The sequence below is a fragment of the Dipteris shenzhenensis genome, chromosome 26, assembly GCF_047967505.1.
Source record: "Dipteris shenzhenensis isolate YYH24624 ecotype China chromosome 26, Dip_SZ_1.0, whole genome shotgun sequence".
In the NCBI taxonomy this organism is placed as follows: Eukaryota; Viridiplantae; Streptophyta; class Polypodiopsida; order Gleicheniales; family Dipteridaceae; genus Dipteris; species Dipteris shenzhenensis.
The window spans coordinates 605,975-678,063 of record NC_141621.1 but is presented as its reverse complement, the minus strand read 5'-3'; positions in this window follow the sequence as shown (position 1 = coordinate 678,063).

Genomic DNA, 72,089 nt, shown 5'->3' with positions numbered 1-72,089 from the left:
TTATGTTACCTTGTCACCTCCATAGCAAGAAAATAGTGATTCTTGGAGTTGGGTCAAGATTTTAAGTGCTTTCTCTTTGAGCCTATCAAGTTGAGCCACAAGAGGTTTTGCTAGCTTCTGTTTTCCCTCTCCTAATTGCTTCTACCACCCCCTAGGGCCTAGACTTATTCCTATGTTTCCTCTAGAGCTTTCTTTTGCCTTGCCATCCCTTTGTAATGCATTGTTCATGGCTGCATTCTCCTCTTGAGCCACATTTTGTAGGCTCTGGCATCGTAGCAGCCTCTTCTCTCTTCCTACATTCCCATCCAACCTTCTATTATTTCCTTTGTTGGAGCTTCTATGGCTACTAAAAAGCATGGTTTAGATGTATCTCGGATGCCTTTTCGTTTCTATCTCTTCTTGGTTGAGATGTATCCTAGATGCTCCCTAGATGCCTTTTAGTCTCTATCTCTTCTAACCTTTGTTGAGAATTTCACCTAATTGCACATCTATGTTGTAGAATTTCCCTACTATCCCAATGCGCTAAGACCTCATTAAGACCTTTAGCTCATTGATAGCATGCTTGTCTCTAACTTGAAGGCTTCACTTTGCAATGTGACAAAGACATCTTAATGTTAAGACGCGGGCTGATCTTGTCGATTTTCTAGTTCAAAGTGACATTGGGAATCATGCAATATTATTCCAGGATGGATCTCAACTAAAGTTGATGGCACATTGATACTACATCGATGGAAAACTCAAGGTATGGTTGTCGAACTTCTATGTCCAGGAGGATCTCACCAACATATTCTTAGGATAGTTCATGGATGTTGCACATCCACCTCATTATTCCTAAAAAGAAATTACATTTTGATGGATTGCAGCTTTGCACCATGGCATGCAATTCAAAAGCTCTTCACAATCAAAAACCTAACGATTCTACAAATGTGAAGGGATTTCAAATGTAGTTTCCAATCAATATATGTATATGGTGCTCACTGTTGTCTATCCTACACTTGGATCGGTGAAGCGAGCTAATAGATTTCTGACTCCATGCAGCAATTCGATTGGGAGAAAATCTTACAGATGATGAGATTGGTTTTTGGTAATTAGCCATCAATGCACCCTCTCTTGGCATGCTGAATGCATCCTCTCTTGATGTTTTTTTCCCATCACCAGCTGAGTGCACCCTCTCTTGGCATGTTGTTACTCTATTTGACCTCCCTAGGGCCTCATCCATAAACACTCCTCGGCATCTTTATTACATCTGGCTCACCACAGTCATCTTGAGAAGCATTTTGTCGACTGATAAGCTAGTCTCGCAAATGAATTCCATCTCAGCATTCAAATAACGTAAGGCAAGCAAGCAAACAGAACATAACTGCCATGAAGCTACCAGCTAATTTCAGGTTGGTGACGCTTGCAACGCATTATAGCGAGCTTTTTAGCAACGGCCTTGAAGATAAGTGCAATAGATGGCAAGTTACCATCATTATGCTTGAAGCAATGAGAAATGGACCGATTGGCTTTATGCACAAAAGATCGGTCGGGGCATTCCTGCGAGTGGCTGTTTTTAAAGTTTGGCTACGATAATGTTTATGACTGCATGAATGCTTTCTTATCTTACATGAAATATGAAATGCATGACTCGTAGCCTCCCATATGAGAATGCAGATACAATTTGTGAAAGCTACCTACGGAGAGCTTGAATTTACATCAGTAAAGGAAATGAAATACAAACAATTCTAGAAAGGGACAACAAGAGATACTAAACGCTTTGCACAGTTTCTGGTACAAGAACGTAGCAGCGCAATCAGGTACAAGAACGCAAAAAGAGAGATTGTAATTGAGCACCTCCTCGTGGAATCAAACACAGTGATTGTAATTGAGCACCTCCTCGTGGATTCCATTGCCATTGCCATCACCATCATCATCAAGCGACACAACCACCCTCTGCCAATCAATACTGCTGAAACTACGAATCCGTAGCCGCTGGAGATGAGCATCAATCGACTGGAAGTCTATATACACCAACGGAAGAAGAGGAAAAATTTGAGCATGAGCCATCCCCATGGTGAGGCAAAGGAGAAGAAACGAGATAACACAATGAACGCCAATGAGAGTTGGAAGGCAAATGCACTCAAGAGAACTTCAAGTGTGATGAAGAGTAAGTAGCAATTCAAGTGTGATGAAGAGTAAGTAGCAAGCAATTGGTACATGCAAACAATGGCTCAAGAGTTGTAATTCAGATTGCCAATATGCCACCCTTCCAACAGTGAGTTGCATGGTGGCTAGGCTAGGACCTCGCAGAAGACTGCTGTCATCATGCCGTGAACCCTTTTGCCACGTGTCCTCATGCGATAGCTCGGCCGCCTCCACCTCAACCAACAATAAGATTATCTAGTCTTGTCCCCAATCTTAATATAGTACATTCATCCATGTTATCTTCTAAAGGTTGCAATGTATGCTTTCCGTCTTTCAGGTGGTTTTTGGGCTGAGGCAATGAAGACTATAGTGCATGTGATCAATAGATCACCTAGTAAGAGTTTGGATGGTGGTATTCCTCAAGAGGCATGAAGTCGCAAGGACCCTCTTACTCTCATTTGGGTATATTTGGGTGTGAGGCATATGCACATGTGCCAAAATAGCTTTGGAAGAAGCTAGATCCTAAGTCTAGAAAATACATCTTTCTAGGTTATGGTGAAAGTGAAGAGATGGGCTATTGTCTCTGGGATCTAGAAGCAAAGAAGATCATACAAAGTGGAGACATGGGCTATCATCTCTGGGATCTAGAAGCCATATGTTGAAATGAGGAGAATCACTTTGCAGGATGTGAATCCACCCACATATGTTGATAGACAGCAAGCTGTCCATGCAACTAACGTGCAGAAAATGGTGCCACCACGCAACTTTAGTTGAGAGAATATTCTACATTCTTGGCAAGGATGTAGCTATATTAAGTGCACCAAACTTCTAAATAAGAAGTGAGGCCCTAATGATAAATGAACCCCCCAAGATGAAAAATACATACTTTTCTTGATATGAAGCTTCATGAAAAAGGTAATGTTGAGGCCAAAATCTTGCAAAGTAGTGTATTACCCCAACTCATATTTGGTTCATGGTCGTCGTGTTGCAGCAATTCCACCAAAATGTTCAAGAAAGATGACCCTCCAGAGCTAGATGTTCATCCTCATCTTGAGGAAAAGGGGAAACAAGTTGTAGTGGGCTCAAGTGTCCAGTATCCTAATATCCTTGTAAATGAGGAGAAAGAAGTGCCTGAGGAATATTTAGTCACAAAGGTTAGGGATTCAGGTGAATCAAAAGAAGATGAGGATGAATTTGCTCAGATGGACATGAAGATAGATGTGATTGGGAAGTGTAGATTTGAGAGAACTAGATTTGAGGGAGAACTAGATTTGTCCATTTGGTAAGTAGTTGTGCATGATCTATAAGTCATTCCTTTGAGAGAGAACTAGATTTCTCCACTTGGTAAGTAATAAGCTTCTACCAATTTGAAGGTACTTGAAGCACCTTGTGAAGGAGAATAAGTTAATTGAGATGCCAAGGTTGGATTGAGATAGGGAGCCCCAACACTTGCATGTACCCTAGTTTGATGCATGGATTGTCCCAGTGGGAGCTTAGTAACTACCCATGGTGGATTGACTTTCCAGCAGCTGGGCAAGTACTTACATGTGAGAGAAACATGTTTGATGAGAACTCAACAAGTAAGAAGATTGGCAAAGAAGTTACTTCAAAGAGAATGTCCTCTAGGCAGACAAAACAAATAACTAAACAAACAACTAAAGACAAAGGTATGCCATCAATTATTTTGTAGCCCAGTTGGTAGAAAAATTCTATAGAATTTACACTTTGGAAGTATTGGAATCTTTGTTTTGCAGAAGAAGAGGACGTGGATACTCCACCTCATGAGACTAGGGATGAGGAACCAGTCGTTGAGGCTTCTCTTCTAGGTAGAAAAATCAACTTTGTTATATTTTAAAAGTATGAAGCTTATGTTCTTGTTTATTACTAAATCATTTGAACTAATTGGCAGGAAAAAAGAAAATGGTGAAAGATTTCATCACATTTGCATATCACCCCCCATCACCTTTGGATGGCCATGGAGACATGTCTATGTTTGGTTCGACAATAGGTGACTATATTACCATGGGATTAGATTTTGCAACTGCCAAGAAGAATGATGCCTGCACAAACGTACATGAGTTCTTTCTTGGAGTTGCTAGCAAGGGGAGGGATTATAATAGGATGGGCGGGAAAGTAAAATGGGTGTAGGCTTTATACTGCTAGACTTTCCTACAGGTTTGGAGATGGAGGGACATGTTGGGATTCCCACATGAAATAAGCTTACAGAGGACCATGTTAGATATGGTATTAGTGTAGCAGCTGCTACACTCAGTGATGATGGATGGCTAGTTCTCTTCTGTCCTCTTGCAGGTAAAAGAACTTTAAACATACTCTCTCAATTAAATGAGATTTTGCTTGATTTTGGTCTTTCTAACATGTTGGCACAATCTTTATTTGAAGGACCTTCCATTACATGGTTGGAGAAATACATTCATGTTCAGGGTTTGGAGGTTGCACAGCATGTAGTCGTTAGGGACAGAGTGCCTTATGGACATGTCATGGAGAATGGAGAGGATTTGATGGTTGGTTTTCTTTCATCCATTGTTTTCATTTATCAAATAGGTAAGAAAAGTTTAGATGTATTCAAACTTTCATTGTTTGTATGCAAATGCTTTCCTTCATGGTTGTATTTGCTAGACATGTGGGCCAACGTCCACTCATGTTCTACCAGGAGAGCCAGATATTATTTGACAGACTTCACATCAAGCAGAGGAGTGACTCTTGGACTCACTATCTTCCAAATGCAGAGAAGATGGCAGGATCTTCATTGAGTAGGCATGCTAGAGGATCAGTGGAGAGGTCCACTAGTTTTTTGGGTTGTATTTTGAGCTTGTTGTGTCTTGCAAATGGCCTTTGCATGGAGATGGGATGTGGAACATCGCCACTTATGCGAGCATGATAGGCTACTCATCGTTCTTGCTTTTCATTCAATAGTGATAGTAGTGTTGTGCATTCCATTGTGGAGCCCCTTGTGCAGGCATCATGTGCAAAGAGAGCTAGATTGGATGTAGGTACTTCAAAGGGGGATTAGTCTGAGTATGCCTTGATGCCTACAACCAATCCATATGATGACTCATAGTGAGACACTGGTTACTTGGATATAACATTTTGCTATGTTTTATTTTTATATTTTGAGACCTCTTAAGTAGTGTCATCTCTTTTTCATATTTTGAGAACTTTAAAATAGTAAAATCAAAATTTGAGTGGCAAATCCATATGGCCTATATGTGATAAGATATCTTAATTGTGCTTAATAAGAATTTTTAGTGACTTGTTTTGTGAGCAAGGAGATTATCTTGATAGTTTAATAATCCATAACTTGAAGAAATTTGTGCTTATTGTAATGTCAAGTTGACTTGGTCTCTTATGTTGATTTCTGTAGCTTCCTACCATGCTATGCGGAAGACATGGCAAAGCAAATGGAGGCAGGCGGGAAGTATGATAGAAGGACAAACAACAAGAAAGTTGCTCAATGCTTGTTTGTCGATGAAATTTCTTCAATCAAATAATTTGTTAAGTCATTGAAGTCCATGATATGGCAACGAAGTCAATATTGTGATTTATTAAGTCACTCATGCTACTAATTTAATCAATGAATTTAATGAATTTGGCAAGAAGTGGAATTAATAGCAAGAATTTGAAAATAATGAAAAGACTTTAGAACTTACATTTATGTGCTCGTACATAGCTTGGCTCGCTTCTGGCAGCTCGGCTTTCTACTTAGCTTGCTTTTGGCGTCTCGGCTTTCTGACTACCTCGTCATCATAGTTTGAGCTCTACTACCCCCCTGACCACCACACTTATAGCCCTCCTCTCCTGCTGAACCTACACAACCCTCCTCTGAAGCTCCCAAACCTCCTTGATGCATTTCCTCATGTAAAAATGTATATGTAAGATTAATATAAATATATATAAAGATAAGAGATATATGTATATAAGATAGATATAAATATACACATTTATGTGTGTGTGTGTGTGTGTAAAAGTATATATATATATATATATACATATTCTGTCTCTTTGTATTTCTGTCTCTCTCTCTATCTGTGTGTGTGTGTGTGTGTGTGTGTGTATCCATGCTACCACTTGGTCATAGTTCGAGCTCTTCTATCCCCCATGACCACCACGTTTTACATCCCTCCTCTCGCTCTGAAGCTACGCAACCCTCCTCTAAAGCTCCCCAAACCTTTTTCCTCCATTTCCTCCTTTAATGTATATTATATAAGATATACATAAATATATCAAGTAAGATAAATATAAGAGATATTCTTATATCTATAAATATAAATCTAAAAATTTATATACGTGTATGTGTATTTTTTCACAAAAGAAAAAAGTGCGTGTATATAATATATATGTATATGTTCATTTATTTATTATTTATATATTAATATGTGTGTATATATAATTATGCCACATCGGTTGTCAGGCCGTCCTGCTTGCCTAAAGTTAGATTTCGGTACCTCCAACGGCTAGATGGTGTTGAGTACGGCACACTGTTTGCCGTAGGGCCACTGCTACGTGTCACTTTGCTTTGTTGTAGTCTTGTGCTAGGCCAACTGCATGGCACAGTGTCACAGTCCTATGCTAGGCCATTATGCCATTGGGTTAGTCTTCAAATGCTGAAGTCTCTGATCGCATCTTTTTGTGTGCGGCGAGTCCTAGGGTTATAGTTGCGATTTGTCTGCAAAAACTGCCACTATTGTAGCCCACCCTAACACTGTGCACATCAGCAAATTCATCAAATGTGTCATGGTTAGAGCTAGTGTTGTTGGCAAGACTTGTATGCTAATCTCCTACACCAACAACACATTACCAATTGTAAGTGCCTTCATCATCTCGCATATTGTGTTTTCATAAATTTAAATGTGTATTTAGCCTAGCTTATCAATGTTGGGATACTCCTTTGGGAAGTGCAATTTTGTGCTCAAATCCATATAGCCTCCATTGGTATTGTGAAAGTTTGTTGTGATGTCTAAGAGCAGAAAAGATAACACACCTCAGGCGGGTAGTGACCAGGAATTAAATAATGATCTGACAACCTTCCTTAATTTTAAACTTCCTTAGGGCACAATGGGTTCCATTTATACATTAAGAAATATTTATAGATTATATTCTCTCTCTCTCTCTCTCTCTGTATATATATAAATATATAAATATATATATAATATGATACATTATATTATATAATCTCTCTCTCTCTCTCTCTCTCTCTCCTCCCCCCCTTTCTCATTCTCACTATCTCTTTGTGTCCTCTCTCTCTCTCTCTCTCTCTCTCTCTCTCTCTCTCTCTCTCTCTCTCTCCCTCCCTCATTTGTCTCATATTCCACACCATGGGTGTCTCTTCCCAATGATGTGATCTAATTTGTCTCATAGGCCTTCTTGGCCTTCCACAAACCTCTCTCTCTCTCTCTCTCTCTCTCTCTCTCTCTCTCTCTCTCTCTCTCTCTCTCTCTCTCTCTCTCTCTCTCTCTCTCTCTCTCTATCTCTCTCTCTCTCTCTTTGTGTGTGTGTGTGTGTGTGACCTCTGCAATCCCTTAATTAGGATGCTTCTACTCCTTCTCTTGGTCAACCATCTACCTCTTCTGATAGCACAATCTCAAAGGCATGGGTCAATGTAGTCAAGAAGGGTATTCCACTTTGTGAAGAAGATGATCTTGTCAGGGAATTGGATTTTGAGGGTCAGCAAGACCCTGAGGCAATAGCAGGCTGGATGCCTCCTTTTCTTTTTGAGGTTTACTTATTCCTTGTACATATTTTCATGCATGTTTCTCTTAAATGTGTTTCTTACAATATACAGGGCCTCTGCAACCTGAATAAATGGAGGCTCCTTTGGCATTATGTAAATACAACTCATCCCGAATAAATGGAGGCTCCTTTGCCACTATGTAAATACAACATGTAAATACAACCTGAATAAATGGAGGCTCCTTTGGCACTATGTAAATACAACTCATCCAGATGTTGTGTGTCTGCAAGAGCATAATCAACATTCTTTTGCTGGCCAACATGGGTTCTGTTGCCTCTTTTCTACGGCTTCCGTAGGAAGAGTAGGGTTGTTCTCAGTATGGAGGGTTCCGAGGCTTTTTGTCACCTACAGATATATCGGGGTTGTCGTTTGTAGTATACGTGTAGCTTAGGACCTCGAGTCGTATTCCGATGAGAGACGTAGGCTTAAGTGTGGTAAGCAAACATAGTGCATGCGTGTGTAAAAGGAACGTGTATCATCATGGTTGAGGTAATGAAGGCTTTTGCCTTCATTGGGGGTTGCAGGGTTTAGGAGGAGTTTAAGGGTTAGAAGGAGGTTCCAGAGTTTAGAAGGAGGTTCCAGGGTTTAGAAGAGGTTCCAGGGTTAGAAGGAGGTTCCAAGGTTTAGAAGGAGTTCCAGGGTTAGAAGGAGCTCCAAGGTTTAGAAGGAGGTTCCAAGGTTTAGAGAGAGGTTCCAGAGTTAGAAGGAGTTCCAAGGTTTAGAAGGAGGTTCCAAGGTTTAGAGAGAGGTTCCAGAGTTTAGAAGAGGTTCAAAAGTTTAGAGTAGAGTACATGGTGGAGAACTCGTCTCCCTTGTAGATCATGGAGATTAAGGATTGAGGAACTAAGGGTTTAGGGGGAGCATAGGAGTGGGAGAGGAAGAAGGTGTAAGAGCATGGGGGAAAGAAGAGAGAGGAAGGAGGAGGAGGACGACGACGAGGAGGGGGGAGGATAAGGGAGGAGGAGGAGGTGGAGGAGGAGGAGGGAGGAGGAGGAGGAGGGAGGATGAGGAGCTCGGGGGGGTCACTATGTATAAACCCTCTATATCACGTGCGTTCAAGGCCTATTTCTAAAATCCCTTATCTGTAAATTTTTCATTAATAAAATGTACCCCTTTTCTATACAAATCTGTAAATTTTTTTTGAAAACTATTTTAAATAGTCCCTTATGTATATTTATTTCTGTAAATTTTGGAAATTAAAAAAATCCTTCTGTTGAACTCACGTGATAGGGTTACATATGATGAGTGACCCCCCCGAGATGAGGAGGAAGAGGGAGGAGGAGAAGGGAGGAGGAGGAGGGAGGAGGAGAGGGAGAGGATGGGTTGCAAGGTTGGAGGTTATACAAGTTGGAGAGCTTCTCTCTCTGCATGTAGGAATTGTAAGACATTCTCTCTATACATGTAGAACTTGCATATAGAAATTGCATGTAGGAGTTGCATGTAGAACTCGCATGTAGGAGTTGCATGTAGAACTCACATGTAGGAGTTGTATGTAGAACTCGCATGTAGGAGTTGCATGTAGGACTCACATGTAGAAATTGTATGTAGAACTTGCATGTAGAACTTGCATGTAGAACTCGCATGTAGGAGTTGCATGTAGAAATCGTATGTAGAACTTCCATGTAGAACTCGCATGTAGGAGTTGCATGTAGAAATCATATGTAGAACTTGCATGTAGAACATGCAAGTTGGATTTCTAAAAGGGATTATTTCTAGCCTTATGCAAGTACAAGCGGAGCTTTGCCACTACTCTACACACACATTCTGTTCTACCTAAGTCCATGTTGGCACAGAGACAACAGGTTCTTTTCAGGATATGATATATTCTATGCAGGCTCTGATCAATTCTCTGGGGTGTGCATTTTAGCTAGACATGATTTGCAGCCCTGTGTAGCATATAATGATCTTTGTGGAAGATGGATGATTATCCAATGCATGATCAATGGAGAAATTTTTGAAATTGGTTCCTTGTATGCCTCTCAAACTTCAGCTTGGAGAGCTCGAATGTGGGAGGATTTGGATGTCTCTTGCATTGAGCTTTTCTTTTACTGTTTCTGATGGATAGAGCATTGGCTCTTTTCTGGAGCACTGCCATGTTGTAAAATGGTTGTTTCATAATATAATGTTCTTAGTTTCACAAAAAAAAAAGTGTGTGTGTGTGTGTGTGTGTAACCCCATCGTAACCCCTCCATAGTATAACCCGCCGTGCATCTCTGTGACCCCTCTGTACATCCGACCGTAACCCCTCCATACAGCTCCGTAACCCCTCCATACAACATGCCATACATCTTCGTAACCCCTCCGTACAACTCATCGTACTTTCTCTCTATAGCCTCGTACAACTGCTCGTAGCTTCTCCGTACAGTCCTAAAACCCCATGTACAGCTCCTCGTACAACCCATACAATTCTCCCTATCCTTTTCGTACATCCTGTACCAGTCCATCGTACCAGGCCATACTTTCTCGCAGCAAGCTCCTAGGGTCTCTAAATTTGAGTTGGGCTCAACCCCTAGCCCAACTCAGGGGTTAGGTTCAGCTAGGAAGGTCTAAATAAATAACCAAGATGGAATGGCCTACCCTCTCCTCCAAATCCCCCTCAACTCCATCAACCTCAACTATTAGGTTCTGGTACTCTACAATTGCAGCCATGACACTATCTCCGTATGCACACAATTACCAACAAGAAGGGTCCAAACGACCTATCATTGGACAACATGAACATATTTATTATTTGCAGCAAGCAATCATAGAGTTAAGGCTTGATATGGCAGAAGTAAAAGCATGACTTCAAGTTCTAGAGGGGCCCAGCAAGTCAGCAGTAATTGCTAAGGTTGTGAACTCATGTAAGAATTCTCCTCCTACTCATGAACTAGTCTCTACAGTCAAAGATATGGTCCATACTGAAGTACAATCAATCAAGAAAGAAGTGATTGAGGAGTTTGACAGAAAGGCAAACAAGATTGATATCCAGGAAGAGATCAAAGAACATGAAGCCATACATGATAATGCATTCAAGATTAGAGTGGGGGGGCTCCCTGAAGGATGGTTCAAAGATGATGACTCTTTCAATGAGACTTTAGCACATGTCAAAGAAGCCATGCCTAATATTGAATGGAAGGTTGATGATGATAATGATGATGATGATGATGATGATGATGATGGGACAACTACTATCCAGCACTCCAAAGGACATGCTATTCTTACACTTAAGTCACGAGATTTATGGATCAAGCTTCTTCAACAATCTTACAAGTTGAAGGGGATCAAGATATGGATAGCTGAGGAACTTACACAAACTCAATTGAAGAATAAGGCAACATAATTAGCTAATTTAGTCAGGGATGCTAGGAAGGATGGAAAATGAGCAGTTGATTGTGAAGGCATGGCAATAATCAAAGAGTTTAAATAAACAAAAAAACTCTCAGTCTTAAATTAATGTATGGCTGATTACTCTTTCAGACTATTATGTAGGTATTCTAAATAATTGGGGTTGCTTTTGCACTCCTTGGGAGATGCCATGAACCCTCCTTACAGCAAATGTACTAGATGGTTTTTTTGCTATCCCATAGACCTGTTGGTCTCCCGTGGACATTAATAGACTTTCTCTCCTCTCTCTCTCTCTCTCTCTCTATATATATATATATATATATATATATATATATGCATATATATATGTATATATATATATTTGTGTATATATATGTATATATAATATATGTGTATATATATATGCATGTATATATATGTGTATATATATGCATGTATATATATGTATATATATATACATGTGTGTGTGTGTGTGTGTGTGTGTGTGTGTGTGTATACACTCTGCCCCTTTTCTCGCCCCCCTTCTCTCTCTCTCTCTCTCTCTCTCTCTCTCTCTCTCTCTCTTGCACGTGCGCGTGTGCGCATGTCTATGTGTGTGTGTTTATTTGTTTATATAAATAAATATAAATATACAATTAAATGAATAAATGAATAAATGAATACATATATACACTACTCTCTCTCTCTCTCTCTCTATATATATATATATATATATATATAAATGTATATATACTTATATTTATATAAATAAAATATAATTAAATTAATAATATGTAAATATATATAAATATAAATATATATAAATATATATAAATATAAATATAAATATATAAATATAAAGATAAATAAATATTTATATGAATAAATCTCTCTCTCTCTCTCTCTCTCTCTCTCTCTACTCGCTCGCTCGCACCATGTGTGAATCTAACCATCACATATGGATCCCGCGGTGACATATTTGAATTTCGCTGCCACGCATGATCCCACACCATTTTTGTAACACCACCAACTCTCATTACTTGATGCCATGTGGCCCTTGTTACATCATTCACTTTATCTCTTTGGGACCCGCACCATTTGGACTCTCCCTCTCTGTTGAATTAAGCCTTTGATGACTCCCCCACATAGATCAAGGAATCCATGGGTTTATATCCTTCTACAACTAAGTCTACTACTTTTTCCTTTCTGTTTGGCGATCTATTGCATTAACATATCAAGGATTAAGTTGTGAAGTCCAACTTCTTTTGTATGTCTTGGGGTTTGTCTTGGTAAGACAACTATTATATTTTTCTTTACAAAGCTTTCTTATATTCTGAGTGTTCCTAGAAATTGATGCCAATGCCAATGTGATTGGACACATTAGGTTTCATATTACTTGTTTAAGGACATAGTTCTATGGTGGTCTGATTCTTATTGAATCAACATTGACCTCTCCAAGGGTGTATCTGACAACCATGACAAACTAGCTTGATATCATGGAGCTTCTCCTATTAAGTAATATATTGCTTTGGAGTGACAGTTCACATTATTTTGCGATGTTTTAAAGATTTGATAGGCTATTTCTTTGAAGTGATATATCACATTATTTTGCAATGTTTTTATCCTTTGATAGGCAATGTTATATGGCTTTAATTTTTGGAATGTATCTCTATCAGAACCCTCTAGCCCCCAAAAATTATTATGTTTATGGATCAAAGAAATGGATCGCAGTGTATGGAAGAGCATGGACTTTGTGTGAACATTTCACTAAAATAGACTACTTGGATCATGATTTTCAAGGTTCTTCTTGCTATCACCTATGATGTATTACTATCAAAAAAGGGAAAAAAACTCTCAAACTCCTTGTAGAAAAACTCGTAAAAAAGAATCCCCCCTTAGAAAAAATCTTCGTGAAAGAAATATGACCTTCATGCAATTGCTTTAGTAATGCTTATGGCCATATTATATAGATAGTCATGACGGCGCACCAGGGAAATCGAGGGGAAATCGCTTCGAGCAATTACTCAAGAAGGTGGCAATTTAGTGATTCAAAATTGGTGTAGCCACGTAAGATGGTGGCAATTTAGATTCCCTTATCAAATAAAGTGAAGAGAGCAATTTAAGGGTCAAGCAATTTAGGGGGCTTACAAAAGAAGTGGGGTGGTCAACTGCATCTTAGAGGAAAGCTAGGGAGGTTGAAAATGATGACGATGATGACGGGAAGTATGGGATGTAAAAGAAGAGGAGGCAAGTCTTCTTGGTAGTTAGTGGTGGTGAGTGGGTGAGGAGCTCCTCTTGTAAGTTCAACTACTTCAAGAGGAGTGGTTGAAGGGAACGAAAATGTGAAGTATGTGCATTGTCTTTTATATAAAGGTTGAGTATTTGATACATAGACTACACAGTGAATACTTTTGGATAGTGATGAAGACAAGCCTACTGATCATCTTGATATTAGTAGTAGCGACAGCGGCAACGCCATGTAACAAGAGCGGCCAACATTTAGCAGACCTTGGGTGCTCTGGCACAGGGTATAGAAGTAGTTTCCACAATTGCCGAAATGCAAGTGGAAGATATTATGGCTATCGTGGTAGGTGTTATTGAATGCGACGAGGCATACGATCCAATGGTGAAGGAGGATGCTCTTTTACATGATTAGCCAAAAGTGAATAATACAATAATAACACCCAAGTGTAAATTGGGGTTTTTAGATGTCGATCATGGCCAAAACAATAATGACCTCCTGTAATGTGGGATTTAAAGGGTCAAGTTTGTGGATTTCCACGTGTAATCCTTTTTGAAAAAGTTAATTGAATTGTAGCCACGCTTTCTCCTATTCCTATGCTTTTGGTAGCTGCTTTTTGCAATCAAGCCCCCCGCAATAGAAAACCTGTGGGGATGGGTACACATTAACATTAGATGATCATACTTCGCGAAGATCCAGAAGCTTCCCACTAACCGGAGGGGGCGGAATTGAGAAATTCGCTTGTCCTTGGCGTCGCGCACGAAAAATTGCACCCGGACCAAAAAATCTGTAGCCATCGTCAACTCGCCATCCTTGTTCTGTTCAAGCTTGCGATTTGCGGTTCCTGGTGCTGCTTCCATGAATGAAAATTTGCTTCCATAAATGAAAATTTCCCCCTCTCCCTCTGCTAACCCCTCTCCTTCTCCCTCCACTCCCTGCGCCCAGCCCTCCCCTCCCCTCCCCTCCCCGCTCCCTCCGCTCTCCCCCGCTGTAGAAGGTAATTCAATGCAGATTGCGATCAGAGCATTGCTGAAAAGAATACTAACGACGCAGAAATCACTCGAGTGATTCTCGATGTGCACGCAAAAGAAGAATTCGCAAAAGGAAGGAGATAAGGTGATCGGAGTTAGGCAGCTGTAAAGCACGTCAAATTTGATGTACGAGATTGGATTTAACCAGGTCCTGGAGGAGTTCGAGAGAATTTTCCTCAAAGAACAGATTAGGGCTTTCGTTGCGCTCTGCTCTTCATTACGTCATATCATGTCGATCCTCAAGGTTATCTTAGTAACACGTCCCCTAGAGGCTTGCTGACGTGAATCGCTCCTTTCAGACGTTCGCCATAAGTTCAATCACTTGGACGAAGATATGGCTGTCTTGCGCCAACAACAAGAAGTTCCAAATCAAGTTGTTATTGATGATTATTCCAAAATATTATTCAAGGTCATTGTGATTACAAGCATCGCATGGCCGATTGAAGTTCCCTGTTATGACTTGGAGTCAATCGCGAAAGAAATTCGGGACAAACTTAAACCCTTAGACAAATACACTATCCAATTGCGGGCTATGGACACGAACGAAGATGACCCAAAGATTGGATCAGCCAAACTCTCATCATGCGATGTTCTAGCGCGGGATGTTGTACCTTACCTTATAATTAGTCTTCAGCTTTGATTTTACAACAAGCCCACATTGATGGACCGTTATGTACATAGAAGCAAAACAAATGGATTGTTGAAATGTTCTCTAATTTTATTCCACACAGTTTTTGGAAGTTAAGTTTAAAAGTCTTTTCCAATTCTCTTGTCATCTCACTTGTTTTCTTCAAAAGAAAAAGGTTGTACGTACCTAGATCCATTTCATATCTTAGTGGCATTGTGCTGGTGGTCAATTCATGTAAGCATTGGTGAGCGAGGTAGGGGCATGTTTTTTTGTGATACACAAGGTGCAGGTTGATGTTCGTGCATGATAATTATCATCTCAACCAAATGTGTTATAGTCACATTAGATCAATGGGCTTTTCGGGTGCTTAGTTTTGTTGTCAAACCTCCGGTTCAAAGTTTGTTGCATATATATATGCTCTATGCTTGTTGAGATACCTCTGTTTAGATTCGTTTGCTCTTGTTATGCATCAAGGCAGGGCATCTCACAATTGTGTAGCAAACAAGTGATTGGACACTCCCATCAAGTTGTGTGCGGAAGCTATATATCTTCATATCTCTTACATCTCATCGTGCCCTGGTTTCACCACTTGCTCCCCATGGTGCAGGTCCTAAGTGCCTTCAGGCTTTTCCATCTAGCAGGACACATCAACAGTTTCTACCTCGCATCCAAGGGAACACCCTTAGTCTGGTGGAGTCCATCCTCGCAGGTCTCTGGCTTGTTGAGCCTAGGGTATTCACTATGTGGAGAGCTGAATTGCCTCCTTATTAAAGCCTTTTTCTTTTTCAAAGCTAGTCATGCTTTTTCTTTGAAAGCGTAGGCAAGCATGAAGCATATCTGCTAAGTTAGAGCACCGATCTCGAACACATGGTAGTTGTTCCAGCATCTTCTCTAATGGCCCGACAAGTGTCCAAAGCTCTGCAACTTCATATAGATGTCTACATTATAGACCTATAGATTGTCAATTTTGAAAAGAAAATGTGGGTGGGAACAATGTAAGAGAAACATACAAGGGTGTGATCCACTCTTACATGAGCTGAAGCAATTGGTTTCTCTTTATTGGGATCCATGTCAATGCCATTGTCATCCATAAGAAAGTCAACGACATACCTCATTGTTGTGAAAATGACTAGTCTCTAGGGGACTTGTTCAAAAAAGAGACAACCTAAAAAAGTATATAGTTCCCTAATGGACTTGACCATGAACTAAGAAGACAAATTCATACCTCATTGTTAGAAAAACTTGATTACATCATCTTCCTATGGAAGGTTTGCCTCTTGGATGCTGCAAAATAGTCCACTAAGCTAGACAGCATGAAAGAATATATAGCTCCCTAATGGACTTGACCACTAACCAAGAAAGTTAAATCCATACCTCGTTGTTGGAAAGGCTTAAGTGCATCCTCTCCCTATGGTAGGTTGCCTCTTGGATGTTGCAAAATTGTCCACTATTCACCTAAACACAATTGTTGTGATGGCAATATCACAAGGCGGTTCTTAAGGGAAGAGGCTCCAAGTTAAAGTGACATTTTGGAAAAGTACAATCTAAGGGTGAGCACAAAAAATAGCAACAAGATCACACAAATAAGTCTACTAGTTTTTCCTTTATGTTTGGTGATCTATTATATTAACATATCAAGGATTAAGTTGTGAGCTCCAACTTCTTTTGTACATCTTTGGGAATTGTCTTGATAAGACAACTATTATATTTTCCTCTACAAAGCTTGCTTAGATTCTTATTTTTCCCAGAAATTGATGCCAATGTGTGATTGGATACATTAGTTTTCATATCATTTGTTTAAGGACATAGCGCTATGGTGGTATGATTCTTATTCAATCAACTTTGACCTCTCCCAAGATGTATCTGACAAGCATTACAAACTAGGTTGATATCATGGAGCTTCTCCTCTTAAGTGATATATTGCTTCAGAGTGATAGTTCACATTATTTTGTGATGTTTTAAATCTTTGATACGCTATTTCTTTGAAGTGATATATCACATTATTTTGCAATGTTTTTAACCTTTGATAGGCAATGCTATATGGCTATAAATGTATTTGTCAGAACCCTCTAGTCCCCAAAATTATTATGTTTATGGATCAAAGAAATGGATCGCAGTGTACTATGGAAGAGCATGGACTTTGTATGAACATTTCAATGAAATAGACTACTTGGATCATGATTTTGAAGGTTCTGCTTGCTATCACCTATGATGTATGACTCTCCAAAAGTTAAAAAACTCTCAAACTCGTTGTAGAAAAACTCATAAAAAAGAATCCCCCCTTAGAAAAAAACTTCATGAAAGAAATCTGACCTTCATGCAATTGATTTACTAATGCTTATGTCCATATTATATAGGTAATCATGATGGTGCACAAGGGAAATCGATGGGAAATCACTTGGAACACATACTTAAGAAGGTGGCAATTTAGTGATTCAAAATTGGTGTAGCCACGTAAGATGGTGGCCATTTAGGTTCCCTTATCGAATAAAATAAAGAGAGCAAATTAAGGGTCAAGCAATTTAGGGGGCTCTCCTCTATGGATAAACTAATCTATGCTAATCTAAGCTATACCAACGGTCAAATAGAAGAAAAGGCAAGAAATAATTTCTTTTTCATATTCATTTTAATAGGTTACCTGCAAAACAAGAGTTATAAAATTTTTTTGATTCTTTTCATATGTAATTAAAGTATATTTAATTTAGCAAAACATTTTAAACTAAATTAAATATACTTTAAATATACATTTAATCTAAAATGAATTAAAAATTAAAAATATATATACATTATTTAAGATATTTAAAATTAAATTAAAAAATACAAAACAATTATATATTAAATTCATTAATTTTGATTTAAATAAAAATATATATACAAACTAAAGAAATAAAGATTATGTAAACACATAAATTATAAACTAAGGTAAAATAATTAAAAATAAAATGGTGAAATGGTAGACATCCAAAAAAATCCTTCATTTTTTTCTCTTATATATATATATATATATAGATATATATATACATATATATATATACATACATACATACATACATACATACATACATACATATACATACATCCATACATATATATATATATGCATACATACATATACATACATACATATATATAGATATATATATTTATTTATTTACATATATATATATATATAGCAAAACATTTTAAACTAAATTAAATATACTTTAAATATACATTTAATCTAAAGTGAATTAAAAATTAAAAATATAAATCCATTATTTAAGATATTTAAACTTAAATTCAAAAACACAAAATAATTATATATTAAAATTATTAATTTTGATTTAAATAAAAATATATATACAAACTAATGAATAAAGATTATGTAAACACATAAATTATAAACTAAGGTAAAATAATTAAAAATAAAATGGTGAAATGGTAAACATCCAAAAAAATCCTTCATTTTTTTCTCTTATATATATATATATATATATAGCAAAACATTTTAAACTAAATTAAATATACTTTAAATATACATTTAATCTAAAATGAATTAAAAATTAAAAATATAAATACATTATTTAAGATATTTAAACTTAAATTCAAAAATACAAAACAATTATATATTAAATTCATTAATTTTGATTTATGTTAAAAAAAATACAAACTAATGAAATAAAGATTATGTAAACACATAAATTGTAAACTAAGATAAAATAATTAAAAATAAAATGGTGAAATGGTAGACTAATAATTAATTAACTAACTAACTAATGAACTAATTAATTTACTAACGAATTCATTAACCCCTCCTTGTAAACCCCTCTCCTTATTCCCTAGCGGCCGCGGCTGCCAGGGAATAAGGGGAGGGGGTTGATTATCTCCTTCCCTCATCCCGCTCCCTCCTTCTGTCATCTTTGTGCCCCCTCCTTATGTCGTCTCTATACCCCTCCTTCCGTCGTCTCTCTGTCTCCTCCTTCCGTTGGCTGTGGGCAACGAAAATTCGAGAGGTCGACGGATATTCGTGCGGTGATTTGGAGCTAAAGGTGGTGGTGGCAATTAAGGGGAGGGGAGTAACGAGAGGAGAGAGGAAAATCTCTACCTGTTAGGGTCGACGAGTGACAATCGATTAGGGAGGAGGAGATTAGGAGAGGAAAACGTCGATTAGGAGAAGAAGAGGAGAGGAAAGTGAGAATCGGATTGAGAAGGATTCAAATTTCTAAAGAATTTAGGAGAAAATTTGCCTGGGAGATTTAAATTTGAAGTGTAAACAAAAAGTGCGGGAGGATTTGAATTAAAACTACAAACAAAAGAGCTGACATTCTCCTAAACAAAAAACCTAGCATTCTCCTAAACATTCTTCCATTCTATATTCTTTCACAAGATCTCTTACCGATAATAGTACACTTGTAACAAATCTTTCCGACACTATATTTTTTAATAGTACGACACTTCTACCTGGCTCACCAATCCCAATTTCTTCCCACCTCCTTCTCTCCCTCCATTGCCCGCTTGTTAAGCCATCGCCCATTCGGCCGTCCCCACTCTCCATCGCCCGAATGTCCGCCCATCAAAATTTTCATTGTCGTTCGAATTTTCGTCGTCGTCCGAATGTTCGTCCATTCCAATATCCATCCATCCAAATTTTTGTCGTCCCATCGTCACATCGCCCACCACAACATCCAAATTTCCATCGTCGACCAAATTTCCATCGTTGCCCAAATTCCCATCGTCGCATTGTCGCATCGCCCACTGCAGCATTCAAATTTTCGTCCCCGAATTGCATCAGCGTTGCCATGAGGGAAGGGGAGGGATATCCCCCTTCCCTTATTCCCTGGCGGCCGCGGCCACCAGGGAAGGGTTTTGTTATCCCCTTCTCTTATTCACTAGTGGTCGCGACCGCCAGGGAATGATGGAAGGAGGGATTGCATCCCCTTCTCTTATTCCCTGGCGGCAGCCACAGGAATAAGGGAAGGGGATGCAATCCCTCCTTCCCTCATCCCGCTCCCAATTTTCGTCATCTCTATGCCCCTCCTTTCGTTGTCTCTACGCCCCCTAATTCCATCGTCTCTTATGCCCCCTAATTCCGTCATCTCTTACGTTCCTTCCATCATGTCCCCTCCCGTCTCGTCCCTCCTTCCTAGTTCTAGGTCTCTTTCCTCGCGTCCCCTTCGGTCCTGTCTCTCTTCTATCGCGTTTCTCTTTCCGTACATCCTTCCGTCCATCTTTTGTATGTCTCATCCTCTTTCGTACATCTCTCCCTTTCCCTTTCCATCGCCCTCCCTCCTGCTACTATTCTTTTCCTTCCCCTCCTCTCTTCCATCCCCTCTCTTCTCTTTTCCTACCATCCCTCTTTTCCTACCATCTCTCTTCTCTTTTCCTACCATCCCTACTTCTTCCGTCGACCATGGACTCCTTCTCCTTCTAAAAAAGATTCCTTTTCCCTCTCTCTTCTCTCTCAATTTCTCTTTCTTAAATATTTAAGAAAAGGAAACATAAATATAAATTCTTCATACCTGGCTAAGCTAGCTGAAGGTTTTGTAGATAGGATGTAGACTCTCCTTGATTCTTCCTCTTGCTCCTTCTTGCTCCAATTGATTGAGATAAGAATGAAAGACCTTTTTATAATTCTTTAGGGCAAATTAAGATTTTCCTTTTCTACCCTTCTATTTCCTTTTTCCTTTTCTTTCTTTTCACTAGTCTTTTTCCTTTTCCTTTCCTTTCACTCTTCTCTTTCTTTCATACTAAGCGCAATTGTCTTCAAGCATTATACTCAATTGTTTTCATAATAAACACGCTCTTTTTGAAACTACTAACCTCACAAATAGTTTTCTAATGTCACCCTTCTCTTTCTTTTGATTAATAAATATCCTACTAAGCACAAACGTTTTCATAATAATTAGATTCAACTATTTTCATAATAAGCACAAGTTTTTTGAAACTACTAACCTCACAAATAGTTTTCTAATGTCAATTGTTACTCAAAATTGGCTATCCATTGAATCACACCTTTTTTAACACTACTAACTTCACAAACTCCTAAGTGCATTATCCAAACAAGTACTTATCGGGGATGGGGGCGCCACTTTGCACCCAAGTCAATGCCACCTAAGTTGAGGCGCATGCAAAGTATTCTGCCCATTGGATAGGCTTTTCATTGTTGATCAAGCATTAAACACCGTTTTTGCCTTAGTGTGATGCACATCCGTAAAAAACACGCTCCTAAGTGTGTTATCCGAACAAGTACATATTGGATGAGTGCGCCACATTGCATGCAAATCAATACTACCTAGGTTGAGGTGCATGCAAGATATTATGCCCATCAGATATGCTTTGTATGGTCGATCAAGAATTAAACATCGTTTTTGCCTTAGTGTCATGTGCAACCATAAAAAAACATGGTCCTAGGTGTGTTATTCGAATAAGTACTTATCGTATGGGCATGCAACTTTGCACACAAAGTCCATACCACCTAGGTTGAGGTGTGTGCAAAGTATTGTGTCCATCACATATGCTTTGTATGGTCGATCAAGAATTATACATCATTTTTGCCTTAGTGTCATGCACAACCATAAAAAAACATGGTCCTAGGTGTGTTATTCCAACAAGTACTTATTGGATGGGCGTGCCAATTTGCACGCATGTAAATACCACCTAGGTTGAGACATGTGCAAAGACTTGTGTCCATTGGATATGATTTGCATGGTCGATCACGCATTATAGACCATTTTCCCCCTAGTGTTATGCACCACCATCAAAAAACACGATCCTAGGTGTATTATTTTCTAACAAGTACTTATCGGATGGGGTGCCACTTTTCCTGCAACACAATACCACCTAGGTTGAAGCACGTGCAAGGTATTGTGCCCATCAAATAGGCTTTGCATTGTCGATCAAGCATTAAACACCATTTTTGCCTCACTGTGATGCATATCCGTAAAAAGCCACGCTCGTAAGTGTGTTATCCGAACCCAGAGATGATAGTTCATCTCTCCACTTTGTATGATCGTCTTTGCTTCTAGATCCTAGAGATGATAGCCCATCTCTTCACTTTCACCATAACCTAGAAAGATGCATTTTCTAGACTTAGGATCTAGCTTCTTCCAAAGCTATTTTGGCACATGTGCATATGCCTCACACCCAAATATATGCAAATGAGAGTAAGAGGGTTTCTTGCAACTTCATGCCTCTTGAGGAATACCACCATCCAAACTCTTACTAGGTGATCTATTGATGATCACATACATTGCAGTCTTCATTGCCTCAGCCCAAAAATCACCTGAAAGATTTGCATTGGAAAGCATACATCGCAACCTTTCCTGAATGGTGCGGTTCATCTGTACATTTTGCTATGGAGTACAAGGGGATGTGAGCTCCCTCTTGATCCCACGTGTATCACAAAAATGCTGAAAGTCATGAGAGATAAACTCTCCACCATTGTCAACAGTCCATAGGTATTTAAGCGTTCTACTTGACTGATTTTCAGCCAAAGCCAGCCATTTTTGAAATACCTGGAACACATCTCACTTCCAAGCTATAGCATAAGCCCATACTTTCCTAGTTGCATCATCAATGAATGTCACATAGTATTCAACCCCGCCTAATGACCGTGTAGGCATGGGACCACATGCATCTGAATGCACTAAATCAATCCTTTCAAGCTCTTTCTTTCCTCTTATTTCATGGGCTGATTTATTCTGCTTCCCATAGAAAGAACTCTCACAAAATTCAAAGTCAGAAAAACTCAAATGCGGTACATAACCCAAACTACTACATAAGAGTTTTATTCCATTCTGGCTCATGTGCCCCAACCGATAATGCCACAAAGTACTTGGAAGAGCATGGGCTTTGTTTGAACATTTCACTAAAATAGACTACTTGGATCATGACTTTGAAGGTTCTGCTTGCTATCACCTATGATGTATGACTCTCCAAAAGTTAAAAAACCTCACAAACTCGTTCTAGAAAAACTCATAAAAAAGAATCCCCCCTTAGGAAAAACTTCATGAAAGAAATATGACCTTCATGCAATTGATTTACTAATGCTTATGGCCATATTATATAGGTAGTCATGATGGTGCACAAGGGAAATCGATGGAATCACTTGGAACAATTAGTTAAGAAGGTGGCAATTTAGTGATTCAAAATTGGTGTAGCCACGTAAGATGGTGGCCATTTAGGTTCCCTTATCAAATCAAATAAAGAGAGCAAATTAAGGGTCAAGCAGTTTAGGGGGCTCACAAATTATTATTGGCACGATGTGATGCACCAATTTTAGGGCAATAACTCTCTTGAACATATATAATGGGGAGCCATTTCTAAGTTATTATGATAGGCAAAGTTTTCCCACTTGAATACTTATTGCTTTAAAGCCTTCCTCCTTGATATGTGTGTAGGAGCCATGCGATCATTGTAATCTTGAGAGTAGAGGTGAGACATAGCATGTAGCGGGTACACGTGAGAGAGTAGAAAGATACATAGTAACTTACACAATCTAAGACAACCCATCTTAAATTTCCATGTTGTTAGAGGTGAGGAGATGGAACCTCTAGTCCTAGCTGGTTGTAATGTGTGCACATGTAAAATGTTGAGTGTAGAGACAAGGCATAGCATGGGAAGTTGACTAGATCCATGCAAGGAGTAGAAAGATAAATAATAGTAGATGATTTTCGTCCTAATTTCCATCAAGATAGAAATGGGTAGGCCTCTCCTATCCCAATTGGTTGCGATGTATGTAGCATGTTTTGGTGAAAAAAGCATGCACATTGGAGTGGGTTTGTGAGGGATTAGATAGTACCTTTGTGTAGTTTTAGATTTAAAAACCTAATTCTCATTCAAGTAAAGGTGAGGAGATGGTACGAATGGAGAATCGTATTGTACAAACCAAATCTTGCACCTTGTCAATAGTTACTAAAATCATGATGAGTTATGTGTTGACTTTCTATATGATGGATGAAGTTTGATTTTGGCTAAAGCTCTATGCAATTCATTGAAGTGAAAATGGTTGTATATGATGAGCTAGCTAATTTGTTATTGAGTAAATACAAAGAATGGCATTTGACATGTTTGAGAGTTTCATCAATAAAAGTAGGCTTGTAGGGAAGGAATTATGAAAACTTTGACAATTCTTGAAAAGTGGAAGGTTATTGCAAAAAGATTTTTGTGGACCTCCAATGACTCTCTCAATTTTTTCGTTCAACTACACAAATTTTTTCATGTATTGGACCTCCAAGGTGCAAGTGTACAATTCTTGAAAAGTGGAAGGTTCTCGCAAGACAAAACAATTAGGTGTACAATTCTTGAAAAGTGGAAAGTTTTTGCAAATAGTTTTTCGTGACCTAGACCTCCATTTCTCTCACTCACACAAATGTGTTCAACTGCAAGAAGTTTTTTGTGTATTGGACCTCCAAGAACTTTGTTTCAGTCACATAGTAAAGAAATGGATTGTTCAATTGCATCTTCGAGGAAAGCTAAGGAGGTTGAAAACAATGACGATGATGACGGGAAGTATGGGATGTAAAAGAAGAGGAGGCAAGTCATCTTGGTAGTTAGTGGTGGTGAGTGGGTGAGGAGCTCCTCTTGTAACTACTTCAAGAGGAGTGGTTGAAGGGAACGATAATGTGAAGTATGTGCATTGTCTTCTATTCTATTCTATATGGAGACTAATACCATACTAGCCACGTGGCAAGTATGGGAAGGTTTGTCGATGCATTGTAGAGCTTCAAGGGTGGAGGAGGGAGGTTCGGGGAGAGAGGAGGATGAGGACAATGTTGCCCCCCCCCTTACCAATATGTGGTGTGAGCCACAAGTGCCCCCCCCCCTAAGCCCCAACATATGGCTTGAGCCACATGTGCCCCCCCTCCCCCCAAACATGTGGCTTGAGTCATATGTGCCCCCCCCCCCCCAACATGTGGCGTAAGCCACATGTGCCCCCCCCGGCCCCAACATATGGCTTGAGCCACATGTGCCCCCCCTCCCCCTCAAACATGTGGCTTGAGCCATATGTGCCCCCTCCCCTCCCCACCCCCAAACATGTGGCGTGAGCCACATGTGTCCCCCCCCCCCCCCCCCCAAAAAAAAAAAAGGATATAGATTTCAAAAAAAAACATGTGGCTTGATGATATAGATTTCAAAAAAAAAATCAAAAAATTTCTCGCCATTCCCCACTTCCCTAATTTGAAATTTGAAAAAATTTCCCGCCATCCCTCTCTTTCCTATTTTGAAATCTATGGGAGGATAGAGGAGAGGGGAGAGGAATCAAGGGGAAATTTCAAAAGAAATCTCGGCATGTCTCTCCTTGACATTTCAAAAATTTCCCACCATCCTTGTCCTTGACTCCTCTCCTCTCTCTCCTCTATCCCCCCTTTCCTCCTCTCTCTCACTTCGCCTCTCCCCTCTCCCAGCCCCTCCTCTCCTCCCCTCCTCTCTCTCATGTCGCTTACCTCTCCCCTCCTCTCTATCACGTCGTCCACCTCTCCCCTCTCTCTCTCTCATGTCGCTCACCTCTCCCCTCCTCTCTCTCCCATCGCTCAACTCACCCCTTCCCCTCTCCCCCCTTCCCTCCTCTCTCTCTCTCTCTCTCTCTCTCTCTCTCTCTCTCTCTCTCTCACATCACCTCTCCTCTCCCCTCATCTCCCCTCCCCCCCCCCCCCTCTCTCTCTCTCTCTCTCTCTCTCTCATGTCGCCTCTCCCCTCCCCTCCTCTTTCTCAAGTTGATCACCTCTCCCCTCCCCTCCTCTACCTTTCCCTCCTCCTCCTCTCACCACATGCGATGTGGGTGAAAGGAAGAGGGAGGGAGTGAGGGAGGAATAGGGATATGGTGAAGGGGGAAATTGGCGGGGGGGTTTAAGAAATAAGGGGGAGAGGGAGTGAGGGGGGAGTAGGGAAAGGGAGAGCGGGGAGCAAAGACTAGGAGAGAGGGAAGGTGAGGGAGTGGGGAGTTGGGAGAGGGGGAAGTGTGTGTGTGTGTGGGGAGGAGCAGGGGGTTTAATGAAGAGAGAGAGAGATAGAGAGAGAGAGAGAGAGAGAGAGAGAGAGGAGCCCCCGCCCCTTCCTCCCCCAAAAGAACATGTGGTGTATGCCACATTGCCAACATATGGCGTGCACCACATGTTGGTGGGAAGGGGAACGGGGGGGGGGGGGCAACATATGGCATGGGCCACATGTTGGCAACATGTACCCCCCGCACCCCCCCTAAAAAAAAAGTATAAAAGTATATATATATATATTTTTAGAGGGGGGGGCCTTGGAGAGAGAGAGAGAGAGAGAGAGAGAGGAGGGGGGAGGGGGGGGGGGCTTGACGTGGGGAGAGAGAGAGAAGAGGGTGCGAGAGGGGGTTTGAAAAGAGAGAGACAAAGAAATAGAGAGAGAGAGACCCTTTAATTTCCATGTGCTCACCCTCCCTTTGCCTCTACATAGTCCCCCCTCACTCCCTCCCTCTCCTTACTTCCTCCTCCATCACCTTCCCTCTTCCCTCCTCTTCGCCCCCCCCTCTCCCTCTCCTACTCCCTAGTACTCCCCCTCTCCCAACTTCCCCCTCACTTCCTCCCTTCTTCCCCTTTTTATATGCACATGTGCTACCCTCCCCTTGTCTCTAATTTTTAATCAAATCTACACAAAAAATGAAAGTTTTCAAACCATGTCCCATTTTGAATTTTTTTTCAAATTAATAGCATAAACTTAGGGTTTCTCAAAAAGTTCCTAGATTTGAAATTTTTTGCTTTTTCTCCCCAAAAAACATATTCTCACTTTTTTTTTCATTTTTAACCTCAAAACGGGGGTTTTTTAGAACAATTGTTCACATTTTGATTTTTTAAAGAAATTAACAACATAAATGGGGGTTTCTCAAAAAAATGCTTTTAGAATTTGAATTTTTTCTAACTTTATGCCATTAAATTGGGGTTTAGGGTTTATATCTTAAACTTCCAAAAATTATAGCCATTTAGCATTGCCTATCAAAGGTTAAAAACATTGCAAAATAATGTGAACTATCAATCCAAAGAAATATGTCACTTAATAGGAGAAGCTCCATGATATCAAGCTAGTTTGTCATGGTTGTCAGATACATATATATATATATATATATATATAAAAGAGAAAAAAAATGAAGGATTTTTTTGGATGTTTACCATTTCACCATTTTATTTTTAATTATTTTACCTTAGTTTATTTATGTGCAATCTTTTGGAAACTGTTGTGAGTTTTGAAGGCCCAGGAGCAATCTAGGCATAGGATCTATGACACAGGATCAAGGCTGACATTTAAAATTCATTTACTTATCCCCACTGCTGCTAGGAGCAATCAGTCCCCCATTTTATTTTAATGTAGGAAATGAGAATTGGAAAAGTTGTCTGTCTGTAGGAATTGGACAAGTTTGGACTATGACTCTGCGCTTCAATTCAAAGAACCCAAACATAGAGAACATGGCTAGTCACCCAAACATAGAGAACATGGCATAGGTGATTGAGTCTCTTATCGAAGGAGTGTTTGAACGATGAAATTTCGCACCTTCTTCCTCTCCCCCATCGAGAGACTTGTAGTGTCCCAGCCGTAGTTGCCTGGGAACTCTCTGGTGAGGTAAGAAGGATGATGCTTTAAGAAGGCCAATGGCTACCTATATTGACCTTGGAATTGGCTCGCCAATTGGAAATGTGGGATTTGGTGTTGAAAGTGCTAAGACTAGCTCCTTGACCTAAAACCGATGCCAAGAGCTTCCATGAACGACTGCTTGTCCATAGCGATTGAGATTTTTACTACTTGTCCATACCAGCTTATCAATGAGATTTTTACTACTTGTCCATAGCAGCTTATCAATGAGCATGACAATTTCATCCATGAGATCTTTCAGCACCTTTTAAAGATTTGCATGTGCAATGGAGCGTTGTCAGGCATGTGCACTTGAGCATTGTTAAATTTGTGAATGGATTTTTGGCACAGCAGGGAGGATGTTGATTGACAATCACGTTTCCTATCCTCATGAATGCATTGAGTGGCAAAATGGGCCCCATTTTTGCTAAAGGTGAAGTCTAGAAATCACTCACACTGACGACTCCTCCCCTTCCTCACACCCCTCCCCTTTCTCACACTAATAACTCCACACAGTGCCACTTCCACCCCTCCCCTTCTTCTCATCTCTTTCTCAATGTCAGGTTGGGCCTAACCATAGTAGTGCTTCCCACTTGTGTATTGATGAGACCTCCTACGTCAAAAAAGCGTATTTTCTTGTTGAGGGGAAAACCTTCTTTGCCATATGCAGAACACAGAGAGATCCTTCTTTGGTGGTGAGTGGCTCTTTCAAATATCGTGCTTCCTCTACATACACTTAAAAAGCCACACAAAAGCATGCACTTTGAGTGCATTTGGACTGCGTGTTAACACGTGGTCCAAATACATGCATGCCTCCCCTGTAGCTCAACCTCCCCCTCCATAGCCTCCTATCCCAATCTCCAAAGCCCAATCTCCATGGGCCCTTCCTTCTACTCTGCAAAGCTCCCTCGTCCATGACCTCGGTGGCCTCCTTGTTCTGGATGTCATGTCCGATGTGCTGTCCTACAACAACAACTCTAGCCTTGGCTGATAGACAAGAAGTTGAAGATAGAGACTTGACTTTTTTTGCCTTCCTAGATAAGTCTAATTGCAACAAGAAGTATGCATGGTCATAGTCATTGGGAAGGGAAGATCAGGAATCACACATATGAAATCCTTACTAATTTGAGTTACTTTTAAGTTTACTAATTTACCTTTTCCTTTGGTGCATGGGAGAGCTAGGAAAGGGAAAATTATAAAAACAAGACCTTAAACTTTGTTGTTTTTCTCCATAGGATATCTTTTTCAGATAGTCCATCATGGTCTATGTTATCTCACCATCCATATTTAGTTCTCAACTGTGGTTGCTCCCAAAAATTTGACATAGACCATGACAATGTATGCGACATTGTCTCAAACCAAAAGAGTCTTTGCATGCTTTTGGCCTGAGACATTAAAGCATACATTGTCAGCTACACCTTCAGTGATGATGACACCATACTAACATGTGGACCAAACTTGAGGCCATGTTTCTCCATAAACAACTACTCACATATACTTTTAGTAGTAATTTGAATTACTTTTAAGTTTACTAAACCTTTTTCTTTGGTGCATCGGAGAGCTAAGAAAGGGGAAATTATGAAAACAAGACCTTAAACTTTGTTGTTTTTCTATCGTGAGCCTCCATAGGATATCTTTTTCAGATTTTAGTCCATCATGGTCTATGTTTTCTTACCATCCATATTTAGTTCTCATCTGTGGCTGCTCCCAACAATTTGATCTAGATCATGACAATGTATGTGACACTGTCTCAAACCAAAACATGATCTTTGCATGCTTTTGGACTGCGTGCTAACACATAGTACAAAAGCATGCAAAGAGCATGCTTTTGGCCTGAGACATTGAAGCATACATTGTTACCTCCTACACCTTCAGTGATGATGACACCATACTAACATGTGGACCAAACTTGAGGCCATGTTTCTCCATAAACAACTACTGATAGATCTTTGCATATGTTTGTTCGCACTTTCGTAGGTAGACGAGTGTTGTCAAAGATGGTGCTTGCTAGCCATTTTCAATTCACACTTGGGTCCATATCTGTCCATCAGCACTTCAGTGATAATGGGTCTGATTTAACAATGGAGCTGCAATACAAAGTCCATGATGATGGATACAAAATGTTTCACCTTGATGTGCAGTTTGGTGATATTTTCACCATGAAGGGAGAAAGATTCAAGCTTGATGACAATGAACTTCAGAAGACTCTAGTGCACAAAAACAAAAAAGGTTTCTACTCTGTTTGCAACAAAAATGATGAGGCAAGGAAACATGATTCAGCTAGCAACATTGAGAATGACAAACAACATAGTGTCATTGACATTATTATGCAACTACCTATAAAGAACAGATTGCGTGAGTCCTATGAGAAGGTTGAAATGCACGTCACTATGGATGAGTTGCCTTCTACTTATGATGGTGATGTTTTCTTTGAGTTACCAACTACTTCAGTGAAACATTACACAAAAGGTACGGAGTCAAAATTTGATGGTCATGTTTGGAGTGATCCTATTACAACAAATATAGTATTTCCTGGTGTGGTTCATAGAAAGGAATGTGGAGGTCACGTCCGTTGTATAAATGCAACTTGTGGTTTTATAAAAAAGGAATTGGGATAGAGAATGAGACACAATGGGATGGGAGATTGATTAGAGTGGCCCCAGCAAATGTGTCAATTGAATCATATGGCTCCTTATCATGTATACATTGTGGTCGTCCACCAGTTTGCTTGGAGAGATGTTACTGTGAAATGTTACTCTGCATGCCAGAATGTAGAGATGGTGTGAATCTTACTCGTGTAGTCATACACCATGGCCATCATAATCATCCCATTGGAGATGGTTTGACTAGGAGAACAAAGGATGCCATTAAAACCAAAGTTTCTAAAATGGTGAGGGCTGGTGGTGCTGTATGCCCTAAAGGGATACAAAATATAATTGTCCAAGACATTATTATGGAAACTTTATTGTCTAAAAAAGTGCAAGATGGGATTAAGATGTCAGATGTTGAGCTACAAGATTTGCTAAAACAATGTGAACCTTTGCTCGACAAAAGAAGGTAATTACCATAATATTTGTTATTGCATTGGTTTATTAAATTATGTTATTGACAATGAATATTGACCAACTTTATGTCTGTGTATAGATTATCAAGATGGATTGAGGAGGGTTGACGTGACTCTCGACCTGTGTCAGATGGGCTAGATGGAATTTTATACTTGAAAAGACATTGTAGATATAATTATTTCCAAAGTGTAGTGTTTCCTGGACAATTGCAACATAGTTCATTCAGCAGGTGTCATGTATTTAAAATGTATACCCAAGGTTCTGGTTCAAGGGTTGACTTTGGTAAATAAAATGAGACCTGGAGGAGAACTGGTCATTGTTGGGTGTTGTTTGATTTTGTGAAGCGAATGAAAGATTGGACTATCATGGCTTGCCATGTGTATAATCCTTTTATCTAAGAGTTGCAAACAATTGCAACTTGTGACTTCAAGGTGGAAGATACAAACGCACAAATTCTATTTTGGGATACTCTCAACAAAGTAATGATTTCAGAAGGGTTTGACCATGCTGAATTCAAAGGGTTCATGGTAGATGAGGCCCAAGCCAACTAGAGAGCTGTACGTGCCACTTTCAATGGTGGCCCTGACAATATAATGGAAGGGAAAGAGCGGTCTTGCCTTTTCCATTGGGAGCAAAGTCTTCATTCCCATGCAAAGGCATGTATACAAGTTGGCAGCCAAGAGGAATTTAAAATCCGATGTAGACGCTGGAAGGATGCCTCTATAGAGCAAGCTGCAGAAGTCGAAATGAGAAGGCTAAGGGCATGGTGGAATGCAGGCCATGCAAGTGATTCAGACTTGCCACGGCTTGAAACTTGGTTTGCATGGTGGCATGCTAGGATTTCCCATTGGGGCCACTACATTATAGAGGTTGGTTTTGTATTTCTCTTGAATTTTTTTAAATCATGTTAATAATGTAATTTTGCCATTACAATATGTCTGCAATGCTTGGTTTGCAGAGTATGTAATGAGAAGTATTCGATACCTTGAACAAATCTAGCAGAGTCTATTCATGGCAATTGGCGGGCTGGATTGAACCATGTCAAATATGTTGGTCTCTACAATGCCTCTATTAGTTACCTCTCAAATGCAATTCTACAAAGCTCTAGATACACATCTTTTTTGAAGGGCCAGTTCATTGGAAGTGGGCCGAGTCTAGAGACCTTAAAAAAAAGATCTTCAAAATCTCGGATTGACATTAGTGCCAAAACAGTTGTTGATCTAACAAGTAATGTTGCAAAGGAAATGGGTGTTGTATCTGAAGTATGTTTTAATGATGGAGATAACATGAAGAGTTCCTATAACAAGCCAAGTCCGTTGCCAGGCTTGTTGGCTTGGACAAGGAGGAAAATGTAACAAGCTTGTCAATATAAAGGATGGTGAAAATCGACGTGGAGTTGTTGCACCATCATTCTTTGGGAGGATTCAAACACCAATTGGAGTGCGCTCCCAAATGATTTGGTTTTGTGGAAATGATGTAACCCACATGTGGAAGCCATCAACTAGCATTACAGGTATTCCCGGACCATCACCAAGAAGGTGGAAGGTTCAATCAGGAACATCCTTGACAAGTGCAGAGACTGCCAGGTTGACAAGCTCAGGGTTTGTCATATTAGGAGTATCAACTCCAATGGTGGGTGCAAGTTGTGCTTCACCAATTCAAGCCCATGATGAAACAATAGTATTGCATGAAGATCGACCTCGGCGTTGAGATGGCAAAGCAATCAGATGGCAAAAGAAAATCTCCAAAGAAATGGAAAATAGAATTCAGAGGTCATTGGTCATGAAATGCATTGTTAAGGACGCAACAGTCGTGAAGGCCATGGAGCATGCTGAGTTCATTGTTTCTACAGAAGGATCAATGCAAAAAGGTATTGAATACAAGGTTGACATTTCTCCATTTCCTTCTTGCAATTGTGAAGACTTCATTGGACGATCATGCAAATTGGATGCCTATATTCCATGCAAACATATTTATTACATCTTCCTTTCATACCTTGGGAGATGGTGAAGGGGGAAAGGGGCGGGGGGGTTTAAGAAATAAGGGGGAGAGGGAGTGAGGGGGGAGTAGGGAAAGGAAGAGCAGGGAGCAAAGACTAGGAGAGAGGGAAGGTGAGGGAGTGGGGAGTTGGGAGAGGGGGAAGTGTGTGTGTGTGTGTGGGGAGGGGCAGGGGGTTTAATGAAGAGAGAGAAAAGCCCCCCCCCCCCTTCCTCCCCCAAAAGAACATGTGGTGTATGCCATTTTGCCAACATATGGCATGCACCACATGTTGGTGGGAAGGGGAAGCACGGGGGGCAACATATGGCATGGGCCACATGTTGGCAACATGTACACCTTGCCCCCCCCCAAAAAAAGTATATATATATATATTTTTTGGAGGGGGGGGCTTGGAGAGAGAGAGAGAGAGAGAGAGAGAGAGAGAGAGGAGGGGGGAGGGGGGGCGGGCTTGAAGTGGGGAGAGAGAGAGAAGAGGGTGCGGGAGGGGCTTTGAAAAGAGAGAGAGAGAGAGAGAGAGAGAGAGAGAGAGAGAGACCCTTTAATTTCCATGTCCTCACCCTCCCTCTCCCTCTACATAGTCCCCCCTCACTCCCTCCCTCTTCTTACTTCCTCCTCCCTCACCTTCCCTCTTCCCTCCTCTTTGCCCCCCCTCTCCCTCTCCTACTCCCTAGTACTCCCCCTCTCCCTCTCCCAACTCCCCCCTCACTTTCTCCCTTCTTCCCGTTTTTATACGCACATGTTTTGTCTACCCTCCCCTCGTCTCTAATTTTTAATCAAATCTATACCAAAAAATGAGAGTTTTCAAACCATGTCCCATTTTGAATATTTTTTTCAAATTAATAGCATAAACTTAGGGTTTCTCAAAAAAGTTCCTAGATTTGAAAATTTTTGCTTTTTCTCCCCAAAAAACGTATTCTCACTTTTTTTTTTCATTTTGTACCTCAAAACGGGGGTTTTTTAGAACAATTGTTCACATTTTGTTTTTTAAGAAATTAACAACATAAAGGGGGGTTTCTCAAAAAAATGCTTTTAGAATTTGATTTTTTTCTAATTTTATGCCATTAAATTGGGGTTTAGGGTTTAGATCTTAAACAAAGGAACTTATTTTACATTTTAGGGTTTAGCTTTTAAGATTTGGGGTTTAGCATTTAGGGTTTAGGGTTTAAGGTTTAGTTTCCAATTGTGCATCAATGGGCTGCAACAAAGTAGACTAATGACTCTGGAAGAGATTTAGAGGCATAAGAGAAGATATCTCATGCATCATTTTCAAAAAAAGGTGTATCTTTACACACCTCTATGTTGATAGCAACAACTCTTGGATTATCATATACATGTTATCCAATTTATTTACTATTCAATTAATAAATAATAACAAATTAATTAGTAAAATAGATCCGGACAGGTAGCTCTATTGAGACAGGGAATATGTTTTATTTGAATTTTGTAATTTTAGTGTTTAACCACACATATTGTTTTTAGAAAATTAAATCAGCACTTTGTGAAAGCTACCTACGGAGAGCTTGAATTTACATCGGTAAAGGCAATGAAATACAAACAATTCTAGAAAGGCACAACAAGAGATACTAGATGCTTTGCACAGTTTTCGATACAAGAATGTAGCAGTGCAATCATGTACAAGAACGCAAAAAGAGAGATTGTAATTGAGCACCTCCTCGTGGAATCAAACACAGTGATAGTGCCAAGAGGATTCCATTGCCATTTCCATCACCGTCATCATCAAGTGAGACGGCAACAATATTCAACATGGAGCTTGGCTATGGCGATGGCTCTCTTTGCTTGCTTCTTTTGTTCTTTATACTTCCTCCATCTACACATCACGTAACTCCACAGTGCATAAGTGGTGTGGCTATGTACGTTAGTAATAACCCCAAATTTTTTACCTTCCCCTGTTTCCATCATAACTTTCACTAGAAGTTTGAGAATGTAGTCATGTTTGTTGTCAAAACGATTGGAAAAGGGACAATGAGTTAATTTATGACATCAAATCTGCAAAATACCATACTAAAAATGAATTTTCCTTCCTCTCACATTCTCTTCCCTATGCTCTATACCTCTACTCTTATTTTGTAGGCCATCCTTGTGTGTAGGTGAATATATGTCGTGCTCTAAAAATACCCATTTTTGAGTGTTTTAGGTGAATATGATGTGGAGGTGACCTATTTGGGAAAAAAGTCCAAAACTTTTGAATACAGTGTTTTTCGTTAAGAAGTGAAACTTTTATATTGGTATCGAAAGTTTGTATGCCCTTATAAAAATAAATGTTTGAAACATTTGCTAGGATTTGAAAGTTCCGCCAAGAATTACAACTTTTACCTCAAATTTTAAAAGAAAATATACAAAAGTGTACTATATTCTATAAATACTGTGAAACTAAAAAAACTAGCTCGATAAAGTTTCGCCAAGATTTTACATTAATATATAAATATACCTTCGATAAAAGCATCCATGGTGGGAGCAGGTGACATAAAGTTTTATTTTGCAAATGGGTCTGCATTTGTTTTGAAAAATGTGAGACATGTGCCTAAGTTGACCAAGAGTCTTATTTCAGTGGGGCGGGTCAGCTAGATGATTCTCGTTTTCAGACCACCTTTTGTTTTCAGAGTTGGAAAATTCAGAAGGGCTCTATGGTTTTGACAAGAGGTGCCAAGTGCGGGACATTATATCCCTTACAGGTATCAAGGGTGTATAATCATGTTGTTGCACATTAGGAAAAAAGGGAGCTCATTTTGGGGCCTTTTACGGTTTGGAAAAATAAGCTCTCAACCAATCAATAGAAGGCCAACGTAACGTTGAAAATTCACGAAAATAAGAGAAAATAGAAAAAAGAAACAATACTTTATGTAAGTACAAGCGTGCTACATTAATGAGGAGATTGGTTTTTTATTCGTAGAAGATCTTTGGACAAGAAGATAGAATCTAAACTGACATTTTATCTGACAAGATCCTTCCCGCTTCCACCTTCCTTTGAATTTTCAAATATTGTGCCGCCTTTCGTGCGAAAGGTCTACCATTCTACACCATTGCCTCATTGTGCAACTGCCTTCCTTTTCCAAAACTGCTCCCTTGATCCTGTTTGGCGTAGAGTAAGATGTTTCTCGTCAACTGTCTGTTTGCCCACTTTCTCTTTCTTGAAACTTCAAATTGTTATCTTAGTTACATTACTTTGCTATTCTTACAGATTCAGAAAATCTCCATGGTGAACCAAAACCACGGCCGTTCTTGTGCAAGACGCTCTGTGGATGATAATGCTACGAAGGCAGAATTATACCAAACATCCTTACCCCGTCGACCTGCTTCTTCTATTTCGTCGGTAGAGAATTCAAGTATAGTCAAAACAGAAGGAACTTGGGAAAGGTTTAGTGTTTCGAAAGGAGCATGGGTGCTCATGCAACCTAGCAAAAGAAAAAGACCCCTGACAAAAAACATTTTCTTGGCATCGTGGAAGGGAAGAGTACGAGATTTTAAAATCACCAAAGGGAAGATATCCGTGAAAGAAGTTTTGATTCAGCACGTGTACATGCATAAAGAACTTGTCTTGCGAGACTATCCAAAAAATCTTCCGCAACACAGGCCTAATTGTATATTTTTCTATTGTGGTTTTTTCCTTCATGAGGTGTATGGATTTTTAAGATGAAGCTTTCTCTCTTAACTTATTGACATTCTTGTGTTGTTTTATTTCAGATTTATATCCTTCATCGTATGAGACATGGCAAAACATCGATTGTATTCTGGGATTTATAGATGTTCTGCATGGATCGATAGGAGAACAACAATACCAAGGTCGATGTGCAACAGAGCTAGCTCAATCGGGTATATTTTTTACTGATCATTTTTATCAGTTGCTGGACAAAGCTAACACACATGGTGTATTAATAAAACAAGACCTTCCGGCGTGGAATTCGGTGGATTGGCCTCACCCACATTCTAGTGTTACAGAGGCATATAGGGCGAAGCTTTTTACAGAAGTACAGAAAGCTCTGAGGCCCAATATTGCCACTAGGATAGTAAAAATTTCTTTGTGCATGCCTCTCACAGTTTTTGTAGACTTGTTTAATACCTTTCCAATAAAGGTTTCAAAAACAATGCTCACAGTTAAAGCAACAAATTCGGCATGCATGCCACAATTTTTGGATAAAGGTTGGGATAAGAAGACATGTAGTTCAGTGTTTTGTGAGGTGGTCCAACCTTCTATGCAACTGAAGAAGTACATGGTTGCATCACAAAATTTTATTTTCTCTTTTTATTACAAGCGCAGTCGAATGCTAGGTTCAAAGCTTGTCCCAATGGACCAAGATGAAGAGTCGTTTGGTGCACAAAATAAACTTATTGATATTGATGTTCTTGAGAATGGTGATGTGGTAGCCAGTATCTCGTTAAGAGAATGTTGCTCCCTAGCTCAATTACGCAGTGACATTCTGTTTGAGATTGAAGGTTCTATCTCAAACGACTTTTTATTTATCTACAAGAACAGAAAGGTACACCATCTGATTTATCCTAGTCTCTATAAGCATTGCTATTAGTTTAATTTACCACTCTAATTCATATTGCTTTTTTGCAGTTACTCAGAAGAAGAGAGAGCTCAGTTAAATGCAAAGACATAGAAAATTTTAAAATTGAGATCACACATACTCCATAAAGAAAGGTTTTGTATTCAATCAAGTAAGATTTTGTACAGAATTGTTTAGCTGAATCTGTAGAACATATTTCTAACATCCATTTTCTATTTATGTATAGTTTCATCCAGAGGCTGCTCTACATTTTCTGGAGGATCTTCTCTCTGCTGCTCCATCCTGTCCGTGCTCCATCCTGTCTCCTCCACTGCCCCAGAAGCCTCTCTTTGCTGCTTCTCCACCTTCTCCTCAACATCAGCAGCAGGTCTTTGCTCCTGTGTCTGCTCCTCCTCAGCACTCTGTGATTGCTCCTGTGGCTTTTGGTCCTCAACATCAGGTGCTTCATATGTGGGATCAAGGTGTATGACACCTTCTTGTACTTTAGAGCTTTCACCCAGCTCCACAGTAGCTGCTACAATAGGTTTGGGGGAGGCATAGCTCAAAAACCTCAAAATTGTATGAGCTCTAAAATTATGTACATAGTTGGGGCTGAAGCTATCCTCTTTCATCTGCAATGGCAGAGGATAATTTAGAACACTTTGTATCATTATGAATTATATTCAAGCTAAATGAAAAGTATTTTTCCTTACCAGATCTGGCTGTTCCTTTTCAAAGTAGCTTGAAAGTATATATTTTGCATTGATCAGCACCCTCCATCCACAACTACTTGAATCATTTTGTTGTGGTGTCTGTACAGTTAGAAAAAAATGTTAGAAACTGTGAGCATCAGCACAAAACAAAATTATTCAATAAGTTCAAAGACATAGCATTTAATTGACTTTTTACCTCTAGACTTAATGGCTCTATTGAATCCAACAGAGAGACATTTGGAGGACAATGATCCAATGCATCTAATAGCCTTCTAATACAACTGCAATATGTATAATTTAGTTAGTATGGTATCAAAATAATGAAGTTTTGAGTTCAGAAAGCACACACAGTACTTACAATTTCAGCTCTCTGTGTGTGTTTTTTAGAGAGTTGAATAGAAAGCACTGCTTCTGCTGGATGTCAATAGACACAAAACTCCAGTGGTCACTGCATAAGGAAAAAAGCATAAGCAAATGAAAGGCTACAAGAGTTCCCAATATTAAAGAAGAATCTTAAAAGAAGTAGTCACCCACATACCTGCTATGATATGGAAGTAGCAAAATGTCAATTACTTCAAAATTGCATTGTTTGAACCAGCTGGAAATACTCATGGGAGTCTCTTTTGCATCTCTTAATCTAGAAGAAATGGCTGGATCAACAATATGGACTGTATGTTGTACAGAGGGATGAAGCCAGCTTCTCATCATGCTGCATAGGATCAGAACATAATTAGGGTAGGTTATAAAAGAGTTACAAGGAGGATTGATTTGCAAAAAATGTAAAATTTAAAGACACTTACTAGAGCATTGCAAGAATGATAGTATCTGAGCAATACTCATTCTTGTTAGCCAATGCTGCTAAGCATTGTTTTGTCAAATCAAAATCATTGACTGAAACTTCATCCTCAATATGTACAACTACATCAGGGCCCAGCTCCTTCAACCTTCTATGTATGTGTAGCTCCTTCTTTCCAGTTTCCACATCTATCACAGATTTTGTTTCTTTTACTTGCTGCTTCAGTGAGTCCTCATAAGCAGCCTTCCCTCTTGTGTTCTTTGAGTGTGTTACCTCAACAACCTTTACCTCATCAACCTTGACCTTCCTTGTAGGTGGAATTAGCAATATATCTCTCATTTTGATGTCCTGCCATTCCACAGGATGAACCAGCTTGTCATATCTCCATCTCACTCTGGACAAAGTGTTGAAATCTTTGGCCATCAAAGTCACCCTGTGAGCATGGGCTGCTACAAGCATTGCATCCTCAAAATATTTCTCCAGGTAATCCTCTGCCATTTCCTGCAAGGAAAGAATGGAAGTTCTATTCCACCTGAACCCAAGGTTCCAACTGTCACAAATTTCTCTCACCAGTCTTTGAAAGGTTGCTTTGGGTATTGCAAAACCTATGGCTTTCTGTTGCCTCCTTATTTCCCTAAGCACACCTGCACCCTTATTCAATCTTTTGGCCTTTTGCTTGAGCAAGCTCATTGGCTTACCCTTCCTGCCATGTGAAGCTCTTCCCTTTGGAGGCACACTAAACTTCTTGGAACCTGTCCCAGCTGCTGTTGCTGCAAGACCTGGTCCTTTGCCAACTTGCCTTGCAGTTGATTTGGTTCTTGCCATCACTCTGAAAAACTGCATACAAAGGATTGGAAAGAGATCAAAGACATGAAGAACATGTTCTAACAAAGAAAAGGCAATCACAGGGGTGGTAGAAGCCAAATAGAGAAATTTGCAATAAAATGCGATATGAGCAGTTTGGAATTTTAAACAGGTCCACATCGCATTTTGCTGCAAATTTTTTAAATGAAATGCTGGTGCACTCCTACAGTGATTTCTATGTTTCTCCAACCAAATACAGTATGAATGGAGGTCATGCAAGAAGATCACATGCAAATATCACACTTGAAGATCTGCATTCCTTTAGTGATTTCTCTGTCTTGGTTTGAGCCTATGCATTTCCATACAGGATGTAATTTTTCTATTTTAGGCAAGAAGATTGCAGAGACTAAGGGGAGTCACAAAACCAGACATGTTCTCATTAAGAAAAGGCAATCACAGAGGTGGAAGAAGCCAAATAGACAAATTTGCAATAAAATGCGATATGAGCATTTTGGAATTTCAAACAGGTCCACATCGCATTTTGCTGCAAATTTCTGAAATGACATGCTGGTGAACTTCTACAGTGATTTCTTTGTCTCTCCAGCCAAATACAGTATGAATGGAGTTTATGCAAGAAGACTACAGCTATGGAAGTCAAAAAACCAGAACATGTTCTCACAAAGAGAAGGCAATCACAGGGGTGGAAGAAGTCAAATACAGAAATTTGCAATAAAATGCGATATGAGCAGTTTGGAATTTCAAACAGGTCCACATCGCATTTTGCTGCAAATTTTCTAAATGACATGCTGGTGCACTCCTACAGTGATTTCTATGTTTCTCCAACCAAATACAGTATGAATGGAGGTTATGCAAGAAGATCACATGCAAATATCACACTTGAAGATCTGCTTTCCTACAGTGATTTCTTTGTCTTGGTTTGAGTCTATGCATTTCCATACAGTATGTATTTTTTCTATTTTAGGCAAAAAGATTGCAGAGACTAAGGGGAGAACCCATTGTTCCTGACCTGGAGTCTATCTGTGGATGTGCTGTGCTGCTGAGGAGTAATCTATGCTGAGGATGATTCTGTGCTACTGGACAAGATGCTGATGCTGCAGAGTATGGAGGTAGGGAGGCAAGAGAGCAGAGACTGGAGGGCAAGAGTTCTAAAACAGGATACCACAAAGAAGTGCAAAATGAATTAAAGAATCACTAAATCTCACACGTGTGGAATCTAGTCGTTTTTCACACGTGTGGATGGGACCCAGATCTCTTGGAGTTTGAAATCTGGCACGTGTGAAAGTACACTTTATTCCTTGGAACTTGTGCCATTCATTATTTCATCATGAATACCACAACCACTTTTCCCTCCCCTGGATTCCAATCTCTCATCCCTGCCACGACTCTCTCCTGATCCTTTCTCTCTGATTCTTTCCTACCCAGCACACTCCATCCAGACTGCAGCCTGCCTGAAGACAGTACTGCCAGATCTCCAGGTTACCTAGAGTGCAAGGTTCAAGCTAGAGAAAGAGCAGGAGATTTACCAGTGCAACTCAATCAGCATGGAAAAGGAAAAAAAAGGTCAGAGTTCTAGTTTGGTTTCAATGTTTTTCAACATTTATTTCTTCCATCCATTGGATTTTTTATGTCCCAATGTCTTCACTCAGCTCCATCCTTCTTCCACAATGTGGTAAATCACCCAGAAATTAGATTGTAGGTTGATATGAACAGAAACAAGAAATTTGCAACAAAATGCGAGGAGAGTGGTTTGGAATTCTCTAAACAGCCCATATCGCATTTTGCTGCAAATTCCTGTTGTGGACTCCTTGCTCATGAGAATTTTCATTCATTCCATTTTTTCTCTTGCATATGAGAGCATAGTGTCCAGGAATCACTGAAATGAAGCAAGTGCTTGATTTGACATGCACATGAACAGAACTTGAGAATTTGCAACAAAATGCGAGGAGAGTGGTTTATAGTTCTCTAAACAGCCCATATCGCATTTTGCTGCAAATTCCTGTTGTTGACACATTCCTCATGAATAGTATCACTCATTCCATTATTTCTCTTGCATATGAGATCATAGTGTCCAGGAATCACTGAGATGAACCAAGTTCTTGATTTGACATGCACATGACCAGAATTTGAGAATTTGCAACAAAATGCGAGGAGAGTGGTTTACAATTCTCTAAACAGCCCATATCGCATTTTGCTGCAAATTCCTGTGTATTATTTGTTTCTCACTTCTACCTCATTAATTTGCTACCTTTAGCCCTGTGGAGATCTTCCTTGATGATGAGAAATGTTTTTGTTTTGGAACAGCTGGCTCCCAGGCCCCACCTTTCAAGAGGAAGCTGGACTTTTCTGCTGCTATAATAAAACCTCAGCAATCACCAGGTGAGTGATGAGATGTCATGAAGGAATTATTTGGTGATATACAATGCATTCACTGATAGCATATGTCAGCATATAGAATTCATAGTATATAAGTTTTTGAACAGGCAAAAAGAAGAGGCTGGAGCAGAGTGCTGATTCTTCCATCAAAAAACAAATGGAACCAGAAGAGGACAGTTCTCCAGATTTGCTCCTATTTGAGTTTCTTCACAAATGCAAGGCTCAGAGTAACTTCCATTTATACCACAGTATATTCAACATGGAGTTCTCAATGAGCTCTGTACTGGAGCAACACAAAGATTTTCTTTCAGACTATTGGGATGCCTTCAAAGAACTGACAGAGGCAGGAAGAATTGTGGGAGGTGAAAATGTTTTTGTGCACATTAATCATATTGTCTCCAATGACAGGCTGAGGTACCATGTGAGCAGAAGATTTGACAGCCTGCCTGATCACTATAAATTCAACTGTACTTTGCACACCAGAAAGTGCAGAGTGCTGGAGGAGAGCATGGCATTTCTCATGTACATTGTCTTCAGTCAGGAGTCTTTAGATGAACAAGGGCAGGAAACAGAAGAAGAAGACACATCTGAAGCTTCTGAAAAGGAGGATGTTTCTTTGGGCTCTGAAATGGCAGAGCAAGAAGAAGATATCAACCTTCAGGATGAGGGGCTGCAAGTGGCTGCTCTTGACCTTGTTCAACTGAGGAATAAAACTCTGAGGGGAGCAGAGCCAGTTGAAGATTTTGATGTTCAGAGCAGCAACTATGCAGTGCCCATGCTTCCAGGTGTGTTGATTGGTGGAAAGGATTATGTTTTCCTCCATGATATAGAGTGTATGTTTGATTTGAGGGAGGACTATGCCATTTCCCTTATTGCCCAGGCTTCAAGGCTTGACAAGGAGGTTGGCATAGAGGATGACCAATCACTTCTGGCTTTGGAAACAATGTTTGATCCTGTAGAGGCCCTTTCATTTTGTTTCAAAGAGGCTGAAAAGTTCCAAGAGCCAGATGAAGCTGCCTTCCAGAATGGAATAAAACTCTTATGCAGTTTGGGTTATGTACCGCATTTGAGCATTCTCTCTATGGGAAGCAGACTAAATCAGCCCATAAAATGAGAGGAAAGAAAGAGCTTGAAAGGATTGATTTGGTGCATTCAGATGCATGTGGTCCCATGCCTACACGGTCATTAGGTGGGGCTGAATACTATGTGACATTCATTGATGATGCAACTAGGAAAGTACGGGCTTATGCTATAGCTACAGACAGCAAGCTGTCCATGCACCTAATGTGCAAAAAATGGTGCCACCACGCACTTCCATAGGTACACAATCAAGGAGAGATGATGGATCATCTATTGGTGATATGCAGGTGGGACAGCAAGCTGAAATGCCCTTGAGAAGATCATCTAGAGTGTCTAGAATGCCTGACAGATTTGTTCTAGGGGCAGACTATGTGATGCTTACTGATTGCGAGGAGCCTTCTTGCTACAGAGAGGCTATGATGCATGAGGATCAGCGCAAGTGGGAGTATGCTATGAAATCAGAGATGCATTCACATAATAAGACTTAGGACTTGGTTTCTTTGCCACATGGAAAGAAAGCATTGCCATGTGAATGGGTCTACAAGATGAAGGTCACAGGTGATGATGTGCCTAAGTACAAGGCCCATTTGGTTGCCTAAGTACAAGACTCTTTAAATGTGAGCCAAAAATAGTAATAGCTATGCTTGCAATTTAACATTGTCATATGTTTACAAGAAATATTTCTCTCCATGAGTCTTTGTACAAAGGAGTCTAACACGCAGCCAAAAATTGAAAACTTTGTCATTGAAAACCACATGTTCCTTTTTAATCTTCAAAAATTGCATGCTCCATCTCAAATCTTTTCCTTCCTCATAATAGGGACCATCCAATGACATTGCATTATCATCCATACCATTATTAGTAACTTTCACAATCCTCATCTTCGCAAATGACCATTGATCCTAGTGTTCAAACCCCAAAACTTAACCTTCCGCTATGTTCTTATTTGCAAATGATATCATTTGCAAAATATCTCCCACACTGAAGTCCAAAGGATTGCATGTTGTATTCCCCATGATATGTGTTGGATAAGTCTCATCTCTATCCCATGCAATAAATGATTTATTGAAAACATTATAAGGCATAACATCTCCAAGTACTTCCATATCTCCACACTTATGCTTTAGCTCAACATGTGCACTAAGAATCTTTAATACAATAACTGCAACCTTATCTTCGCCAAGTCTTTGAAAGTGACGAAGAGAATGTGGATCACAATGATGGATTGTAGCAAATGCAACTACTTCTCTTTGGCAACATAATATCACCTCCATCTTAGGAATGAAATTTGGTCCCATCTTCCTGTGGAACAATTAAAAAAAATATTAGTCTCTTTTGAATATTTTTCCTATTAGTTATAACTTTTTATTGAATTAATCTCTTTTATTTTACTTTTACTTTATTTTATTAAATTTTGATGGTGATACAAGGATATGGGTTTTCAATGATGGATTCATGATTAGCGTTTAGCTAATAGAATCTCTAATTTAAATTTGTGATTATACGGTTGAAACCTATAAAAGATAGTATAAAGAATTTAGTATTGAGTTGCATGCAATGTGGTGTGCCCATTCGATAAGTACTTGTTTGGATAACACACTTAGGAGCGTGGTTTTTTATGGATGTGCATCACACTGAGGCAAAAACGGTGTTTAATGCGAGAATCGATAATGCAAAGCCTATTTGATGGGCACAATAATTTACACGTGCCTAACCTAGGTGGTATTTACTTGCATGCAAATTGGACACCCATCCCATAAGTACTTGTTCGCATAACACACTTGGGAGCGTTTTTTTTAACGATTGTGCATAACACTAGGGGAAAACGGTGCATAATGCATGATCGACCATGAAAAGCATATTCGATGGGAGCAATACTTTGCACACACCTCAACCTAGGTGGTGTTGATTTTCATGCAATGTGGCGCACCAATCCGATAAGTACTTGTTGGAATAACACACCTAGGACAGTGTTTTTTGATGCTTGTACATGACACTAAGGCAAAAGTGGAGTTTAATGCTTGGTCGACCATGCAAATCATATCCGATGGTCTCAATACTTTGCACAAGCCTCTATCTAGGTTGTATTGACCTACATGAAAAGTTGTACGTCCATCCCATAAGTTCTTTTTTGGATAACACGTCTGGGAGCGCGTTTTTTGATAGTGGTGCATAACACTAAGAGGAAAACGGTGTATATTGTGTGATCGAGCATGCAAATCATATCCAATGGACACAATACTTTGCACTCATCTCAACCTATATCGTATTGGCTTGCATGGAAAGTGGCGCGCTCTTTCGATAAGTACTTGTTTGGATAACACATCTAGGAGCGTGTTTTTTTATAGATGTGCATCACATTGAGGCAAAAACGGTGTTTAATGCGAGAATCGACCATGCAAAGCATATCTGATGGGCACAACACTTTTCACGCACCTCAACCTAGGTGGTATATACTTGCATGAAAAGTGGTGCACCCATCCCATAAGTACTTGTTAAGATAACACACCTGGGAGCGTGTTTTTTGACGGTTGTGCATAACACTAGGGAAAAAACGGTGTACAATGTGTGATCGACCATGCATAGAATATCCAATGGGCACAATACTCTGCACACACCTAAACCTTGGTGGTATTGGGTTGTATCCAAAGTGGTGTGCCCATCTGATAAATACTTGTTCGAATAACACACTTAGGAGCGTGTTTTTTTACGGATGTGCATCACACTGAGACAAAAACGGTGTTTAATGCTTGATCGACAATGCAAAGCCTATCCAATGGACACAATACTTTGCACGCACCTCAAACTAGGTGGTATTTACTTGCATGCAAAGTGGAACGCCCATCCCATAAGTACTTATTCGCATAACACACTTGGGAGCACATTTTTTTGCAGTTGTGCATAACACTAGGGGAAAAACGGTGCATAATGTGTTATCAACCATGAAAAGCATAATTGATGGGCCCAATACTTTGCACACACCTCAACCTAGGTGGTATTTCATTTCATGCAATGTGGTACACCAATATGATAAGTACGTGTTGGAATAACACATCCAGGACAATGTTTTGTTATGCTTGGGCATGACACTAAGGAAAAAACGGAGTTTAATGCTTGGTCGACCATGCAAATCATATCCAATGGGCACAATACTTTGGTCGGGCCTCAACCTGATTGGTATTGACCTACATGCAAAGTGGCACGCCCATCCCATAAGTACTTGTTAGGATAACACACCTGGGAGCACGTTTTTTGACAGTGGTGCATAACACTAGGAGGAAAATGGTGTATAATGCATAATCGACCATGCAAAGCATATCTAATGGGCATAATACTATTCATGCACCTCAAACTAGGTGGTGGTATTGAGTTGCATGCAATGTGGCACGCCCATCTGATAGGTACTTGTTCGGATAACACACCTAGGAGCGTGTTTTTTTACGAATGTGCATCACATTGAGGCAAAAACGGTGTTTAATGCTTGATCGACAATGCAAAGCCTATACAATGGGCACAATAATTTGCACACACTTCAACCTAGGTGGTATTGTGTTGTAGGAAAAGTGGCACCCCATCCGATAAGTACTTGTTAGAAAATAATACGCCTAGGACCGTATTATTTGATGATGGTGCATAAGACTAGGGGGAAAACGGTGTAGAATGCGTGATCGACCATGCAAATCATATCCAATGGACACAATACTTTGCACATGTCTCAACCTAGGTGGTATTTACATGCGTGCAAATTGGCGTGCCCATCCGATAAGTACTTGTTGGAATAACACACCTAGGACCATGTTTTTTTATGGTTGTGCATGACACTAAGGCAAAAATGATGTATAATTCTTGATCGACCATACAAAGCATATGCGATGGGCACAATACTTTGCACACACCTCAACCTAGGTGGCATGGACTTTGCGTGCAAAGTTGTGTGCCCATACGATAAGTACTTGTTCGAATAACACTCCTAGGACCATGTTTTTTTATGGTTGCACATGACACTAAGGCAAAAACGATGTTTAATTCTTGATCGACCATACAAAGCATATCCGATGGACACAATATCTTGTATGCACCTAAACCTAGGTGGTATTGAGTTTCATGCAATGTGGGGCGCCCATCCAATAAGTACTTGTTCAGATAACACACTTACGAGTGTGTTTTTTTACAGATGTGCATCACACTGAGGCAAAAACGGTGTTTAATGCTTGATTGACAATGAAAAGCCTATCCAATGGGTACAATACTTTGCACGCACCTCAACCTAGGTGGTATTAACTTGGGTGCAAAGTGGCGCCCCCATCCAATAAGTACTTGTTTGGATAATGCACTTAGGAGTTTGTGAAGTTAGTAGTTTTAAAAAAGGTGTGATTCAATGGATAGCCAATTTTGAGTAACAATTGACTTTAGAAAACTATTTGTGAGATTAGTAGTTTTGAAAAACTTATGTTTATTATGAAAATAATTGAGTCTAATTATTATGAAAACATTTGTGGTTAGTAGGATATTTATTAATCAAAAGAAAGAGAAGGGTGACATTAGAAAACTATTTGTGAGGTTAGTAGTTTCAAAAAGAGCGTGTTTATTATGAAAACAATTGAGTATAATTACTCGAAAATAATTGCACTTAGTATGAAAGAAAGAGAAGGGTGAAAGGAAAGGAAAAGGAAAAAGACTAATGAAAAGAAAGAAAAGGAAAAAGGAAAGAGAAGGGTAGAAAAGGAAAATCTTAATTTGCCCTAAAGAAGTATAAAAAGGTCTTCTTCTCTTCATTCATTCTTATCTCAATCAATTGGAGCAAGAAGGAGCAAGAGGAAGAATCAAGGAGAGTCTACATCCTATCTACAAAACCTTCAGCCAGCTTAGCCAGGTATGAAGAATTAATATTCATGTTTCCTTTTCTTAAATATTTAAGAAAGAGAAATTGAGAGAGAAGAGAGAGGGAAAAAGAATCTTTTTTAGAAGGAGAGGGAGTCCATGGCCGACGGAAGAAGCAGGGATGGTAGGAAAAGAGAAGAGAGGGGATGGAAGAGAGGAGGGGAAGGAAAAGAAGAGTAGCAGGAGGGAGCGCGATGGAAAGGAAAAGGGAGAGACGTACAGAAGAGGATGAGACATACGAAAGATGGATGGAAGGATGTATGGAATGAGAAACGCGACGGAAGGAGAGATGGGACCAAAGGGGACGCGAGGAAAGAGACCTAGAACTAGGAAGGAGGGACGAGACGGTAGGAGACACGATGGATGGAATGTAAGAGACGACGGAATTAGGGGGTGTAAGAGAGGACGGAATTAGGGGACGCAGAAACAATGAAAGGAGGGGCACAGAGACGATGGAAATTGGGAGCGGGATGAGGGATTGCATCCCCTTCCCTTATTCCTGCGGTTGCTGCCAGCAGGGAATAAGGGAAGGGGATGCAATCCCTCCTTCCCTCATCCCGCTCCCAATTTTTGTTGTCTCTGTGCCCCTCCTTTCGTCATTCCCTGGCGGCCGCAACCGCCAGGGAATAAGAGAAGGGGATAACAAACCCCTTTCCTAGTGGCCACGGCTGCCAGGGAATAAGGGAAGGGGGATAACCCTCCCCTTCCCTTATGGCGACGTTGATGCGATTCGGCGATGGAAATTTGAATGCTGTGGTGGGCGATGCGACAATGCGATGATGGAAATTTGGGCGACGATGGAAATTTGGTCGACGATGGAAATTTGGATGCTGTGGCGGGTGATGTGACGATGTGACAGCGGGCAATGTGACAACGAAAATTTGGATGGATGGATATTAGAATGGACGGACATTCAGACGGCGATGCACATTCGAACGATAACAAAAATTTTGATGGATAGACATTCGGGCTACGGAGGGCAAGGACGGCGGTCGAACGGAACGAGCGGGCAATGGAGGGAGAGAAGGAGGTGGGAAGAAATTGGGATTGGTGAGACTAAATAATTCACAAGATTATGCAAAGAAATCATGGACATATATCTTGGTATGACCCTTTACTTTTCTTTTACAACAAGCATTACATTTAACTATAACCTATCAATCTCACAAGCTTTTGTATTTTTTATAGACGACAGAGGGGAAGGAAGAAGAAATGAGTTCACGTGGATCTGAAGTCAAGAAGGCCACAATATTTCCTTCAAGTTTAATCGATACGGTGATTGCTGGAAAAACTAAAAGTGAAATATTTAAGACAATAAAAGGATCACTGAAAGACTTTCCTAACATAGAGAGCCAACTACAGTGCTTATATGGGAACTCAAAGCATATGATGATGGCGCGGCTCACACTGAAGAATTCTGAAGATTTGTCTAAGCTACAAGAAATAGGAAGCAACTTTGATGTTCAGGTTGTGATTGGATAGCGACCTCACTATCTATCATTTGGTGCAGAAGAGTTTCAAATCCTAAGATATCGAGGGAAAGAGGTTGATGATCAAGTTATAATGGCCGCCATCAAGTTTGATAGAAACTTTATCTTGGCTTAGTATTTATATATTGATTAAATCTAATGAGCTAATTTTTGGTTATTTTTTGATGTAGTATAATGATATCTTGGTTTCATCCAAATTTTAGAAAGTCTAAGCTACAAGAAATAGGAAGCAACTTTGATGTTCAGGTTGTGATTGGACAATGACCTCAATATCTATCATTTGGTGTAGAAGAGTTTCAAATCCTAAGATATCGAGGGAAAGAGGTTAATGATCAAGTTATAATGGCCGCCCTCAAGTTTGATAGAAACTTTATCTTGGCTTAGTATTTATATATTGATTAAAATCTAATGAGCTAATGTTTGGTTATTTTTTGATGCAGCATAATGATATCTTGGTTTTATCCAAATTTTAGAAAGTTTGTATATGTCATAGATTCCCTGCTTTCTACATGGCTCAATAATAATAAAAAGTCAATAGAAGATATCTGCACCTGGTTGCAAACTCTTGATATGGACAACGTACGAGTTATCATTTTTCCATATTATGAGACATAATTGGCACCGCAACCTGATATTTACTTTTGCGAGAGGTATGATGAAGTCGAATAATAAAGATTCTTAATTGGTCACACAGAAAACATTGGAGTTTGGTATCTTTGCAGCTACAACCCAAGAAATGCTATTTTGCTAATTCAATGGCAAGATATCATGGTAATGTGTTAGCATAAGTATACGCCTAATGCATTGTAACTTTCGTGGTATACTTACTGTTAATGCATTGTAACTTTTGTGATATGTATCTTTTGCGATGCACTTATTCATTCCCGTGTATGTTATGATGGATAAGTCTACATCAAGGTTATTAAGTGCAATTGAACAAGTCACAAACTATGATGGTGACTTACAAGAAGCAATGGACTTACAACAAAGATGCGAGGTTGTAGGGCAAAATGATCCATACAACTGTGGGTGGAGAGTGTGCTACAACTGCAAGTTGCTCCTCAATGCAAGTTATGCCTAAAGCATCAAAGCCTCAAGAGAAAGAGTCTACTTCCAAAGCATCAAAATCCACTTCATTGTGAAGCTTTATGATGGGGTTTAGCATGTACATGAGTTTTTTTTGAAGTAGGAAAAACTTTATTGGCAAGTGATGCATGTACAAGCGCAAAGTCGCAAAACTTTGTATTTGTGATTTTGTTGCTCATAATGTTATTTTAGTTGATTTTACTAAATGTGTGAATATATAATGGGCATTTATCATGGATACATATTAAATGTGTGACTTGTTTTCCTTGGCTCACAATGTTATTTTGGTTGATTTTATTAAATATGTGAATAGATAAGGGGCATTTACTCATGGATACATAAGGGACATTTATCATGGATACATATTAAATGTTTGATGATGAAAAAAAGCATCTTTGATGATATAATAAATATCTCACGATAGGAATGTGATAACTTGTCTTCAATCACTTTATTTCATAAATTTAAATGTATTCAAAATCTATCCTCTCATATGTCTCTCACATTATGGTCTTGCATCTTTTACTTCACTCAATTGACAACTCACCTCTCTAAATTTATTTAATCGGTTTCACTTTATTTGAAGTCTAACTTATTATATACAATAAATATATCATGATGAGAATCTAATAATATATAATGGGCATTTATCATGGATACATATTAAATGTGTGACTTGTTTTCCTTGGCTCACAATGTTATTTTGGTTGATTTTATTAAATATGTGAATAGATAAGGGGCATTTACTCATGGATACATAAGGGACATTTATCATGGATACATATTAAATGTTTGATGATGAAAAAAAGCATCTTTGATGATATAATAAATATCTCACGATAGGAATGTGATAACTTGTCTTCAATCACTTTATTTCATAAATTTAAATGTATTCAAAATCTATCCTCTCATATGTCTCTCACATTATGGTCTTGCATCTTTTACTTCACTCAATTGACAACTCACCTCTCTAAATTTATTTAATCGGTTTCACTTTATTTGAAGTCTAACTTATTATATACAATAAATATATCATGATGAGAATCTAATAATTATATCATTTTTGTGTTCCATCACTTTATTTTATATATTTCAATGTACTGAAAATCTATCGTCTCACAGGTCTCGCATTATGGTCTTGCATCTGCAAGTCTAACTTATTATATACAACAAATATCTCATCATGAGAATCTAATAATTATATCATTCTTGTGTTCCATCACTTTATTTTATAGATTTCAATGTACTTAAAATCTATCGCCTCACATGTCTCGCGTTATGGTCTTGCATCTGTTACTTCACACAATCTACTCCTCTAGCATTCTCCAACCATCATCTTAGCAACATCTCAGCCTCTCCCAATGCTTTATTCTAAATCTTTCATCTCACATTATGAGTCTTCAGTTCTATAAATCCCGCTCTAGTCGTTCGTCTTCTACATCTCGCCCGCAGCCTTAGAGCCAAACACTTATTCCACTTTGCTCTCATTACCTTCCTCCTCTCCTCAAGCTTACTCCTTCCATCTTGCCCGCCACCGCAGCCTTTTAGCCAAACACTTCTTCCACTTTGCCCTCATTAGCTTCCTCCTCTCCTCAAGCTTACTCCTTCCATCTTCCCCAACACTTCTTCTACTTTGCTCTCATTACCTTCCTCCTCTCCTCAAGCTTACTCCTTCCATCTTGCTCGCAGCCTTACAGCCAAACACTGCTTCTTCCACTTTTCTGTCATTACCTTCCTCCTCTACTCAAGCTTACTCCTTCCATCTTGCCCACAGCCTTACACACAAACACTTCTTCCACTTTGCTCTCATTACCTTCCTCCTCTCCTCAAGCTTACTCCTTCCATCTTGCCCACAGCCTTACTTTGGAACTCGAGTCTACTCCCATTATCATTCTTGCACTCATCTCATAGCCTTACTCTCAAACTCTTCTTCTATCTCGCCTTATTCCCTCACTATCTCTTGTTCCTATGGTCCATATTCTCGTAGCTTGAAGCTTCATGGATCTATTTGAAGTCATCAATTCCGTGGAGGAAGCCATTAGCACCAACAAAGATTGGATCGCTGAGAACAAGGCGAATAGGGAGCAAAGAAAGCTGATCAAAGAAGATGATGTCGAATATATATGGGGACAAAAGACCTTTTCTATCAATGCTCAAGATGTGGAGTCAGCAACTATTTTTACCAATAATAGGAATCTTGATATAACTTATGCGATGAAAATATTCAACGCTTTGGTGGATGGCAAAAAACCCGTGGTTTCTAATGTAGTCTTACGTCCACTCATGTTTTGTCCAAGTATAGGTAGCTGTGACAATGGAATTATGTTTGAAGGACCTACCCATTTTGAGGAGACTTTTTGAAAATTCTTCACACAAAGCCTTTGACAAATTCTGTATGAACAGGGTGAAGAGGTGAATTCCTAGAAATTTTTGAAAGAGGCAAAGAGAAATTTCTTGTTGCATTGTAAATTTGAGCCGATTGATGGTCAGCATTATGCATATGCCTGTAATGAACATGCTAGACAAGCAAGGGACTCTAGAAGACTCACTATAGAGCAAATTTAAAAGGTTCTTCCCTTCAATTTTTATATGGCCACAATATGTATTTTTAAGCATCCAACAAAATATTTGATTGAGTTTGAAAGACTGAATCGTGATATTTTTGCAAAACATAAGATAACCTCGACATTGAAAATCCTAATGAAAGCGAGGTGTCTATGGATGACACTTGGTTCTCTAGCAACACATTTGAAAAGAACTGCCACAAAAGCAGATGCAGACACATTAGTCAATTTTTATAAGGGGAAGTCAAGAACATGAAGAATCGGCGAGAGATAGATATCCAGACTACACAAGTATAATTTTTCAACTTGATGAGGTGTTTGAGCAAGTTGTGGCAATTTGCCATGCATACGAGAAGGGTGAGATTACTTATGAAGGTCCTTTGTTACTATCACAAAAGTCAAAGGTTGAGAAAAAAGAGGTGACAGCAGCAAGAATGTGGATAGCTATGCAACAATGGCAATAGAGAAACTCCTCAAGAAAGAATGGTTTTTGGGCAGGAAGGACAAAGATCATTACATGGAGGAGTGCATCAACATATAGGTGAAACGTGATGAAGTGGATAGTGTGATTAGATATTTGCTTACAGAAAAAGATATCCCTACTCGTCAATGCAATATTGACTCTAATATTGTGAACCATATAGCCGCTTTATCCATAGCTAAGGAAAAGGCATGGGCACATAAGTGGATGAAGAATCAAGAAGATGGGCCGAAGTAGTCACCTCATTCATGAGAGCCCAAATGCCACCACAAGTGATTGCATATGTTGAGAAGCTTGTGAATGAGCATAAACTAAGAATAACAAGTGCAGTCAACCATGGCTTTCAATTCAATGTGAACATCACTTCAGAATCTGGAAAGCTTGTAGCGTACATGGGCATTTTAGATGATGACTTTTTACTTGATGAAACAAGTTGGGATAAGCCCCAAGTATTCTTTATTGATGAGGTTTCTTCGAATGATATTCGCTAACTCCTCGATAGAATACTATATACCACCATTAGTAGAGCTGGAATTTGCAATAGTGTCATTTTTGTCAATAAAGAAAACAAGGAAGAGATACATAACACTTTGGAGAAAGTTTATGCCTTTTATTTCAAGATCTACAATGGTGTGTATGCATCCAAGACAAGCAAGAGAGAATGTGGATTAAGGATCCAATGCCTTGAATCATTCCTCTTATGCATGCAGAGTCCATATCCTGACTAGTCCCTACAACATAGCATAAGGGGGACTTCCAAGAGTTTGCGTTTCATGCCAGAGGAGAAAGAAATCCACAGGTCCTCTCATCATCAATTGCACTCCAAAATCTATGAATGTCTTGCAAAAAGTGGAAGTCTTTTGATTACTATGCTGGAATACTTAGAACCGCCTAATTCGAAGGTCACCTTATTATGGATGGAATATCTTTTTGAAGATCTTCTCAGAAAAGGATATTCCACTAATATTATTGAAAGAAAGGCTTGCATGGAACAATTCCACTTGCAAGCTGATCTAACTATCGACTACGAGAAAGACGTGGAACATAAGAGGATTGGAGATGATGACATGGAAGATCTTGATGGCTCCTAGGATTAAGACGAAGGTGATGCACAGATGATTGTAGACGATGACTTGGATGATCTTCCTTGCTCACAAGATCATGCAAAGAAATCACGAACATATGTCTTGGTATGACCCTTTACTTTTCTTTTACAAGCATTACATTTGACTATAACCTATCAATCTCACAAGCTTTTGTATTTTTTACAGACAGGAGAGGGGAAGGAAGAAGAAATGAGTTCACGTGGATCTGAAGCCAAGAAGGCCACAATATTTCCTTCAAGTTTAATCGATATGGTGATTGTTGAAAAAACTAAATGTGAGATATTTAAGACAATAAAAGGATCACTGAAAGACTTTCCTAACATCAAGAGTCAACTTCATTGCTTATATGGGAACTCAGAGCATATGATAATGGCATGGCTCACACTGAAGAATTCTAAAGATTTGTCTAAGCTACAAGAAATAGGAAGCAACTTTGATGTTCAGTTTGGACAACTACCTCAATATCTATCATTTGGTGTAAAAGAGTTTCAAATCCTAAGATATCGAGCGAAAGAGGTTAATGATCAAGTTATAATGGCCGCCCTCAAGTTTGATAGAAACTTTATCTTGGCTTAGTATTTATATATTGATTAAATCTAATGAGCTAATGTTTGGTTATTTTTTGATGCAGTATAATGATATCTTGGTTTTAGCCAAATTTTTGAAAGTGTGTATATGTTGTAGATTCCTTGCTTTCTACATGGCTCAATCATAATAAAAAGTCAATAGAAGATATCTGCACTTGGTTGCAAACTCTCGATATGGACAACGTACGAGTTATCATTTTTCCATATTATGAGACGTAATTGGCACCGCACCCTGATATTTACTTTTGTGAGAGGTATGATGAAGTCAAATAATAAAGATTCTTAATTGGTCATGTAGAAAACATTGGAGTTTGGTAGCTTTGGACCTACAAGCCAAGAAATGCTATTTTGCCAATTCAATGGCAAGATATCATGGCAATGTGTTAGCGTAAGTATACTCTTAATGCATTGTAACTTTCGTGGTATACTTACTCTTAATGCATTGTAACTTTCGTGGTGTGTATCTTTTGCGATGCACTTATTCATTCCCTTGTATGTTATTATTTATAGGTCTACATCAAGGTTAATAAGTGCAATTGAACAAGTCACAAACGATGATGGTGACTTGTAAGAAGCAATGGACTTACAACAATGCGAGGTTGTAGAGCAAAATGATCCATACAGCTGTGGGTGGAGAGTGTGCGCTACAACTGCAAGTTGCTCCTCGATGCAAGTTACGCCTAAAGCATCAAAGCCTTGAGAGAAAGAGTCTACTTCCAAAGCATTAAAATCCACTTCATTGTGAAGCCTTATGATGGGGTTTTGCATGTACATGAGTTTTTTTTGAAGTAGGAAAAACTTTATGGGCAAGGGATGCATGTACAAGTGCAAAGTCGCAAAACTTTGTATTTGTGATTTTGTTGCTCATAATGTTATTTTGGTTGATTTTATTAAATGTGTGAATACATAATGGGCATTTATCATGGATACATATTAAATATGTGACTTGTTTTCCTTGGCTCACAATGTTATTTTGGTTGATTTTATTAAATATGTGAATACATAAGGGGCATTTACTCATGGATACATAATGGACATTTATCATGGATACATATTAAATGTTTGATGATGAAAAAAAAGAATCTTTGATGATATAATAAATATCTCATGATAGGAATGTGATAACTTGTCTTCAATCACTTTATTTCATAGATTTAAATGTATTCAAAATCTATCCTCTCATATGTCTCTCACATTATGGTCTTGCATCTTTTACTTCACTCAATCGACAACCCACCTCTCTAAATTTATTTAATTGGTTTCACTTTATTTGAAGTCTAACTTATTATATACAATAAATATCTCATGATGAGAATCTAATAATTATATCATTCTTGTGTTCCATCACTTTATTTTATAGATTTCAATGTACTCAAAATCTATCGTCTCATAGGTCTCGCATTATGGTCTTGCATCTACAAGTCTAACTTATTATATACAATAAATATCTCATAACGAGAATCTAATAATTATATCACGCACAAGTACCTGAACAAAACTCTTTACGCAGCCTGAACAATCTCTATAGCCTTCCTTGGTGCATGTCCATCTCCTCTCTTTGAACCTTTGACAGGGGATTTGCTATCATGTGCCTTCAGAGAGGAGAACATATGCATCCTACCGTCTAGCTTAATGTCCTCCATGTACAGCTGGAGTGCATAATTCGCAGGCAATACAAGTGGATGGGTCATGGCACTAAGGGCACACAAATCCTCAAGTGCCATGATAGAGTGTGTCTCTATCATCTCAAGGAGGATCTCCCTTGCAAGCCACGTAAAAATGATGCACAAATCAATATTGATTCACCATCTTTAATTACAAAACAAGACAATAAATTGAGAAAAAAGAAACACTTTACCCTCTAAAGTCATTGTCTCCTGAGGGCATGAAATACATATCCCTCATCCTCTTGTTTGCTTCAAGGAGAGACAATATCATTAGTCTCTTCTCCATCCTCATATTTGCATTTGCTAGACTCTTAAGCTTTGCCAAAGTTACAATGGAGTCATGACTTTCATATCTCATATTGAAGACTCTTGTCTTCCACACACCTCCCAGTTTAGGATCTAGACAATAAAGCACCTACAAAAAATAGAATGTAAGAAATTTTACAAAGCACCAGACTTACCAAAAAATTAAAATCACAAGTTCAAATACCATTCCCATCCTGTCAACAAGATTCTTATGAATTCTCTCTCTTTCCTTGCAATTTACTTCTCCTATACTTTCATGTGGTATTGTTTTTGCCACAATATCCAATGCTTGCTTCAACTCAGAGGTGTACTCTACCTTCAGCAAAAATAAAAAGTGTGAAGAATATAAGTGAAGATAAAGCAAAGTAATCATGATGGTTTTGAATCAAATGAATTTGATGTACCTGAAAAACAAGATGGGATAGAATTCCTCGTGACAAAGGAAACCACTGCTTCTTCTCCAATGCATCCCTTAATCTAGACTTTTCAATCATTTTTTGTTGCTCCTTTGTTAGACTATTCATGAAGAATGTTGGATCACACTCGTAGATGTTATTTGTGTTGATAAGGGTATCCCGAAGGATTGTCTTAATGATTGCATGTTCATTCAATTTAAAATTCAAGAAGGAAGAAAATTATTTCACTCAAACATGAATCACCAAATATGAAATGCATGTTCATCTAATCTAAAACTCCACACAAGAAAGGAATACATTTCAATGGAACATGAATCCCAAAAAATTGAAATATAACTCTATAAAGTTAAAGGATCACATACAAATTCATCCGTTGCAATCCAACCAATGCAATTTCAGATGTCTTTTGGGGGTCTATCAATGTGCACATCACTCTTGTGTCTAGACCATGTCTCCATGTAAGCCTCTACAATCAGGTCCATCCATGCAATTGTCCTATGATTTCCCTCCGCGATACATAGAACATCTTTTTGGACATAAAATTCCACTTGCTCTTGCTTGCAACGTCCTTCTCAAATTTAGTATCCACCTCCTTCCATACTTGTGACCATGTATTCACAATTGCACTTGTAACACGACTCTTCTCTCAATCACACTTGCACATGGATATAATGAATGCCCCCTTCTTAGGAAAGTAACCCTCATACTGAAAAGCACCCTTTAATGCATATACGTCACTTCTCAAACCCCTAACCCGAGCATAAGGAATATACCTACAAAGGGGGATCCTAGGACATTCATCAGACCCAAGAAATCTACACTTCCCAATACTATCTCCACCACTTACTATCTCCATGTCCACCTGAGCAAATTCATCCTCATCCTCTTTTGATTCACCTGAATGCCTAACCTTTGAGAGACTGAATATTCCTTAGGCACTTCTTTCTCCTCGTTTACAAGGATATTAGGAGACTGGACACTTGAGCCCACTACAACTTGTTTCCCCTTTTCCTCAGCATGAGGATGAACATCTGGCTCTGGAGGGTCATCTTTCTTGAACATTTTGGTGGAATTGCTGCAACACGTGTAGAAAAAATGATTATAGATCTACCAACAAATGATTCATCTAGTATACTTAAACCAATGCAAGAAACAAAAAAGAAAATAAAACCACCATGAACCAAATACGAGTTGGAGTAATACACTACTTTGCAAGCTTTACCTTTTTCATGAAGCTTCATATCAAGAAAAGTATGTATTTTTCATCTTGGGGGGTTCGTTTGTCATTAGGGCCTCACTTCTTATTTAGAAGTTTGGTGCACTTAATATAGCTACATCCTTGCCAAGAATGTAGAATATTCTCTCGACTAAAGTTTATGCTACAAAACGTTGTAGGCTAACATGAATAGGATGCCTAATATGACAAGCCATCATTTAAGACTGTATGCATACAGAGTTATGGGAATAACATGAATGTTTTAGAAACATTATTCCAATGGTAAAAACATCAAAATGGAAACTCCATACTACCATGCAGGCACATGTACTCATTGCATGCTCCTATTTTTCCCAAATATTAGCATTCCCAAAGCATAGTCTAGAAAAACATCACATTAAAAGGCACAGAAATGAATAAATTCTCTACATAAAACTACTAGGTGGCTTGGGCACTAACCATCGCAATCCAAAAGCATGCAAAGAGCATGCTTTTGGCTTGAGGCATTATAGCATAAATGGTCATGCTCACGAGCTAGGTCAATGGCCTATGGCCTAAAAGTATTTGTGAGTAGTTGTTTATGGAGAAACATGGCCTCAAGTTTGGTCCACATGCTAGTATGGTGTCACCATCGCTGAAGGTGTAGGTGACAATGTATGCTTCAATGTCTCAGGCCAAAAGCATGATCTTTGCATGCTTTTGTGTTAACCCGCAATCCAAAAGCATGCAAAGAGCATGCTTTTGGTTCAAGACATTGTTGCATACATTGTCATGATACAGATCGAATTGTTGGGAGCAGCCACAATTGAGAACTAAAATATAGATGGTAGGAAAACATAGACCATGATGGACTGAAAAATAAAAAATATATCCTATGGAGGCTCACGGTAGAAAAACAACAAAGTTTAAGGTCTTGTTTTCATAATTTGCCCCTTTCCTAGCTCTCCATTGCAGTAAACTTAAAACTAATTCAAATCGGTACTAAAAGTATATGTGAGTAGTTGTTTACGGAGAAACGTGGCCTCAAGTTTGGTCCACATGTTAGTATGGTGTCATCATCACTGAAGGTGTAGGTGACAATGTATGCTTCAATGTCTCAGGCCAAAAGCATTCTCTTTGCATGCTTTTGGACAGCATGTTAGCATGCAATCCAAAAGCATGCAAAGATCATGCTTTTGGTTTGAGACAGTGTCACATACATTGTCATGATCTAGATCAAATTGTTGGGAGCAGCCACAGTTGATGAGAACTAAATATGGATGGTGAGAAAACATAGACCATGATGGACTAAAATCTGAAAAAGATATCCTATGGAGGCTCACGATAGAAAAACAACAAAGTTTAAGGTCTCGTTTTCATAATTTCCCCTTTCCTAGCTCTTCGATGCACCAAAGAAAAGGTTTAGTAAACTTAAAAGTAATTCAAATTAGTACTAAAAGTATATGCGAGTAGTTGTTTATGGAGAAACATGGCCTCAAGTTTGGTCCACATGTTAGTCTGGTGTCATCATCACTGAAGGTGTAGGTGACAATGTATGTTTTAATTTCTCAGGCCAAAGCATGCAAAGAGCATGCTTTTGGTTTCAGACAGTGTCGCATACATTGTCATGATCTAGACCAAATTGTTGGGAGCAGCCACAGTTGAGAACTAAATATAGATGGTGAGAAAACATAGACCATGATGGACTATCTGAAAAAGATATCCTATAGAGAAAAACAACAAAGTTTAAGGTCTTGTTTTTATAATTTTCCCCTTTCCTAGCTCACCCATGCACCAAAGGAAAAGGTAAATTAGTAAACTTAAAAATAATTCAAATTAGTAAGGATTTCATATGTGTGATTCCTGATCTTCCCTTCCCAATGACTATGACCATGCATACTTCTTGTTGCAATTAGACTTATCTAGGAAGGCAAAAAAAGTCAAGAGTCTATCTTCAACTTCTTGTCTATCAGCCAAGGCTAGAGCTGTTGTTATGGGATAGCACATCGGACATGACATCCAGCACAAGGAGGCCACCAAGGTCATGGACGAGGGAGCTTTGCAGAGTCGAAGGAAGGACCCATGGAGATTGGGCTTTGGATATTGGGACAGGAGGCTATGGAGGGGGAGGTTGAGCTGCAGGGGAGGCATGCATGCATTTGGACCGCATGTTAACACGCAGTCCAAATGCACTCAAAGTGCATGCTTTTGTGTGGCTTTTTAAGTGTATGTAGAAGAAGCACGATCTTTGAAAGAACCACTCACCACCAAAGAAGGATCTCTCTGTGTTCTGGCTATGGCAAATAAGGTTTTCCCCTCAACAAGAAAATATGCTTCTTTGACATAGGAGGTCTCATCAATACACAAGTGGGAAGCACTACTATGGTTAGGCCCAATGTGACATTGAGAAAGAGATGAGAAGAAGGGGAGCGGTGGAAGTGGTTTTGTGTCGAGTCGTCTGTGTGAGGAAGGGGAGGGGTGGAAGTGGCACTGTGTGGAGTTATCAGTGTGAGGAAGGGGAGGGTTGTGAGGAAGGGGAGGAGTCATCAGTGTGAGTGATTTCTAGACTTGACCTTTAGCAAAACGGGGCCCATTTTGCCACTCAATTCATTCATGAGGATAGGAAACGTGATTGTCAATCAACATCCTCCCCGCTGTGTCGGAAATCCATTCACAAATCTGACAATGCTCAAGTGCACATGCCTGACAATGCTCCATTGCACATGCAGATTTTTAAAAGGTGCTGAAAGATCTCACGGATGAAATTGTCATGCTCATTGATAAGCTGCTATGGACAAGCAGTAAAAATCTCATTGATAAGCTGGTATGGACAAGTAGTAAAAATCTCAATCGCTATGGACAAGCAGTCGTTCATGGAAGCTCTTGGCATCGATTTTAGGTCGAGGAGCTAGTCTTAGCACTTTCAACACCAAATCCCACGTTTCCAATCGGCGAGCCAATTCCAAAGTCAATATAGGTAGCCATGGGCCTTCTTAAAGCATCATCCTTCTTACCTCACCAGAGAGTTCCCAGGCAACTACGACTAGCACACACACACACACACACACACACACACACACATGCCCACATAGACATGCATGCACAATATAAACAAGGTAAATTTATCACAAATACATTAAAGTATCAACATATAATATACAAAGATTGATATGAGTTCTAGAGTAAAAATTATATTGTATTTACAAGTGTCATTACAAGAACTTGAGGTTAACAATTTGAATTGGTGCTATATCATGCCAAAAATTTAGAATCTACTTTTCATGCTCATGATTGTATGCATAACATCCTCTCCTTGTCATAAGCAGAACTCTGGACATCTACATTATAGACCTATAGGTTGTCAATTTCAAAAAGAAAATAAGGGTGGGAACAATATAAGAGAAACATACAAGGGTGTGATCCACTCTTTCATGACCTGAAGCAATTGGTTTCTCTTCATTGGGATCCATGTCGATGCCATTGTCATGCACAAGAAAAGTCCAAGACATACCTAATTGTTGTGAAAATGACAAGTCTCTAGTGGACTTGTGCAAAAACAAGACAACCTAAAAAAGTATATAGTTCCCTAATGGAATTGACCATGAACTAAGAAGACAAATTAATACCTCATTGTTAGAGAAACTTGATTACATCCTCTTCCTATGGAAGGGTTGCCTCTTGGATGCTGCAAAATAGTCCACTAAGCTAGACAACATGAAAGAATATATAGCTCCCTAATGGACTTGACCACTAACCAAGAAATTCAAATGCATACCTCGTTGTTGGAAAGGCTTAAGTGCATCCTCTCCCTATGGGAGGTTTGCCTCTTGGATGTTGCAAAATTGTCCACTATTCACTTAAACACAATTGTTGTGATGACACTTTGGAAAAGTAAAAATTAAGGGCGAGCACAACAAATAGCAACAAGATCACACCACAAGCCTCAAAGTATAATTAACATTTAAGTACCTGATATTTACATGGCATGGAAACCCTTACCTCAATTAAGCCTTTGATGACTCCCCCACATAGATCAAGGAATCCATGGGTTTATATCCTTCTACAACTAAGTCTACTACTTTTTCCTTTATGTTTGGTGATCTATTGCATTAACATATCAAGGAGTAGGTTTTGAGCTCCAACTTCTTTTGTACGTCTTTGGGAATTGTTTTGGTAAGACAACTTTTATATTTTCCTCTACAAAGCTTGCTTAGATTCTTATTTTTTCTAGAAATTGATGCCAATGCCAATGTGATTGGATACATTAGGTTTCATATTACCTGTTTAAGGACATAGTGCTATGGTGGTCTGATTCTTATTGAATCAACTTTGACCTCTCCAAGGGTGTATCTGACAACCATGACAAACTAGCTTGATATCATGGAGCTTCTCCTATTAAGTGATATATTTCTTTGGATTGATAGTTCACATGATTTTGCGATGTTTTAAACCTTTGATAGGCTATTTCTTTGAAGTGATATATCACATTATTTTGCAATATTTTAACCTTTGATAGGCAATGCTAAACGGCTATAATGTTTTGGAATGTCTCTATCAGAACCCTCTAGTCCCCAAAATTATTATGTTTATGGATCAAAGAAATGGATCGCAGTGTATGGAAGAGCATGGGCCTTGTTTGAACATTTCATTGAAATAGACTACTTGGATCATGATTTTGAAGGTTTTGCTTGTTTGCTATCACCTATGATGTATGACTCTCCAAAAGTTAAAAAAACTCTCAAACTCGTTCTAGAAAAACTCATAAAAAAGAATCCCCCCTTAGGAAAAAATTCATGAAAGAAATTTGACCTTCATGCAATTGATTTACTAATGCTTATGGCCATATTATATAGGTAGTCATGATGGTGCACAAGGGAAATTGATGGGAAATCACTTGGAACAATTACTTAAGAAGGTGGCAATTTAGTGATTCAGAATTGGTGTAGCCACGTAAGATGGTGGCCATTTAGGTTCCCTTATCAAATAAAATAAAGAGAGCAAATTAAGGGTCAAGCAATTTAGGGGGCTCACAAATTATTATTGGCACGATGTGATGCACCAATTTTAGGGCAATAATTCTCTTGAACATATATAATGCGGAGCCATTTCTAAGTCATTATGATATGCAAAGTTTTCCCACTTGAATACTTATTGCTTTAAAGCCTTCCTCCTTGATATGTGTGTAGGAGCCATGCGATCATTGTAATCTTGAGAGTAGAGGTGAGACATAGCATGTAGCGGGTACATGTGAGAGAGTAGAAAGATACATAGTAACTTACACAATCTAAGACAACCTAGCTTAAATTTCCATGTTGTTAGAGGTGAGGAGATGGAACCTCTAGTCCTAGCTGGTTGTAATGTGTGCACATGTAAAATGTTGAGTGTAGAGACAAGGCATAGCATGGGAAGTTGACTAGATCCATGTGAGGAGTAGAAAGATAAATAATAGTAGATGATTTTCGTCCTAATTTCCATCAAGATAGAAATGGGTAGGCCTCTCCTATCCCAATTGGTTGCGATGTATGTAGCATGTCTTGGTGAAAAAAGCATGCACATTGGAGTGGGTTTGTGAGGGATTAGATAGTATTTTTGTGTAGTTTAAACTTAAAAAAACCTAATTCTCATTCAAGTAAAGGTGAGGAGATGGTACGAATGGAGAGTCGTATTGTACAAACCAAATCTTGCACCTTGTCAATAGTTACTAAAATCATGATGAGTTATGTATTGCCTTTCTATATCATGGATGAAGTTTGATTTTGGCCAACGTTCTATGCAATTCCTTGAAGTGAAAATGGTTGTATATGATGGGCTATTTAATTTGTTATCGAGTAAATACAAAGAATGGCATTTGACATGTTTGAGAGTTTCATCAATAAAAGTAGGCTTGTAGGGAAGGAATTATGAAGACTTTGACAATTCTTGAAAAGTGGAAGGTTATTGCAAAAAGATTTTTGTGGACCTCCAATGACTCTCTCAATTTTTTCGTTCAACTACACAAATTTTTTCATGTATTGGACCTCCAAGATGCAAGTGTACAATTCTTGAAAAGTGGAAGGTTCTCGCAAGACAAAACAATTAGGTATACAATTCTTGAAAAGTGGAAAGTTTTTGCAAATAGTTTTTTGTGACCTAGACCTCCATTTCTCTCACTCACACAAATGTGTTCAACTACAAGAAGTTTTTTGTGTATTGGATCTCCAAGAACTTTGTCTCACTCACACAGTAAAGAAATGGATTGTTCAATTGCATCTTCGAGGAAAGCTAAGGAGGTTGAAAACAACGACGATGATGACGGGAAGGGATGATTTTTTCATGTTAGTTTCGTTAAGAAGTGAAACTTTTATATTGGCATCAAAAGTTTGTATGCCCTAATAAAAATAAAAATTTGAAACATTCGCCAAGATTTGAAACTTTTATGCAAAATTTTTTAAAAGTTCGCCAAGATTTACATAGTTTACTTAGAAATTCAAAAGAAAAAATATAAAATGGTACCATGTTTTGTCAATATCGTGAAACTAGAAAAAATAGCTTGATAAACTTTTGCCAAGATTTTATATTGTAGAAAATTATAGCTTCGATAAAAACATTCATGGTATGGGATGTTAAAGAAGAGGAGGCAAGTCATCTTGGTAGTTTGTGGTGTGGTGAGTGGGTGAGGAGCTCCTCTCATAAGTACAACTACTTCAAGAGGAGTGGTTGAAGGGAACAATAATGTGAAGTATGTGCATTGTCTTCTATTCTATTCTATATGGAGACTAATACCATACCAGCCACGTGGCAAGTATGGGGAGGTTTGTCAATGCATTGTAGAGCTTTGAGGGTGGAGGAGGGAGGTTCGGGGACAGAGGAGGATGAGGACAATGTTGGAGCACCATGTGACACTACTAGAGTGCAGAGGGATAGACCAGAGGTGGAAGACTGCAAGTAGGAAGCCACGTGGCATGTAAGCATTGCTCTGGATTCTGCTCGTGGGTCTGACACCTGCAAACAGGAGACACAAAGAGAGAGAGAGAGAGAGAGAGGGGAGGAAATGCGAGAAAGTGTATAAATGAGCCACAAACACTTGACCAAGCTAGCATGAAAGCTCTGCATGCACAGACTACGTGACACGATCCAACCCTCCATTTTGTTGCAAGTCTTGGATTAAATGTAACCACAGTTGCAGTGGACATGTAGACACATGGCATTGCTAGGCATTTGCCACACATGGGCTACACGAGTAAATAGGGCGAAGTAGGATGGAGCATGTGACATGTGCCACGTGGTGACTTGCTGGGTCAGATCCTGGGCATAGAGGTAGCAATGGGCATAGCGTGTGCAAATGGGTAGATGCCATGTGTCCAGTTAGGCTGCTCGGTGTAGACGTTGAGTCAATGCGACGAGGCAGCTGCTCAACACAGAGGGAGAGTCCAAAGGATACGAGTCCCACAAAGATGCAACGAATGATGTGGTGTGGGCCACATGGCATCAAGTAATGAGAGTTGGTGGTGCAATAAAAACGGTGTGGGATTCACACGCAACGGCGGAATTCAAATATGGCGGCGCTAGATTCAAATGTGCCGGCTAGATTCACACGTGCTGCAAGCGAGCAAGGAGAGAGAGAGAGAGAGAGAGAGAGAGAGAGATTTATATATATACCTATATATATAGGTATATATATACATATATATATATATATAAATACCTATATATATATGTATATATATGTGTGTGTGTGTGTTTGTGTACACACACACACACACACACACACACATACACGCGCACATATATATATACCTATATATATACAATTTATTAATTTAACTATATTTTATATTTAAAAATATATATACATTGTGTGTGTGTGTGTGTCGCACGTGCGCCCGCGAGAGAAGAAAAAGAAGAAGAAGAATATATTATCGTCCTCTGAAGACCAAAAATCGGCCTATGGGACCTGAAACAATACAAAACCTTACATACATAAGGACTCCTCCCTCAAAGGGGAGGGTAATAAGAGAAACTACCTTTATGTCTAGGTGAGTTTCTGTGCTTAAAAAGCTTAGATACAAATGTTCCTAAAGCTGAGGGTGACGCCTTATGTAGCAAAACAGCCAGTCTGTTATGTCCCTCAAGAAGAGAGCTGAACTTTTTCCTAATGTGTGAATAGTAAGGGCATATCATTACCATGTGTTCTTCTTTTTCTGGCATACCCTGGTCACATAATTGGCATATTCTGCTCTCTCTTGGCATGTCTTTCCATCCTCCTATTTCAATTTGCAGCTGGTGTGATCGGGTGCGAAGTGAAGCCAAAGCCCTCCGCTTATGCATTGCCATAGGTGTGCAAATGTACTTCTGCGTGGCTGACTCCTCTGCCGTATAAGTGGGCCAATATTGGGGGTTGATAAATGTGCAGTAGTACTCAAACTTATCTCTATTTTTAGCTGTTTGCCATTTCCTGTGTAGTGCATTCAGCAGGTCACGATGAAAAGCATCTTCATCTACCTCCTCTGGTGAGTAGTTCAAGTACTCCTCTACCTCCCACTTCCTGAACCAATTTCTCAGATCTAGTTCCCATCCAAATGCCAAAATCTTGCTCTTGTTTGTCTTTTGGGGCTTTTGACTTTCTCCCCATCCATGCCTTTGACCTTTGTAATGTATTTGAGTACCTTCTTTAAAGCATGTAACTCTATGGGTAAGCATCCTGTCTCTAGAAGTAGCAGAGGGTAGGGTGTAGTAGCCTTGAGGCCAAGGTGTCTCCTAATAAAAGATTTCTACATTTTTTCCAAATCATTCCATTTCGAGGATGATATACTCCCACCCCACACCTCTACTCCATAGAGCACTGTCTGTATCACATATGCCCCAAAAATCATGTTTTGTACATGCCATCTTCTTGTATTGCTATTACTGCAGTCATTTTCAAATTGGTAATACTTTCCCCATCCTGCATCAAGTCTCCGTTGCACACAGCTGCTCCATTTATTATTGGCTGGAATTTCAATGCCTAGGTATTTGAATGAGTGCACTGTATCAACTGGTTGACCCATGTATGAGATTGAGGGGGGGGTTGCTTGGCTGTATAGTTTTGACTGTCATGAGTTTAGTTTTGGTAACATTAACAGCCAGCGCACTTTCCGAACAGAAAATGCCAAGTATATCCATCATTTGTTGCATCTTGCTCTCACTATCAGTGAAAACAACCACATCATCTGCATAAAGAAGCAACCAAATCCCAAAACCTGCTAGGTTAAGACTGGACAATTCTCTTTTACATGCTTCTTTGTGCACCAATTCCTCAAGTCTATCAATGCACAAACCAAACAAGGTGGGTGAGAGCGGGCATCCTTGTTTGACCCCCATATTACTGTAGAATTCTTGTGACATCCCATCCTTACATTTCAGCTGGCATTTTACTTTCTCATAAAGTCTAAAGACAGCGAACCTTATCTCCTCGGGCACTTCTATGCATTGCATTCTCTCCCATAGCACGTCTCTAGGCACTGTATCAAATGCCTTTTTAAAGTCAATAAAACAACAAAAGAGTGGCTTCCCCTTGAGGCGGCTTTCCTCCATCAAAACTCGGAGGGTGACTAGGTGATCCACCGTAGAGTGTTTGGGCCTGAAACCCGCTTGTCCCACTTCCCTCTTCTTTTCCTTTTCTGCTCAAATACTCAACTTTGCCTCTACTATTGTACTATATAGCTTGGCTAGAGTGGAACATACCATAATGGTTCTATAGTTTGATAATTGATCGCGGTCACCCCCCTTGTATCTGTATGTGTGTATGTTTGCCCCCCCCCAAAAAAAAGTGTGTGTGAATGTTTGTATGTATGTATGTATGTTATATGCTACGAGAGAGAGAGAGAGAGAGAGAGAGAGAGAGAGAGATTATATAATATAATATATCGTATTATATATATATATATAAAAGATATTTATTAATATTTTAAGATGTAGTGTTTTGAGTGTGTGTGTGTGTGTGTGCATGCGCACGCGTGTGTTTGTATGGATATGTTTTTCACAAATTTTCTTAAAATTCCTCAAGTTTGAGATTTATAAATGAAGCCCTAAATTTTATTATACGCAATAGATGAGACCCAGCGGAGTAGGTCTCTAGCATGTTGTTGACGGGTCAGGTTACTCATCCCAATAACCAGAGGCGGGCGGAATCCAACAAGATCACTTCTCCTTGGCTTCGCTCGCGAAACAATGCTCTCGGGCCCCAGCGAGCAAGAACAAACAAATTCGATGAATTTATAGGATGCCAACACAAGCTATATTTGATGAATTTACAGGATATCTTGTAAATTCGATGAATTTATAGAATTTGATGCGTGTGCATAGTAGCTGGCCCATCGAACACGTGCGCATTCGAATAACACCTTTGCAAGCATGTTTTTTGTGTATTGTGCATGAAACTCGGCAAAAAATGGGATTTAATGTGCGACCAACCATGCAAACCATATCCGACGGGCACCATACTGGAAGAGTAAAAACTAAGGGTGAGCACAACAAATAGCAATAAGATCACACCACAAGCGTCAAAGTATAATTAACATTTAATTACCTGATATTTACATGGCATGGAAACCCTTACTTCAATTAAGCCTTTGATGACTCCCCTGTATAGATCAAGGAATCCATGTGTTTACATCCTTCTACAACTAAGTTTACTACTTTTTCCTTTCTGTTTGGAGATCTATTGCATTAACATATCAAGGATTAAGTTGTGAGGTCCAACTTATTTTGTATGTCTTTGGGGTTTGTCTTGGTAAGACAGCTATTATATTTTTCTCTACAAAGCTTTCCTAGATTCTGATTTTTCCTAGAAATTGATGCCAATGCCAATGTGATTGGACACATTAGGTTTCATATTACTTGTTTAAGGACATAGTTCTATGGTGGTCTAATTCTTATCGAATCAACTTTGACCTCTCCAAGGGTGTATTTGACAACCATGACAAACTAGCTTGATATCATGAAGCTTCTCCTATTAAGTGATATATTGCTTTGGAGTGATAGTTCACATTATTTTGCGATGTTTTAAAGCTTTGATAGGCTACTTCTTTGAAGTGATATATCACATTATTTTGTAATGTTTTTATCCTTTGATAGGCAATGCTATATGGCTATAATTTTTGGAATGTATTTGTGAGAACCCTCTAGCCCCCAAAAATTCTTATGTTTATGGATCAAAGAAATGGATCGCAGTGTATGGAAGAGCATGGACTTTGTGTGAACATTTGACTGAAATAGACTACTTGGATCATGATTTTCAAGGTTCTTCCTGCTATCACCTATGATGTATTACTCTCAAAAAGGGAAAAAAAACTCTCAAACTCCTTGTAGAAAAACTCGTAAAAAAGAATCCCCCCTTAGAAAAAATCTTCGTGAAAGAAATATGACCTTCATGCAATTGCTTTAGTAATGCTTATGGCCATATTATATAGGTAGTCATGATGGCGCACAAGGGAAATCGAGGGGAAACCGCTTCGAGCAATTACTCAAGAAGGTGGCAATTTAGTGATTCAAAATTGGTGTAGCCACGTAAGATGGTGGCAATTTAGATTCCCTTATCAAATAAAATGAAGAGAGCAATTTAAGGGTCAAGCAATTTAGGGCGCTCACAAAATTAGTGGGGTGTTCAACTGCATCTTAGAGGAAAGCTAGGGAGGTTGAAAATGATGACAATGATGATGGGAAGTATGGGATGTAAAAGAGGAGGAGGCAAGTCTTCTTGGTAGTTAGTGGTGGTGAGTGGGTGAGGAGCTCCTCTCGGAAGTTCAACTACTTCAAGAGGAGTGGTTGAAGGGAACGAAAATGTAAAGTATGTGTATTGTCTTTTATATAAAGGGTGAGTATTTGATGCATAGACTACATAGTGAATACTTTTGGATAGTGATGAAGACAAGCCTACTAATCATCTTGATATTAGTAGTAGCAGCAATGGCAACGCCATCTAAAGAGAGCGACCAACATTTAGCAGACCCTAGGTGCTCTGGCACAGGGTATAAAAGTATTTTACAGAATTGCCGACATGCAGGCGGAAGATATTATGGCTATTGTGGCATGTGTTATCGAATGCGGCAAGGCATACGGTCCAATGCCGAAGGAGGATGCTCTTTTACATGATTAGCCAAAAGTGAATAATACAATAACGACCCAAGTGTAAATTGGGGTTTTTAGATGTCCATCATGGCCAAAACAATAATGACCTCTGTAATGTTGGGTTTTAAGGGGTCAAGTTTGTGGATTTCCACGTGTAATCCTTTTTTAAAAAGTTAATTGAATTGTAGCCACGCTTTCTCCTGCTGTGCTGCACTCACCCTGTATGGTGGTCGGTTAGGTGGAGAACTGCCAGGAATGATATCAATGGTATGATCTTCTACCCCTGTATGGTGGCTCTTGAATCAAAGAAGTAGAGACAATGCTGATCCCGTAGCTTGCCCCATGCTCTACACATCTCTGTCTTCTTCTCATCATGCTCACCCCCAATAATGTCAAGTATGTGGCCAACACTCGGCTTGGGTTTCTTGCCTCTAGGGTCCTCTCTATTTCCTTGATTAGTGTCAGCCCGAGTTGTTGCAGGTTCTTTCCTCTTCTTATTAGGACAATCTGCTGCCGTATGACCTGTCTCTTTGTAGAGAAAACACCTCCCTTCAGTAAACAACTTGTTCCTGTCTTCAGGAGTGAGAGAAGAGGGCTATTGTTTTCTCCTTTGTCTTGCCACAAACTTTGATTTAAGAGGGACTTTTCCAGATTGCTGTGGTTTCTTTGGCTCCTCCTTGAAGTTGCTTTTGAAACCTGAGACTTTGCCTTGCATGAATGAGTAAGTTGTGTTGGCATTCTCTATCAACTGTGACATGCTGGAAATGTGTGTCTTAGTGCAATAGTCCCTCAACTCTTTGGGGAGACCACAACAATATTTTTCAGCTTGCTCTGAAATGGGGACTGTTCTGTAAGAGCTCATAGGTAGAAGTGCATTCCAAAACTTCATGTTGTAATCCTCTAGATTCCTGCATTCCCTAGCATTATGGTTATGCCACTGAGTCATGACATCCACTTCAAAAGTAGTGGTGAGCCATGCGGCTGAGAATGCCTTTCTAAATTCAACCCTTGTAGCAGGTGTTTGGCCCTGAAGGAGAAGGTTAGACCACCACTACATGGCATTACCCTTAAGGAATGTGGTTGCCTTCCTGATTTTTGAAGATTCTGAAGTACCCTCCAACAAAAGCCAAATCAAATTACTACAAGAAAGTAAGAGCCTTCATTCTATCTGCATGACCATTGAAGGTCTCAAACTTCACTGCTGCCCCCCCTTCCTTC